Source organism: Haliotis rufescens, unplaced genomic scaffold (assembly GCF_023055435.1).
Source record: "Haliotis rufescens isolate VD_foot unplaced genomic scaffold, xgHalRufe1.0.p SCAF_176, whole genome shotgun sequence".
In the NCBI taxonomy this organism is placed as follows: domain Eukaryota; kingdom Metazoa; phylum Mollusca; class Gastropoda; order Lepetellida; family Haliotidae; genus Haliotis; species Haliotis rufescens.
Window position 1 is genome coordinate 13343 of NW_025963864.1, and position 72089 is coordinate 85431.

The 72089-nt window shown below is 40.0% G+C and overlaps 3 protein-coding genes across 5 annotated transcripts; 1 reads left to right on the top strand and 2 right to left on the bottom strand.

The window, feature by feature from the left end:
- The first annotated feature begins 12055 nt into the window (after positions 1-12055).
- Positions 12056-16565, top strand: LOC124118657 (glycoprotein-N-acetylgalactosamine 3-beta-galactosyltransferase 1-like). The gene is made up of 3 exons (XM_048397914.1): positions 12056-12278; positions 14068-14732; positions 15458-16565. The coding sequence occupies exons 1-3, from the start codon at positions 12056-12058 to the stop codon at positions 15752-15754; spliced, it is 1185 nt and encodes a 394-aa protein (XP_048253871.1). The 3' UTR covers positions 15755-16565.
- Positions 16566-19276: 2711 nt separating this feature from the next.
- On the bottom strand, positions 19277-33315 carry LOC125381403. Of its 2 annotated transcripts, XM_048397915.1 has the most exons (4): positions 32834-33315; positions 24017-24220; positions 20100-20975; positions 19277-19593 (listed from the first exon to the last, which is right to left on the bottom strand). In XM_048397915.1, exons 1-4 carry the CDS (start codon positions 32949-32951, stop codon positions 19442-19444), a joined length of 1350 nt encoding a protein of 449 aa, XP_048253872.1. In that variant the 5' UTR covers positions 32952-33315; the 3' UTR covers positions 19277-19441. The 2 variants fall into 2 exon arrangements, with proteins under 2 accessions (XP_048253872.1, XP_048253873.1); XM_048397916.1 differs by lacking the exon at positions 32834-33315 and having other exon boundaries at positions 24017-24920.
- On the bottom strand, positions 28235-32827 carry LOC124118656. 2 transcript variants are annotated; one of them, XM_048397918.1, is made up of 3 exons: positions 32710-32827; positions 29685-30545; positions 28235-29270 (listed from the first exon to the last, which is right to left on the bottom strand). In XM_048397918.1, exons 1-3 carry the CDS (start codon positions 32720-32722, stop codon positions 29158-29160), a joined length of 987 nt encoding a protein of 328 aa, XP_048253875.1. In that variant the 5' UTR covers positions 32723-32827; the 3' UTR covers positions 28235-29157. The 2 variants fall into 2 exon arrangements, with proteins under 2 accessions (XP_048253875.1, XP_048253874.1); XM_048397917.1 differs by having other exon boundaries at positions 28235-29273.
- Positions 33316-72089: the final 38774 nt, after the last annotated feature.

Below are 72089 nucleotides of genomic sequence, written 5' to 3' on the forward strand. Positions count from 1 at the left end.
GAGCATATTTGAAATTTATGATAGAATCCAATGTGTTATATTTAAGTGATATGAACAATATTTGCCTGAGTATATAGAGCATAAACACAAAAATACATGACAGGTTTAAGGCTATGATCAGAAATAAAATGTTTTCAGCCAATAGAACCTTTACCTTTTTTCTACAAATTCCGTATTATCTGATAAGTATTACCCTTGTATTCGAATGGCGTTCTGTTTATTGTTCTGTTTGTATCACAATTCTACCTTATACATGTCCATTTTCATGACTGCTTTGTTAAGGGGGTGCTGAGGTAGCCTAGTGGTTAAAGCGTTCGCTCATCTTGCCGAAGACCGAGGTTCGATTCACCACATGTACAATGTGTGAAGCCCATTTCTGGTATCCTCCGCCGTGATATTGCTGCTATATTGCTAAATGCAGCGTAAAACCTCAGTCACTGACTTTGTTAAGATAGTGGGTGGCGTTGAGAGTACAAAAGGTCCTATTTGTTGTCACCTAAATTGCAGTTGAGTTAAAGTAAGTAGATCAGACTAAAATAGGGGATCGGGTGTTCAGGCCTGTGGCTGAGTGGGCTGTTTGTCATCCTTTTCCTTGCAGCAAATCTAGTTGTTGTGTTTTAAGTATATTACAGGGACAGTAACGCGTCAGTAGTAAACAATCTGTATGTAGAGTGGCAGTATTAGGTTCCTGGGATTAATTTAAGATTAAGTAATAAACGTGTGCATGGAATAGGAACACATCCTATTATTAAACCTTCCCATGAGACTCACTGCTTACGTGTATGCCATTGTGGAATATTGTTGTAGTTGTATTGTGTGAATTGTACAAATGAAAAAAAACAGACCTTATATTTTTTTTTTTCTGTTCTCGGCACAGGGCCCCCGAGTGCTGCTCACAGCTGACCATAAGCTTCCACTATGTGAAACCGGAGCTGATGAGAACTCTGGATATGTTCCTCTACCAGATGACTGTGTTGGTCGGACGGGGAAATACAAGAGCTCTGGAATCTGTTTCGAGCAGAGGAGGTTCACATATCACGAATGGACGAAGGGACGTAACTCACAAAAGTAATGACATTGTATTTAGGAGCTCCGACAACATAAAACTACAACGACGAAAGTGCAACAATAACACTACAAAAATAACACTACAACAATAAAACTACAACAATAAAACTACAACGCTAACGCTACAACAATAACACTACAACAATAAAACTACAACAATCAAACTACAAAAAATAACACTACAACAATAACACTACAACAATAACACTACAACAATAACATTATAACAATAAAACTACATACAATAAAACTACAGCAATAAAACTACAAGCATAAAGCTACAACAGCAAAATGACAACAATAAAACTACAACATTAAAACTACAACACAAACACTACAACAATAGCACTCCAACAACAAAAAAACTACAACCATAAAGCTACAACAGTAAAATCACAACAATAAAACTACAACAATAACACCAGAACCATAAAACTGAATGCTGTCACGGATTTGGTCTGATAGAGCTGATTTAGAGTCTTAATCGACAAATATTACATGGAATGTAGACAGTTGAATATTAAAGTATTCACTTTCTTCCAAACCTTTTTCATCTTAACTGTTAGGGGTAAAATTGTGTTGAAGTTAAGTGTCTAGAACCCTGTTCAGCACAGTGGGGTAGACAGCAGACACTGTGGGGGATGCAGCCTGTCGAGAGTCCTGGGGTGGTGCAATCCTTCATGGAAACATCAACCGCACAGTTGTACATTGCGAGAAACAGTACACCTTTGTATCCGCTGTATTTGCCTGATACAACATATTTGAATATTGCGACAAAAGTGTGCACCGTCGTGTCCGTTGGACATGACTGTTATAGACACACACATATCTTAGAGGACATGATTGTTATGGACGCACACACATGTATTAGAGGACAAAACTGTTATGGACACACACCAACGTCTAAGAGGACATGACTGTTATGGACACCTACACACGTCTTAGAGGACATGACTGTTATGGACACAGACACACGTCTTAGCGGACATGACTGTTATAGACACCTACACACGTCTTAGAGGACATGACTGTTATGGACACACATACACGTCTTAGAGGGCATGACTGTTATGGACACCTACACACGTCTTAGAGGACATGACTGTTATGGACACACACACACACGTCTTAGAGGACATGACTGTTATAGACACCTACACACGTCTTAGAGGACATGACTGTTATAGACACACACACTCACCTTAGATGACATGACTGTTATAGACACACACACACACACCTTAGAGGACATGACTGTTATGGACACACATACACCTTAGAGGACACGGATGTTATGGACACACACACACACACATATCTTAGAGGACATGACTGTTATGGACACCTATACACGTCTTAGAGGACATGACTGTTATAGACACCTACACTCGTCTTAGAGGACATGACTGTGATGGACACCCACACACGTCTTAGAGGACATGACTGTTATGGACACCCACACACGTCTTAGAGGGCAAACCTGTTATAGACACACACTCACCTTAGAGGACATGACTGTTATAGACACACACTCACCTTAGAGGACATGACTGTTATAGACACACTCACCTTAGAGGACATGACTGTTATAGACACACTCACACCTTAGAGGACATGACTGTTATAGACACACACATATCTTAGAGGACATGACTGTTATAGACACACACACACACCTTAGAGGACATGACTGTTATAGACACACACACACACCTTAGAGGACATGGCTGTTATAGACACACACTCACCTTAGAGGATATGACTGTTATAGACACACTCACACACATCTTGGTGGACATGACTGTTATATACACACACTCACCTTAGAGGACATGACTGTTATAGACAACACACACATATCTTAGAGGACATGACTGTTATGAACACACTCACACCTTGTATTCTCTAGGTCGTTCCTTTTACAGTGTACAAACTGGTTCTTCTTGATTCCACACAGTTATCTGTATTCATTGCAAACTTTGTTATACTAAATAAGGTATGAGTTATCTTTAGTTTCTTCTGAACGCATTTAAATAATGACATTCATCATCCTCGGGGAACATGTCACTCGATGCTGAACCATAACCTATCACACTACACCCTAAATTCACTCAATCACTCACTCACTCACTCAATCCCCAATAAATGTGGTCACCAATTTGATAGTCAGTTTCAAATATTCCATTACATTTTAGAACGGAACATATTCACAAAAGAGTGTTTCCAAAGTTATTTGTTAATTTATCACATGGATATCTTTCCATCTCAAATTGTGTAAAACAATCCTCCAAGTAATTATAACTTTGAACATGGTGAATAACATAGTTCTCCATATAGTCCCGCCGGTTCTACTGTTGATGTACAATGGACCCGTGAAGAACCGGGGTGGAAGAGGTCTTCAGCAACCCATTTTTGCCATAAAAGGCGAATATGATTGTCGTAAGAGGCAACTACCTGGACCGGTTTGATAGATTCGCTCACTTGGTTGATGCAAGTCATCATATCCCAATTGCGTGGATCGATGCTCATGATGTCGACCACTGGATTGTCTGGTCCAGACTCGATTATTGACAGACCGCCGTCATATAGCTGGAATATTGCTGAGTGCGGCGTTAAACAACAAACAAACAAGCAAACAAACAAATAAGAATTCTATCAAAAGTATTCCTTCCGAATACCTTCCGAACTGAGACCTATTTGTGGCTGGTAAACAACAAAGTTTATATTCTGGCAAAATGTCACAAAGGTAATTTTTATTGACTATGTTTTATATAAAAAGCAACACTGTCATGTTCAGATACAAAAGAAACAAAGCCAATGAAAAAAAGGTAATTAAGGGTTGCGTTTTTTTTCTCTTAATGTACTTTTTTACCTTAAGAGTTAACAGGTAACCCCTAATGTAAAAATGTTTACATTAAGAGTATTTTACATTAAGGGTTATAACAGTGCTGTGAGGGTCAAACAAGGGATATAGAGGTCGATGAATGTTGAATATAACACGTGCAGTGATTGTAAACACAGGGATATAGAGCGTAAACTGTGATTGTAAACAAAGGGTTGAAGAGGTCGATGAATATTGAAAATAACGCGTGTTGTGACTGTAAACACGCCACCACTTGAGAAGTCGATTCCTGCTAAAATAGATATGTCAGGTGGCTTGGGATAACTATGGTTTACATAAAAAGTGCATAGGTTAAATCCCAGTGTGCTTACATCCCATTGTGTCCACATCCCAATTTCCTTACAGAAATTCCTGTTGGCACACTGGGAATTCAGTTTCCTCCCTATTTATGTAAATGGACGAAACCACTTTTGTTTGACTTATTTTAGCTAAGAGATAAGCATCTTATGAAACATTGCACACTGCATTTTGGCAAGTCCACGCATCTATTTCCGAGCAATAACATCCAAATTCGACCAATATGTGTCACGATGTACTTTGCCCTCCCAGACAAACTCAAAGCAACAGGTGTTTTTATGTGTATGTCACATTGTATAGACCATGCAACGTAAGCACCTTTTATGTTGCTGCCTTTTACTTTTATTTTTATTATTCGTATTCCGACCTTCACACCTTAGTTTGTAAAATCTACAGACAACGCAAGGAATATAAAATATGGAAAGTATATAATTCAGACAAAAGGTCTCTTGTAAAACGAATCTCAAACACGTACATTAATATCCAAGTTGTTTAGCAAGTAAATGCATATGAAGCGATCCCATGGTGTTTGATTGTCTAACTAAGCATTGTATTTCTCTCTGTCTGCCTGTCTGTCTGCGTGTTTGTGTGTGTGTGTGTGTGTCTGTCTGTCTGTCTGCCTGCCTGCCTGTCTGTGTGTCTGTCTGTATGTGTGCCTGCCTGCCTGTCTGTCTGCAGACTACGTATACGGTTTCCTGATTGTCTGATGATATGGTGGGCTGGGTTTGGGTTGCATTGCTGCTCCGAAAGACGTCACTATTGTTGTCTCCGGAATTTTTGTGTCTTCATCAATAGATAAATAGTCTGTGAGGTTTTTAAGGTGACTTGATTTTAATACGAACCTATTTCAACATGATACTGAGTTTATACAGGTATAAACGTAAACAGTGATATGCACACTTTGCGTCCTACTATAAATATTCATCAATCAACAGAAAACAATAGTGAAGTCAATATTGTTAAATAAAACATCCAAGTCAGCTGTACTGGTACACCATTGATCCAGAATGTCAACCAATTAGAGTACATCTTAAAGCCGTTCATGTTAGTCTCACTGTGGGACAATATTCAATAATCATATTTCCCCAAGATGGATAGATTCTTCTTGTGACGTATAGCTTGCTCCGAGCGAGAAATAAAACATACGAAAAAATTGATGATTTTATCTCGGAATACAAGTCTGCTGAGGGCAAGTTTAAACGCCGCTCTTAAACGAGACCTATACATTGCTGTGGCATCCATTAGAGATAGGTAAGTTTGCTATTGTCGATATACGGTTTGTTTTTTTACAAAAGCCACGTCTTAAACGACACATATTACATGGAATGTAGACAGTTGAATATAAAAGTCTTCACTTTCTTCCAAACCTTTTTCATCTAAACTGTTAGGGGTATAATTGTGTTAAAGTTAAGTGTCTAGAACCCTGTTCAGCACAGTGGGGTAGACAGCAGAAACTGTGGGGGATGCAGCCTGTCGAGAGTCATGGGTTGGTGCACTCCTTCATTGAAACATCAACCGCATAGTTGTACATTGCGTGAAACAGTCCACCTTTGTATCCGCTGTATACAACATATTTGAATATTGCGACAAAATTGTGCACCATTGTGTCCGTTGTATTGTCTGTTAAAAATGAGGTTTGCGACGAAAGTAAATCATTGTGTTCGTTTGCAATAATTGATGTTGCGATAAGTAGTACACCACCGTCATAACTCGTATCACAATACGAGGATGTTGTGCTAAAACTGTTTATTAGATAACACGTATCAAGCATACGATACGAGTATGTTGTGCTATAACTGTCTACTTGATATCACGTATCAAGCATACAATACGAGTATGTTGTGCTATAACTGTCTACTTGATAACACGTATCACAAATAAATACGTGTATGTTGTGCTATAACTGTCTACTTGATAACATGTATCACACGAAGATGTTGTGCTAAAACTGTCTACTTGATAACACTTATCACACATACAATACGAGGATGCTGTGCTATAACTCTCTACTTGATAACACGTATCACAAATAAAATACGAGTATGTTGTGCTATTACTGTCTACTTGATAACACTTATCACACATACAGTACGATGATGTTGTGCTAAAACTGTCTACTTGATAACACTCATCACACATACAATACGAGGATGTTGTGCTATAACTCTCTACTTGATAACATGTATCACACATACAATACTAATATGTTGTGCTATAACTCTCTACTTGATAACACGTATCAAACATCAAATTCAAGGATGTTGTGCTATAACTGACTACTTGTTAACATGTATCACACATACAATGCAAGTATGTTGTGCTATAACTGTGTATTCAAAAACACGTTATCACTACACAGTCTCTAGTATGTCCCTCTGCAATAAGTTGTTCACATCTCTATCTGGCAATACCCGACGTGTTATCACTACACAGTCTCCAGTGTGTCCCTCTGCAATAAGTTGTTCACATCTCTATCTGGCAATACCCGACGTGTTATCACTACACAGTCTCTAGTATGTCCCTCTGCAATAAGCTGTTCACATCTCTATCTGGCAATACCCGACGTGTTATCACTACACAGTCTCTAGTGTGTCCCTCTGCAATAAGCTGTTCACATCTCTATCTGGCAATACCCGACGTGTTATCACTACACAGTCTCCAGTGTGTCCCTCTGCAATAAGTTGTTCACATCTCTATCTGGCAATACCCGACGTGTTATCACTACACAGTCTCTAGTGTGTCCCTCTGCAATAAGCTGTTCACATCTCTATCTGGCAATACCCGACGTGTTATCACTACACAGTCTCTAGTGTGTCCCTCTGCAATAAGCTGTTCACATCTCTATCTGGCAATACCCGACGTGTTATCACTACACAGTCTCCAGTGTGTCCCTCTGCAATAAGTTGTTCACATCTCTATCTGGCAATACCCGACGTGTTATCACTACACAGTCTCTAGTGTGTCCCTCCTGCAACTTTCCTCCCGGCGATGATGGCAAACTTTGACTTGATGTGTTTGCGCCTGTACTCATATAGTACTGTTAGGGCAAGGTCATAGAATAAAAACGCGTGAGATTAGATGTTCTTGGTTTGTCTTGTCACTATCTTACTGGAGTATAATATTGAAGGCATGTATGAGCAGCCATGCGTGCACTATTATCACCAAATATCAAGAGTCGCACACTCCTGCCACAGGCGATACCGAATGACAGGTATGGCAAAACAGCTAGCTCTGTGTATTTATGCTTGTCAACATGAATACCTATGCTACTTTTGGAAATCACAAACTCCTTACTCACTGACATTGGTGGTTGGGATTTCGTATCGAGCTTATTTTTTTATTCATATATTATATTACCTAGAGAGAGAGAGAGAGGGAGAGATATATATATATAGATAGAGAGAGAGATAGAGAGAGAGAGAGAGTGAGAGAGGGAGAGAGAGAGAGAGAGAGAAAGAGAGAGAGAGAAAGAGAGAGAGAGAGAGAGGAGGAGGGGAATTATACTTATATTGTCTCTGGCGACATATGCCAAACGGTCTCCACCTACAAAGCTAAGTTGTGACAGCCAGTAAGTTATTCCGTTGCTGTTTACAGATCTCTGTTAACGTATTTCTTGGTTTTATTTGACCACGAAACGGAAAGTAATATCTACGGGTGGCTGTTTCTTCAAATTTCATTTTTCTATTAATTTAGACAGAATGCGACAGTCGCACTGAACGTATCGCGAAATTAATTTGCGATACAGGGGAAGGAACTTTTGAAATGAAGTGTACATATTGCAAATCAGAACATGTCTCCTGTACTGGTGTTTTGTCATCGTTAAATGAATATGCCATTTCCCCAAGCAGTGTCAGGTGCGGTCGTGTAGCCTAGTGGTTAAAGCGTTCGCTCGTCACACCAAAGACCCGGGTTCGCTTCCCGACTTGGGTACAATGTGTGAAGCCCATTTCTGTTGTCCCCCGCCGTGATATTGCTGGAATATTGCTAAAAGCGGCGTAAAACCATACTCACTCACTCACTCCCAAGCAGTGTCACCTCTGGGGGATGAGACTGCAAGACATTCAAGGATCTATGCAGCTGTGTAAAGTTGAAAAAAACGTCACGTCACCCTTCAGAAAGGCTAAGTTGTGGGTACATCGTCAGCTAATTCATTCGTGTCCGTCTTGGTCCCCACGAGCAAGTACCCAGCGTATTATTCCACCTGTTGTTTTTAACAGTCCTAGGTGTGTAACGAGGAGCCAGATAACGCAGGTGTGTTATACGGTCTGTAGAACGACTGTTATCCTTGCCGTTCATCTTCAAGTATCCGTACCAGGCTGTATATATTTTCGATCTGGACAGGTGAAACACGCGGTGGTGTTCAAGACACTACGTCTGAACTGATTGATTGGCATATTCAGAAGTTGTTAAATAACAGAAAGACACAGTGTTTTATTGATGGCAACTTCTTTATCCCATTATGATGCAACGCTTCGGTATATATACATGTAGGTGTAACATGCGTAACAGGTGCAAGCCGTGTGTCACACCTACCTATGTTACTACATGTCCAGCGATATCCGACCGTGTACATCACCGCGTGTTGCACCTGCCTACATGTCCAGCGATATCCGACCGTGTACATCACCGCGTGTTACACCTGCCTACATGTCCAGCGATATCCGACCGTGTACATCACCGTGTGTTACACCTGCCTACATGTCCAGCGATATCCGACCGTTTACATCACCGTGTGTTACACCTGCCTACATGTCCAGCAATATCCGACCGTGTACATCACCGCGTGTTACACCTGCCTACATGTCCAGCGATATCCGACCGTGCACATCACCGCGTGTTACACCTACCTACATGTCCAGCGATATCCGACCATGTACATCACCGTGTGTTACACCTGCCTACATGTCCAGCAATATCCGACCGTGTACATCACCGCGTGTTACACCTGCCTACATGTCCAGCGATATCCGACCGTGTACATCACCGTGTGTCACACCTACCTATGTAACTACATTTCCAGCGATATCCGACCGTGTACATCACCGCGTGTTACACCTGGCTATAGGTCCAGCGATATCCGACCGTGTACATCACCGCGTGTTACACCTACCTATGTTACTACATGTCCAGCGATATCCGACCGTGTACATCACCGCGTGTTACACCTGCCTACATGTCCAGCGATATCCGACCGTGTACATCACCGCGTGTTACACCTACCTACATGTCCAGCAATATCCGACCGTGCACATCACCGCCTGTACACCTGCCTACATGTCCAGCGATATCCGACCATGTACATCACCGCGTGTTACACCTGCCTACATGTCCAGCGATATCCGACCGTGTACATCACCGCGTGTTACACCTGCCTACATGTCCAGCGATATCCGACCGTGTACATCACCGCGTGTTACACCTACCTACATGTCCAGCAATATCTATCCGTGTACATCACCGCGTGTTACACCTGCCTACATGTCCAGCGATATCCGACCGTGTACATCACCGCGTGTTACACCTACCTACATGTCCAGCAATATCCGACCGTGTACATCACCGCGTGTTACACCTGCCTACATGTCCAGCGATATCCGACCATGTACATCACCGCGTGTTACACTTGCCTACATGTCCAGCGATATCCGACCATGTACATCACCGCGTGTTACACCTGGCCGTGTCAACTGTTTCTAACAGTGACGATGTCATCTGGCCTATGATCATGTCGCGAGTGATGTGTGGAGATGGGAACGGGTTAGTCTAGGGTGAGGAGGGTATTGCATCCGATGTGGCAGTGGGGGTTGAAGATGATAGGGTGTGTATGTAGGAGATGGAGTTGGATGAAAATAATTCGTCTTTTTGTAGGGTGTGGGGGTATTTTGTTAAATGCTGTTTTTCAGTACTTGTTACTTTGACATTTTTGGTCTGTTTGTGGTGTTGGATTAATGTATGTTGCTACTGTGTGGGAATTCGATAGGTCTACGCGTAGTTTCGTTTTTTTAATTATTTTTGAGGGTAAGGGAGGGTGTTGTTCCGGTGTGTTGACGGGCTGGCGCGGGTTTGGAATTGCATGTGTTATTGATGAAGTGATTCAGAAAATGCGGGATGTGGCAGAAACGGGATTCAAACATACATTACTTGGAACTATATTACCTTTTACATATACATACACAAACAAACTGGTCCATCTCATCCACGCTAATCCACTCGATACACATGGTCGCATAGACACTAAGAAGGGGCACGATGCGGTACATGATGGCCCTCTTAGCGCGTGGTCGCATAGACACTAAGAAGGGGGACGATGCGGTACATGATGGCCTATTAGCGCGTGGTCGCATAGACACTAAGAAGGGGCACGATGCGGTACATGATGGCCCTCTTAGCGCGTGATCGCATAGACATTAAGGATGCGGTACATGATGACCCTTTTAGTGCGAGTCGCTAGTTGTAGAATGCTTTGGGAACCTGTGCAGATTCTGCATTAGAATTAAAGGTTCGAATTGGTAAATTTCAACCCATGGTCATAAGAGGCGATTAAAGGATAATGTTCTGTGACTTGGTGGATGCATTACCTTTTTACCATTTCATTGAAGTATGTTTGTTAATGTTTTAAGAACAATTCTCTTCTGCTGTTTCATTATGTATCCATCCATCCATCCATCCATCCATCCATCCATCCATCCATCCATACATACATACATACAAACATACATACAGTGTCATGAGATACTTTGTTACAGGTGGTTACATGACGCAGGTATGTACAGTGTCATGCTATACTTTGTTACAGGTGGTTACAGGACGCCAATCTGTACAGTGTCATGAGGTACTTTGTTATAGGTGGTTACAGGACGCCAGTATGTACAGTTTAATGAGATACTTTGTTACAGGTGGTTACATGACGCCAATCTGTACAGTGTCATGAGGTACTTTGTTACAGGTGGTTATTGGACGCCAGTATGTACAGTATCATGAGATACTTTGTTATAGGTGGTTACAGGACGCCAGTATGTACAGTTTAATGAGATACTTTGTTACAGGTGGTTACATGACGCCAATTTGTACAGTGTCATGAGGTACTTTGTTCCGGGTGGTTATAGGACGCAAGTATGTACAGTGTCATGAGATACTTTGTTACAGGTGGTTGGATGACGCAAGTATGTACAGTGTCATGAGGTACTTTGTAACAGGTGGTTACAGGACGCCAGTTTGTACAGTGTTATGAAATACTTTTTAACAGGTTGTTACAGGACGCAAGTATGTACAGTGTCAAGAGGTACTGTGTTACAGGTGGTTACAGGACGTCAGTATGTATAGTGCCATGATGTCCTTTTTTACTAGTGGTTACATGACGTCAGTATGTACAGTGTAATGATATACTTTGTTCCAGGTGGTTACAGGACGCCAGTATGTACAGTTTGAGGAGGTTCTTTGTCGTGTTCACCTTCCTCGGTGGTGCCGTCTTCGTCATCTTACTCTTCGTGATGATGCATTCAGGTGAGTAAGACATTGATGAGCACAGCTTGCATCTAATTGTTGTCCACGATATGTACAGAAGTAGAACAGCAAATTCTGTGTTGTTCATGCAATGTATCATGCGCTGCACCATGTGATGTATCTTGCGCTGCACCATGTGATGTACCATGTGATGTACCATGCGATGCACCATGTGATGTACCATGTAATGTACCATGTGATGTACCATGTAATGTACCATATGATGTACCATGCGATGCACCATGCGATGTACCATGTGCTTGATCATGTGCAAAACAATGTGCCATGTCTAGTTTCTCCAGTCCTTCTATTTATCCCTGGATTATTTTTGCAGACAGTCGCTATTTAACAGCCCGTATTGCAAGTGATTTTACCCACCTACAAGATTCGATTATTGGGACTGGTGCTCATGAAGATGACATTCGCCTGACAGAACACGGCCTTGACCTGTTTCTAAAAAGCAAGGATGAAGTCAAGGACGAAGAAGGGAATAACGAAGATTTCACTTGTAAGTCAAGGCTTTCCGTTACCTGTAGACATCACATCACAAATTTGGTTTGACGCCACAAATGAATATCATATCAGTTATATTATGACTAGTCAGATATATGGAGCATTGCCTGGTGCTTCAAGCCACAGCAGGTTCCTTGGCATGCTGAATAAACAATGACCATACATACGACAATGATCCCTGGGCTGTAGCAACATCAAATCAATTTGAAGTCAGTTTGTGAACAGTCTACTCACTAATTGCATGAAAACATTGCCTTGCCACAATTGATCGTCTTGTCTTTCTGACCAACGAGAGAATAAATGGAATAGCTCCAGGCTTCACTCACAACCAGCAAACCATGACCAACGAAATCGTTTGATAGTCATGACAAACCAACATATCATTAAAATGTGTTAACATGTTTAAAGCAACAAACGCATACTTATTGTATGTCTGACTAATGGTTTGTCATTAGACAGTTACGCAGTCACGTTTGGACCTAACAACACTTTTAGATTTAGGATTTAGAACGAATTGAAATATCTCAAAAAAATGTTTTCTTTATGATATACATAAGTATAAAAGACTGAGTTTTCCGAAGTTGAGAAAAGTAATACTTTCATTTGTAATTTTACTGCAGTGAACATAAAACTTTAACGGATCTATTGTCCTACAAGGGTTAGCTCCCCATAATCTCAAGTTTCAAGCCCGAACACAAACTGTTGACGTCCTTGTTTCTTTAGTTCTACATTGACAAGGCAAAAGACAGATCGTCATTCATGGAGTTAATTTCACTTCTTGCCGTTTGTTTAATTCTCTCGGAAATATTTACTTACAAACTGTAAAATTTATCATTTAACTCGTCAATAGGGACTTTTCGTTTCGCAAAGTGCTATTTTTGATACTTGACAGAGCGCATTCTTTTGCTTCCAACAGCGGTCTCCTACTTTTCAAGAATATGTTTTGTTAATGTTGATTTTGTAAATATTCATATCTAAATGTATGCTGAAGAACGTTCGTGATCCTAAATAGTATTTGATACTTTTGTTTATATGTATTTTTAAATTTGCAAACATGAAGCTACTTTTTAAAGTCGAAAATCCAAGGTTTGGTGAACCGTCCCTTTTGTGTCGGGAGAATTTCAAGGTTTTACATTTGTAATGCAATAATATAATTTTCCGGTAGACAACTACACAAAACGAATAAAACGGATATTCCATGTGTCTACGCCACTCGTAAAAATATGTTTTCGTGGAGTTTCGTGGATGATGCATGAATACACTATACTATTCTGCTGTTGCTCCTCCTGCAGTAGCTGTGGAGAGTTTCGTGGATGATGCATGAATGCACTATAATATTCTGCTGTTGCTCCTCCTGTAGTAGCTGTGGAGAGTTTCGTGGATGATGCATGAATGCACTATACTATTCTGCTGTTGCTCCTCCTGTAGTAGCTGTGGAGGGTTTCGTGGATGATGCATGAATGCACTATATTATTCTGTTCTTGCCCCTCCTGCAGTAGCTGTGGAGAGTTTCGTGGCTGATGCATGAGTGCACCATCATATTCTGTTCTTGCCCCCCCTGCAGAAGCTGTGGGGAGCTCTGTGATTGATTGATTGATGCATGACTGGCAAATAACATCCTATTGTTGCATCTCCTGCAGTAGCTGTGGAGAGTTTCGTGGCTGATGCATGAATGCACTATAATATTCTGCTGTTGCCCCTCCTGCAGTAGCTGTGGGGAGCTCTGTGATTGACAGATTGATGCATGACTGTCATATAACATCCTATTGTTGCCACTTTTGCAGTAGCTGTGGACAGCACCGTGGCTGAAGCTCTGTCCAGGAAGGTCCGTCTGGCCTGTTTCATCACTACCAGGGAGGTCAACATTGAGACCAAATTGAAGGCCGTCAATGAGACGTGGGGCAGGAGATGTGACAAGATGCTGTATGTGATGACAACCAACAAAACAGGGCCGGATATATTAGGAGTGACCATTCCAGACTCCCATAGCACTCTCACAGAGAAAATCGTCCATGCTTTCACACACATGTATAGTACATCACTAGACGAGTTTGACTGGTTCCTCAAGGCTGATGATGACACATATGTTATTGTGGAAAATCTCAAATTTCTTCTCGCTCATCTAAACGCCAGCAAACCTGTCTACGTTGGCGACCACTTCGCGCCCTTCTCACCTAACGGGTACATGGGTGGTGGGGCGGGGTATGCTGTCAGTAGGGAAGCTCTCCGTCGACTGGTGGAGCAGGGTTACAGGGTGCCAGGTAGATGTCGCCACGCTGGAGGAAGTGAAGACATCGAGACCGGGCGATGCATGTACAAGGTTGCGGTGTCTACATATCTTTCGTTAGACAAGTACAACAGATCGACCTTTCATGGTGCAAATCCTGACACATTCCAAGTTGGTGTAGCCAACTTTATCTCCGGGTTTTCAGCCAACAAATACCACTCGGTAAGCTGAGTTTACCTGTTCCTGTTTGGTGAATGGATAATTTGGTGTAACGCTAATATGAACAGTATTACAGTTTTTGCCACGATGTGCATAAAGTGATGTATTCCCTCTGGCTAAAACAAAACACATACCATTATATGGTGTTGACAGACCAACTAGCATGGGCCAGGTTTCATTATTACAGCGTTTCCTGTATCTGTGCATTTGATACAGAGTTGTTTAACTTGGTCTTAGTATCTAGGTCTCAAATGTCAAGCTTTCATTGACGAAACGAAAACCTGTATTTATGAAATAGAACCTCTTGAAAAATCCTTGTATTGATTGCAGTTGCAGACGGTTTATATCAACTAGCATAACCGTGTCTGTTAGTTTCAAGTGACTTGTACCTAACGTTTTACATATATAGATATAGATATATACAATCCTTTTCTCACTGTTTCAGATTCAGGGTATAAACTCTAGTATTGGCTTTTTCTAGATTTCTAGAATAGTTTTTCCTTGTACTTTATAATTACATCAAGGCGAGACTTCTATAGACAATGTTTATATATTTAACGTGTTTTTTATATAAAGCGACTTAGACTAAGCAGATTGGGAGTATGGTACAATGGTCGTGTATCACATATTTCCATGGCCCACTTTCGCTGCTGTAATAGTGCCGCCTGCATAAATCCACAAACACATAATATGTAGTTGAGTTGTTTCAATTTCTGTTCTCGACACAGGGCCCTGAGTGCTGCTCACAGCTGACCATAAGCTTCCACTATGTGAAACCAGAGTTGATGAGAACTCAGGATATGTTCCTCTACCAGATCACTGTGTTCGGTCGGACGGTGAAATACAAGGAGCTCTGGAATCTGTTCCGAGCCGAGGAGTTTCACATACCACAGGAACGTCGGAGGCGCCCTTACCCAGGGGAAACAATAGAGGAGTACTACAAGAATGCTACAGAATGGAGATTGAAGAACACAACTATCTATATTCCAGACAAGACGAAACCAAAGAAAAAAACAGGAGCGTGAGTCTGGAGTTAGGAATTGTGTCTTGCTAATCACATGAGGAACATCCTTATTTTTGTCATTACGAAAACTAAATACAGGCTTGCAATATTTTTTTTATATTTTTTTTATAGACACTGTGTCATCTGTCAGACTTCGTTATGTGAGGAACATTGTTTTGGAACTGAAACATCCTACAGGGACATGGAAGGAGACATTGAAAGAATACGGGGAATATACTATTGAGCTGTGAAATCTTTATTATACACATCTGGGAAATTTCAAAGCACCACACCTGTAGTTCATACATACTACATGGGACTTTGGAAGGATATACATAAACTTATGACAGTGGTCTCCTAACAATCAATGTGTAACATTGTGATACACTGGATAAGAAACACCTAGGTCTATCCTAGATGGACGCAAGTTATAGAAAGCATATGAGTTACAGAAGCAGATGAGAGAAGTGAAACATACTCAAAGAAGTATTTACTTGGAACAAGTATAACCCATTTAATCATCAATCAATTTCGTTTTCTGTATTTCACTATGAGTATGTCACAGTAATACGATTTTTCCAAACCAATACATTAAAAAAAACATATGTAATGGGAAGTGCTTAACTTTTGCCAGGTTTATATATGTATGCATACTTGTAGATTATAATAAATTACACAACAAATATAACTACATCTGAGTGTTTTATATTTTATGCAACTTTATACCTAAAATTATTGATTTTGAGTTACGTTTTTGAATGTTGATCAAATATTTCTCTAGATTGCAATGGTCACTGAGCGTATTGAAGGCTTTCCCCTGAGCAATACCAGGATACGCATGTGGTTGGATGGACTCAAGGGTTGTTTGGCCACGTAAATGGTGAAACAAAAAATGATGAGTTGTTTAATGGCACAACAATAAATGCGTTGTTCGCTAATAGTTTTCTGTGGAGCGAAACAGAGCAGCTTCTTGTTCTAATGGCAATGCCAATGTGAATCGTCAAACAGATGACATTTAAAGGAAAAGGGGCACAACTTCGCAATACTGTACTGAAGTACACATATAATCTCAGTATTTTAGTATGGATTCTGACACAAATATCAAAGCCAAATACCACGAGAACGTCGGAAGCGCCCTTACCCAGGGGAGACAATAGAGGAGTATTACAAGAATGCTACAGAGTGGAGACTGAAGAACACAACTATCTATATTCCAGACAAGACGAAATCAAAGAAAAAAACAGGAGCGTGAGTCTGGAGTCAGGAATAGTGTCTTGCTAATCACATGAGGAACATCCTTATTTTTGTCATTACGAAAACTAAATACAGGCTTGCAATATTTTTGTTTTATATTTTTTTTATAAACGCTGTGTCATCAGTCAGACTTTGTTATGTGAGGAACATTGTTTTGGAACTGAAACATCCTACAGGGACATGGAAGGAGACATTGAAAGAATACGGGGAATATACTAATGAACTAGGGAATCTTTATTAATCACACCTGGGAAATTTCCAAGCACCACACCTGTAGTTCATACATACATGTACTACATGTGACTTTGGGGGGGTATAAATAAACTTATGACAGTGGTCCCCTAACAATCAATGTGTAACATTGTGATACACTGGATAAGAAACACCCAGGTATATCTTAGATGGACGCAAGCTATAGAAAGCATATGAGTTACAGAAGCAGATGAGAGAAGTGAAACATACTCAAATAAGTATTTACTTGAAACAAGTATAACCCATTTAATCATTAATCGATTTCGTTTTCTGTATTCCACTATGAGTATGTCACAGTCATACCATTTTTCCAAACCTATACATTAAAAAAAATATGTAATGGGAAGTGCTTAACTTTTGCCAGGTTTATATATGTATGCATACCTTGTAGATGATAATAAACTACACTACAACAAATATAACTACATCTGAGTGTTTTATCTTTTATGCAACTTTATACCTAAAATTATTGATTTTGAGTTACGTTTTGGAATGTTGATCAAATATTTCACCGAGCGTATTGAAGGCTTTCCCCTGAGCAATACCAGGATACGCATGTGGTTGGATAGACTCAAGGGTTGTTTGGCCATGTAAATGGTTAAACAAAAAATGATAAGTTGTTTAATGACACAACAATAAATGTATCGTTCACTAATAGTTTTCTGTGGAGCGAAACAGAGCAGCTTGTTGCCCCAATGGCAATGCTAATGTGAATCGTCAAACATATGACATCAAAAGGAAAAGGGGCATAACTTCGCAATACTGTACTGAAGTACACGTATAATCTCAGTATTTTGTAATGGATTCCGACACAAATATCAAAGCTAGAGCTATTTACTTGAAGGTTTGGAAATCAGAAGATGTTAACCACATCCCTACTCCAAACAAGAAGAACCTGTTCCTGTATCATGTGGAAATATAAAACGTTAATGCCCGGGATAAAACACCTTCCAAAACAGGCGTTTACAGAAGCAGGGGAAACAAATGAAAGGATACCAAAATGTCCATGGAACAAATATGAACCATTTCAATGGATAATCAGTTTCGGGTTTTTTCTATTTCAATAAGAGTATCCAAAAGTGATATTATTTTCGAAAATGTTTTTTTCAGGAGCATATATATGTTTTGTTTATTTGTTTGTTGTTTCAAAGCCACACTCAGCAATATTCCAGATATGACAACAGTTTGTTTATAATCGAGTCTGGACCAGATAATCCAGTGATTGATATCATGAGCATCGGTCCACACAATTCGGATACAATGACATGCATCAACCAAGTCAGCCAACCTAACCTTCTGATCCCGTAAGTCGCCTCATATGACAAACATAGTCACCTTTTACGGCAAGCATGGGTTGTTGAAGATCTATTCTACCCCGGATCTTTATTATGTGCATCTATATAGCATGTACATGATAATATATTGGACGATTACAAATACAACTGCATCTAACTGTTCTATTTTCCGTCCAGTTCATAACGTTTTGGAATGTTGATGAAATATTTCTGTATATGGCACCGAGCAACATGTCTGATGCAATGGCTTCATTTAATCTGACAGGAGGCAAGGTTGGTGCAGTGCAGAGTTGTTCCCCTTAGGTATGCAAGGATCCGTTTGTCGTTGAATAGATGTCACGGATGTTTGGCCACGAATGTTAAAACAAAACAAACGATATTGTTTTATTGCACATCAACATATGCACCGTGATGAGTGTTTTCTGTTAACTATGAGCAAATCAGTACAGCTTACTGTAAAGGCTGTAACACATATTTCAATGTTTATGTGAATCGACACACATATAATATTCAAATAAAAAAGAGGCATCACGCCGTAATACTGTTCTGACGTTCACAATGATACAACGCCACTACTTACAAGTAATTACATCAGCTTTATGAAAACAATGCAATTCGACAATGGAGCGACTTGAAAGGACACGACTTTCAAAGCCTTGGCTAACAAGGAATAGATATAAGTTGTATACATTTCTTGATAAATGACCCACATCGTTTATCGTAAATACTGGAATCACGAGTCATCAGATTTTGAACCAATATTAATTCAGAGTACTTTATACATCCTTGTCACAAATTATGAAAATGTTTAAACGAAAACAATTCATTGGTCTGTTTCATGACTGTTTTGTGTCACTACAACTCTCGTCCTGATCATTACAACAGGTTAAGTATTGCACCATTGCCACTCAGATAGACACGTTCCCCATCATTGTCCCTTCACTGCTTTTCTTCTCTGTACGGAGACTGTTGCCGACATCGGATGGAGGGCTGGGCTTAGCTGCAGTAGTCAGCACCTCTTCATACGACGGCGGCATTGGAGGAGCGGTCTGTCCCACTGCTGCAACATACAACACAAACTTAAATATACTTATTGATCCCTGATGCCAAGACGCGAACACACGGCCACATCTCTCAAATTCATGTACCGAGAACGTGCCAGTGTTTTAAAACCTCCTGGATACACTTCATTGACTGGTCATGTTCCTAAGTGATATTTTGAATTGTCAAAATGTCAAACATGGAACATTCAACAACTTACGCAAATCGTAAAACAGTTAATGTTAATTGATATTATAAAATCGTACATGAACACTGTTATAGAGTTACACTTTCTACAGCATTGTTTCATGCACAATCGCAAAATGGCGCTGCCTCGCGGTTATTAGACAATGTAGAGATTATTGTAATGATGATGAGGGTGCTGGTGTTTCATAATGACAAAAAAATACAAATTAGTTCAAATATTTTATACTGATATCGCTTGGTTGCTGTTTAGTTTATTTGAGTGCGTTGTAAGGTTATAAACAAGCATGGACATTGATTTTTACCAAACAGTTCACTTACCATTAGCGTCCGAGAGATTGGGGTAGACAGCCTGGTTCGGATAGCCTGATCCTTGGGGATACCCCGCAGGCACCCCAGCATAGCCTTGAGGCGGGTAGGATGTCATGTTCTGGTAGCCATAAGGAGGTGGCATCATGCCACCATTGGGCGGGGCTGCACCAGGGGACGGCGCTGCACCAGGGGGCGGGGCTGTTCCACTAGCAGGCATTGTCATCACACTTCCGGGTGCCGTATTGGGCACTGTGACAACAGTCTGCACTGATCGAGTGACTAAGACAGGACCGACTTCAGACGATGGTTGGGTAGTTTTCTCGCTGAGACGGCGTTCAGATAAATACTTGTTATGATCCTTCAACAAACTTTGCAGTCGACAGAAGTCCACCAACCACCCAAAGCCCAACATTCCAAGTGTAAAGAAATACAGTGCGCCCCATCCTAGCCTGTTCAGGTAGAAATGGTGGAGACCCAGACACCCGAAGGGGAACCACAGTATATAGACATCATCCAAGTGTTTCCACTCCTCGTCTTCCTCCTTGGCTTTGATAGCGTTTGCGCGTTTGACGAGGATGGGGATGCGGAACCAGTCGTAAATCCAGCCCACTCCCATCAGGCCGATGGTAGAGGTGTACAATATCCCCCATATGGGCCTGTTTAGGTAGTAGTGGTGAAAGCCGAGGACGCCTAAGGGGGATGCGGCGAGGCTGTAGGCCATGCATATGGTCTTTCCGGGATCTGGCTCGCGTGGACACTGGTTGGCTGCCTTCACGATGGAGGGGATGCGGAACAGATCTACCAGGAAGCCAATGCCACAGAGACCGAAGGTGAGGAGATATAGAATACCCTGGCCCGGCTTCCCCAGGTAGAACAAATGGAAGCCTGCAAAAGAGAGACGTTTTTTTAATGACTGGCCATTTGTGTTATTTACATTTTGCCATTAAAAATAGTGTTTTAAAGAAATACATTGTATATATGGATGTCCTAATAATAACAACAGCAGCAACAACAATAACAATAACAATACTAATATGTAAGTAGAACAGATAGAAATCCTGATAAAAGAGAGACATTTGTTAAGGATGGATTATTTATATTTTGATTTCTCTTTTAAATGTACAAGAATAGTGTCGTCAGATTCCATATGTAAATATGTAACATATAGAGGTTAACGATCGTATTGAATTGCATACATCCATAATAATTATTACTATTTCATAGCTTTAGTGTTATACAGGTTATTCTAAAAAGGGCCCAAAATAGCACTGATTGTAAAACTTGAATGTAATGCGAGGCGTTTAAGGGGCCTCAATTCACTGTGCAGACTTGGGTCCCTTGGGCACACCAGAAACCTATGATTGTGGGTTCGAATCCCGGTTTGCCCCCACTATGTTTCTAGGTTCGTCATCACCATACCAGTGCGCATGGGTTTCACCAAGGTTGAAAAAAATTACATTTGTAATACGCCAATTTCCATGGATGCTTATACCGCTACAGAGTCAATACATCAGGCGTGATATAATGAACACAAGTCATGTTAGACCGTAGTATTTATGGAACACGTGTGTTTTCGATCAAGATGGAAGGGTGCATGACAGTTTCATTTAGACCCGTGAAGATTCCAGGGTGAAATAGGTCTTCATCAACCCATGCTTGCCATCTATATCTATATAGGTAACTATGCTTGTTGTAAAAGGCGACTAACGTGATCAGGTGGTCAGGCTTGCTAAATTGGTTGATGCATGTCATCAATCCGATTTGCGTGGATCAATGCTCATGATATTAATCAGTGGATTGTCTGGTCCTGACTCGATTAGTTTTCAGACCGCCATCATATGGCTGGAATATTGCTGAGTGCGGCGTTGAACAACAGACCAACCAAATCTGGTGTAGATGGTCCTGTAGGGTAGCAGCTGAACTGTTCTCTAGCCAAATGATTTCAATCCAGTTGCAAGGAGTTTAATAATCAATAACCTTGAAGGTGTATATGGATCGACCGGTATTGCATGCTTAAAGTAAGTACATTTGTATTACGCCAATTTCCATGGATGCCTATATCGCTACAGAGTCCATAAAACAGTCATGATATAATGAACACAAGTCATGTTGTAGTATATATGGAACACGTGTGTTTTCGATCAAGATGGAAGGGTGGTTGACAGTTTCAGTTCTGATGCAGATGGTCCTATCGGGTAGCGGCCTAAAAGCGGAAAAGCTTTTTGTCAATGATCTTTAAGGTGTATATGGATCGACAAGGGTTGCATGCGTGGATCGACAAGTGTTGCATGCGTAAAGCAGGGGTAACTGAGAGAGATGATTTTGTACTCTAATCTCGCCTGAAGTGGCAGCCAGTGCAGTTGGTGCATCGTGTGAGTATTTGCCAGTTCGGGATACAATGCAACGCAGTAGTAGAATTGTTTCATACAACAATCAATATCAAGCGATTTATAGGAGGATGGTTGCAGGACCTTTTATAAGAACAAACAACAGAAATGTACCTGTATACTGACATTACCACGAGAGGTGCATAAAATACGAGAAGGACGTTTGTGCGCAGTCAACACTTATGTGAACCACGCGGATGATGCCTCGAATGTCGTTTCTATGTCTGTCTACAACCTCAATCTAAATATATCTGTAAGTTGTCAAATTGGAACAAAACAAAGTCTCAGCGTCACACATGTTATTAAGTTCAAATGTGCATGAACTGGAAATATTCTTTCAACGGATTATTTCCCAAAGTGAATTAGGAGCGTTACTCAAACTATGAACTTCTACCCCGTGAAGACCCGGGTCTTCAGCAACCCATGTCTGCTGTAAGAGGCCATTATACTAGTCATAAAATGCGATTAATGTGATCGGCTGGTCAGACTCGCTGACCTGCCTGATGCATGTCATCGTTTCCGAATTGCGTGGATCGATGCTCATGACATCAACCACTGGATTGTCTTGTCCTGACTCCTGATTATTAGCAGACCGCCGTCGTCTAGCTGGAATATTGTTGAGTGTTGCGCTAACCAAGAATCAAGCAACATTAAACTCATGGACAGGACAGAAACAATTTCATTGGAGTAGTGAGTGAGTGAGTGAGTTGGTATTCAAGTTATATCAAGGCGTGTCAGCTTTTTGTGGGAGAAAAGCCCAAAGTGATGCAGGTCTCAGACGTTTACCACTTCAGTGAAACCGATGAGCACGGCATGGTGCTGACAAATCTAGACACATAATTAGGGCGAACCGGGATTCGAACCCACAATCATACACAGCGATTCGCGGCGCCTTAGATGACTGGGACACCCAAGCACCCTTCTGCTGTAGTGCCGACTATTTGTACGATGACATTCCCCAAATCACATTGTCCCTAAACTCAGACAGATCCATTGTTCCTTATGGTCTAAATGACCACAGTTACTCTACACTGGCATGCGTGTGATTTCAGGCACGTTAACGATCATAATGCTGGGGAGGAGAAAGTATACGCCCACGTTTGATGTTGGCTCTGAATGAACTTAACCAGAAATAGATATACCATGGAGGTGTATTTGTATCATAGCTGTGTATGGACCTTAAGTTTGCAGTGTTTCAGCAACTGAGTTCAGTAATGTTTACAATTGTTGGTCACTATCCAGTATTCAAGTATTCATTTGCCCGGCAGTTTGTGGACAAGAGTTTAACCAAATGGCTGGCTAGCGTTATGCTATGCTGTTCTGTGAACATGCTCAGAGTTTACATTTTGGTGTTAAATATAACATATCAGCAAGTGTGTACATATCGTTCATGTATTAAGATACAAATTCACGTTCGCAAGACGACTGCAGCGCTACGGCTATCGACTGCTTGCGTTACACGTGTGAGGGACCATAGTCTTAGTGCTGAGGTATAGGAACATCACGTGTCTACATGGCATGTCAGGAAATTAATCTTACCAAAAAGTCCCATAGGAAACCAAAGAACATAGGCGTCGCACAGGGTCTTGTCAGGCACGTGATGGGGGTCTTCACTCCTCCTATTGGCCTCCGTCACCAGGCACGGCAGCCGGAACAGATCCACCACATACCCCACCCCCAACAACCCCACCGTGAAGAAGTACACAAGACCGAACCCAGGCCTCCGTAGGTAGAAGTGATGCGCTCCCAGCAAGCCTAACACTAGTGCAAGGATGTATGCTTCCACAACTGATTTCTTCGGTCTGTTAACAACAAATGGGTGTGCCGCCTGTGCCGGGTCTGACTGGACTTGTCCTTCCATGTTTCAAAACCCAATTAATATACAGATAGGGATATACTCCTCATTTCAAACAGTTTTTTTATGAATATTATTGGTCCGAATGTGGTCCTCCACCTCTCATGCCTGTCCACCTTCTCCAGAGTCATATACCAACAGTGCCTGACATCGTTACCATAAGAGCACAGTCTCACCATCTCCGGGCCGTCGCTACATCCCTCATGAAACACTGGGTTCATCTCGCGCTGGTCTAGCTGTCGCTGAGTAAACGGCGCGTGATCAATCAATGCTGTAATCCCCGCGCGGCTGTGATGCCGGGATAAATTTAGCTGTGAGGAAGTGTAGTTTTCCGTACAGTGTTGATTAGATCTACAGTATTTCCTCATAAGCATCGGATGTTTTACAAACGCTGGTCTGGACTATGAGTGAAACGGGTTTCAATGCGAGAGGTGTTAGGTACAATGAATTCATATCATGTGGAGAGAGTTGGGGATCGGGCGTTTACCAAGTAGCCCCATGAAATACGGCCTACAACGATCTGATAACGGAACGTTCCATCTACATCAACTATATGCTGATATTCTCATCTCGCACAAAACACAAATCACATTCCTTAACTGCCCATTATCCTATATGAAATGTACAAAGTAAAGTGGCTCCATGTGTCTCTCGTCAGCATCAAACTGTGTACAAGAATTCTTAGACTAACATTTAGTCTGTGAAACTTCATGTTACACAATATCCTTCTTGAATCTAAAAATAAAATAAAAAATCCCTATGCGCTGATTTTAGAATAGAGCTAATGAGCCGGCTAGACTTGCTTTTGTATGCGTTTCTAGATTTATTTGTTTTCATAGAATAAATATATTCCACAGTCATGGTGCAGGACAATTCTGGCCACACAGTTTTGCCTCCCTCGGTGTTTGGATGTGAATGTAGGTCAGTGTTTCTATCAGCGATTGAGATGTGTTAATTGCGAGGTAGTTCAGAAAGGGACACCAAACCAACGGAAAGACGATTCTACAAACGTTTTGAAATGTCATTTTGTAATTATGTTTGGTTGGATGATGAAAACATTTTCCGATGCATATATACAATGATGTACTGTTCCACTCAAGCATCCGCTTATTATCGGCGTTATTTATAGCAAGGAGTTTCCCGAATCTGCAAATACGCAGTAGCAGTGAAATGTTTCCGACATTGAGGAACCTAGCGATGAAAACCGAGTTTTAGATACAAAGTTCTGACATGAACAAGTCTATCAGTGTGCGAGCTTAGCCTCAATTTTGTAATTGATATCTTTTCCCGTAAAAACCAAGCCTCGTTCTCAAGTGCGACCTACAAACAGTAAATACAATTTGCTAGCAGATGACATATTCACTCTATAGTCTCTGTCAACTGGAGTTTTTAAACAGAGGTTTCTACTGAAATAACTTTTTTGTACTTTTATTAGCTTTCCATGTTACAAAATATATTCACTGGATATTAATGCTTTTCACCTGGATAATAAGGTTTATTCATTTCATGATGAGGATCATCTTTTTTTAAATTGTCCCAACTGTATGCATACCTGACAAGGACGACATTGGCTACCATTATGTTACGATGTCTTACATTTTTCTCAGGAGGAATGCCATTATTTTTTCTTTTGTTTCTATTTTTTCTGACTTGTTGGATGGCATAAATGCACATATATTCACAAGATGCAAAATTCTACTAGCGTTTAAACTTCTATATAATATTAATGCATACACAAGCCTTATTGGTATAAATGTACTCTTGATATTTTCCACTTGAAAATTCATTAGTTATAGAGGTGCCAGAATTCCAATATGTTCATACCTTTCTTGACAAATCTCCAGTGGTGTCACTTGGAAGTCGCATCATGATAAATAGTTAGTAAGAGACTGGTATTCCAAGTGAGTTCCAAGAAAATAACAGTTGAAACACACAATTTAGCCATGACCGAGCATAAAAATGCAATAGCCAAGGTATAATCCAAAAGTAATCGTCCACCACAACAGTAAAAGAAGTATACTGCTACAGCAGACGATAGGTTTGAGCCAATCATTTTACTGATAGAGGTCACGTGACTAAAATCTTGACAACTTCCGGTGGTGTGAAGGGTTACTTTCCCTAATTAAAACTAACAAACCAATACATATTTGAGATTTAAGTTCTGATTTATTTAAGCGCAAATGTCTGTTCAGTGTGATAACACTGACAAACTATGTCCAGACAGCTTAAGACAGAAAGAACCAAATGTCAAACACCACAACCTGTAAACCATCAGTTTAGACCCCTGACACACAAATTAGTCCCTCAATGACATATCAGTCAACTCAAATTTAAACAAACGGTGTTAAACTGCCCTAAAGTAACATATCTGTCACTAGAATGTGATGCTATCAGTAAGATGCCAGATTTATTTATGTTTCTGGCCGCTCTGTGTGGGACTTCTTGGTCACTTCGAGGGGGAAACTGGGGACTGTCTTTTATCCAATTAAAAACATGTTTACATTTGTAGCTCCTCCTGTTTTAAGTTGGATATAGTAAGCTTAGTGATCAGTGATTGCAGGAAACATAGGATTTGGCCCCTCCTCCCTTTAAGATAGATGGAACCCATATTTTTGTGAATGACTTCTACCCTGTGAGAGAATATTTTGAGGTCACGTGACTTCAATAAACATGTTCTCACATCCTCTACAGTGCATGGATTGGTTATATTTAGGTATTATTTTGGTAAATTGACATATGTGGAAATGGGAAATATATGAAAACATTACATGTACATATAGGATTTGTAATAAAAGGTTTATATGAGGTAGGTGTAGAGCCCAGGATTTTTCACTTCCTGTGACAGGGGCTGTGACGTCACTATGGGGCCTTTAGCATTGAATCTATTTATAACCTGTGTGAAAGTGAGGCTTGGTTTTCATCTATAAGCGGTAACATAGCCTGAGCTCGCACACTGTATAACAGCTGCCGTAGATTTCCAATGTAAAAGACGCATTATGGCTGAAATAATGCGGTTAAATTTTAACTCACTCACTCCTAAGTAAAAACTAGACATATAAATTCAAAATAAATATGACATTAATACAACCCATTTGCTAATGAGCTGAAGCTTAAAGTAAATCGTATGACATGGCAGCATTTTCTTGTACAACAAAAAGTGGAAAATGCATGGAAACGGCCGACAAAAAAGGCAGATGCACACAATCAAATAATATAATGGCATGTTTTTTTACACTTAATTATGACACAACCACACGATTCCACTCAGTGAAAATTTAGATACATGTGGAAGCGGCAACTTTTTTAGTTTTCCCTCTAAATTTTCATCATGAACCTACATTGTTTCAAAACGATCAACATTTCATTCATTAATACGCGCCTAAGTTAAATGTAAAGGCGTAAGTTATTTGTCCATTGTCACTCTGGTATTGTGACGTGATAGTTCTCTAAATGTTACGAGATCACGTAACTATATGTTACTACTCCATGTCCATTATTCAGTTATAGTCTGATGAGACTCGTACGAGGTACGAGTTGAAAGCACTAGCCAATTAAAACTGTGTTCAATCTTACTCCCCTTATTTAATTATTACTATACATTGTTCTGCAGATAAACCCAAGCAACCTTTCCCTCGAACATCAAACTGTAGATCCCTTACAACAAAAACAAAATTCACAGTTGTGATTTATTTAAAACAAAACGTGTATGCAACAGCAATACTATATGATATGACGTGTATGCCGTCCACTAAGTGTATCGGCGTAGAGAATGTGAAAAACGTCCTGTTGTACATCATAACCCTCTCTGATTCACATGAACCATTAACACCACACATAGCATTCACTCTGTTATCCATACTCTCAGGGCACGAGCATACTGTGGGATAATATTAAGACAAACCTACATGTTCATTATTTATTTACAAAACATATATTTCAGCAAAACAAAATGAAAACAATTATGAGAGAGATGTCATGCATGACGTCATTATGACGTTTCGAAATATGGCGCACCATTGATGAGTGGTGACGTCCGCTTGATGAAAACAATGAGTTCGTCAATGGAGGGACAATGAAAGGACCCGCCTCTCAAAGCCTTGTCTGACAAGGCAAACATAGAAGTTGTGTACAGTTCTTGATAAATAACTGGTTTAACACCCATATCATGTATTGTACATACAGATCTTATGATGCATCAGGTTTAGAACCAAGACACCAATAATATTAATTAACAGCCCTTTATACATCGTTGATACAAATAACCAAATTGTGTGTCATCCAAGACAATGATTCATTGGTCCGTTGTTTCACGACAGTTTTGTTCCCATACACTGCACCACTGCCACTCAGATTGATACATACACGTTGTGCACAGTTCTTGATAAACAACTGGTTTAACACCCATATCATGTATTGTAAATACAGGAAAGACAATTCATCGGAGTTTGAACCAAAATCAAATAATAATAATTCATAACCTTAAACATCCTTGACACAAATCACCAAAATGTTTGTTATCCAAGTGAGTGAGTGAGTTTGGTTTTACGGCACTTTTAGCAATATTTCAGCAATATCACGGCGGGGGACACCAGAAACGGGCTTCATATATTGTACCCACGTCGGGAATCTAACCCGGGTCATTGGCGTGATGAGCGAATGCTTTAACCACTAGGCTACCCGACCGCCCCTTGTTATCCAAGACTATGATTCATTGGTCTGTTGATCCATGACTGTTTTGTTCAAATATAACTCTCGCGTTCATCATGACAACTTGTTGGGTAGGTTCAGTATTCCAGGTATTGGCACTCAGATTGAAACGTTCTTCTCACTTCTTCTCTGTACGGAGATTGTTGCTGACATCGGGTGGTGGGCCTCGCTTAGCTGTAGTAGTCAGCGACTCCTCATACGACGGCGGCATTGGAGGAGCGGTCTGTCCCGCTGCTGCAACAAACAACACTCAAGTACATGGACTTATTTATCCTTCATGCCAAGACACGAACACACTGTTACATCTCTCTGATCCATGTATTTAGAAGGTTCCAGTGATTTAAAACCTCCTGGATACCTTTCACGTTGTGTTTTCATTGTTACACTGTCAAGCATGGAATATTCTACAACTGAGGCAAATCGTAAAACATTTAATGTTTACTGACAATGTAAAAATAAATGTTTCGGAAATATACTACAGTGACCTCCTGACTAATCCTTGTCGGAAACGTCACGATCCACAATATACATATATATATATTCGTTTTAGACGCTGATCCACCTTAGCTGCAGCATAATGTAACATGAACAATGTAAAAGTGTTTAAATTTGCTACAGCAACTTGTTAGTTCATAGTTCACCTACCATTAGCGTCCGACAGATCGGGATAGAAACCCTGGTTCGGGTAGCCTGCTCCTTGTGGATACCCCGCAGACACTCCAGCATAGCCTTGAGGTGGATAGGATGTGATGTTCTGGTAGCTGTAGGGGGGTGGCATCATGCCACCAGGGGGCGGCGCTGCACCAGGATTTGCGGCTGCACCAGGGGGCCAGGCTGTTCCACCAGCAGGCAACGTCATCACACTTCCAGGCGCCATGTTAGATACTGTGACAAAAGTCTGCCCTGTGGAGGTGACGGAGACGTGACCATTAGTAATTTTGGCGATGAGACGTCGTTCAGATAAATGCTTGTTGTGATCCTTCACCAAACACGGCAGTCGACAGAAGTCCACCAACCACCCAACGCCCAACACTCCAAACGTAAAGAAGTACAAGGCGCCCCATCCTGGTCTGTTCAGGTAGAAATGGTGGAGACCCAGCCACCCGAAGGGAAACCACAGTATATAGACATCATCCAGGTGTTTCCATTCCTTGTCTTCTTCCATCGCTTGGATAGCGTTTGCGCGTTTGACGAGGACGGGGATGCGGAACCAGTCATACACCCAACCCACTCCCATCAGGCCGAAGGTGAAGGTGTACAGTAACCCCCATACAGGCCTGTCCAGGTTGTAGTGATGAAGGCCAAGGATACCTAAGGGGGATGCGCCGAGGATGTAGGCTGTGCAGGTGCTCTTGCAGGGTTCTGGTTCCCGAGGACACTGGTTGGCTGCCTTCACGAGGGAGGGGATGCGGAACATATCTACCAGGAAGCCAATGCCACAGAGACCGAAGGTGAGGAGAAATAGAACACCCTGGCCCGGCTTGCCCAGGTAAAACAAATGGAAGCCTGCAAAAGAGAGACGTTTCTTAAGGACCGGCCATTTATGGTACTTACAATCACAAATACTGTTTTTAAACAATGGCATTGTCGTCTGGATGTCCTGATAATAATAACAGCAGCAATAATAACAATAACATGTAGTGCGTTAGTTTCATTTCAGCAAGTGATTATTTGTGTCCGAACATTTGTATTACCACAGACAAAAAGAAATTGGATGGATTTCAATTGACTTATGTGGAAAGAATGGGGTACTGCAGAAATGTGGTAAGCAGATTGAAAAAAAAACAGAAAAAAAACACCCACCCGAGAGACTGGAGCAGAAACACACGAACATGACAAGCACGTGCAACATCTCTTGTTTGGCCATAAAAACGTTGGGTTTTCATTTGCATGTAATCACAATATTTCAGCAAGTGAACAGCAATATATCAAATATATGTCGAAACTTTTGCGTTTAATTTTTGTAGAGTATATATTGACATACATGTCATCTGATGTATTTACAGAGGATCCTCTGACTTACAAAAGTCATAAATGCACAAACACTGTATTCTCTTCAGTATCACATTGTTATGCTAGTTTTGAAAATTTAGAGTGAATGATCTTATTAAATATGCATTCAATACCATTTCAGAGCTTCAGTGCTTTACAGCTATTATAAAAAAAGTGCCCAAAATAGCACACACAGTAAATATCGGTTGAATGTGAGCAGCTCAGATAGTTGGTTGTTTTTTTGTTTAACGCCCCACTTAGCAATAATCCGGCTATATGACGGCAGTCTGTAAAAAAATCGAGTCTGGACCAGACAATCCAGTGATTGACATCATGAACATCAATCAACGCAATTGGGATCGATGACATGTTTCAACCAAGTCAGCGAGCCTGACCAGGCAGCTTCAAGAAGGAACATCGACAACTGACCATCAACAGCTGTACATAGTTGTCATTCGGTTTGATTGATAAGGTTGTTGGTTGGTTTGTTGTTTAACGCCGCAATCAGCAATATTCCAGCTATATGAAGGCAGTCTGTAAATAATCGAGTCTGGACCAGACAATCCAGTGATCTACATCAGGAACATGGTAATGGGTACTGATTTCAATAACACAGGGGGAGGGGGTTAAATCGTCATAGGCGCCTCAATTCGCCGTGCAGAGTTGCGTCCCTTGGGCACGCTAGGAACCTATGATCATGGATTGGAATTCCGGATCGCCACGATCATGTTTGTCAGATCCATACCCGTGGTCTTGGGTTTTATCGAAGTGGTAAACGCCTGAGACATGAACCACTTCGGGCTTTCCTCCCACATTAGGCTGAAACTGAGTGATATATATGGAATACTGTTATAAGGAGCGTTAAACTCAACTCACTCACTCAATAACCTGGTGACATCTTGTCACCATCAATCCTATTTAGTATCGCCTTCGCTTGGGCACTGGGGACATTTTTATATCAACTCATGATTGTTTTCAACCCAAAGATTTATAAGTAGTTATTACCATGTCACTTGTCTGTGACACGGTGAGGAAACCGTGTTATCTTGGAAAGCCTACTTAAGCTACCCTGGGCTACGTGAGTCCACATCAAGCGCCGTCACCAGATATGTATGTTGCAGTCCACTACGTGCCGTTGCCAGGAGGAACCGAAACACACAGTAGTAGCTTCATAGGTTATCCTTATCAGGTGATATATAGGCGGAACCGAAACACACAGTAGTAGCTTCATAGGTTATCCTTATCAGGTGATATGTAGGAGAGCCGTTGCAGGATGCTTTACAACATGTTTGTTTGTTGTTTTACACCGCACTCAGCAATAGGGCACAATTGGGATCGATGACATGCATCAAGCAAGTCAGCGAGCCTGTCCACCATATCCCGGTAGTCGCTTTTTACGACAAACATAGTCGCCTTTTAGGGGAAATATGGGTTGCTGAAGACCTATTCTACCCCGGATCTATGCTTGTCGTAAAAGGCGACTCACGGGATCGGGTGGTGCAGGTCATCAATCCCAATCGCGTGGGTCGATGCTCATGATGTCAATCACAGGATTGTCTGGTCCAGACTCGATTATTTACAGACCGCCGTCATATTGCTGGAATATTGCTGAGTGCAGCGTAAAACAACAAACAAAGAAACAAAACAAACAGTTCGCCTGCGAAAAGATGAATCTTACCAAGAAGTCCCATAGGAAACCAAAGAACATAGGCGTCGCACAGGGTCTTGTCAGGCCCTTAATGGGGGTCTTCACTCCTCCTGTTGTCCTCCTTCACCAGGCACGGCAGCCGGAACAGATCCACCTCCCAGCAAGCCCAACACTAGTGCAAGGATGTATGCTTCCACCAGTGATTTCTTCGATCTATGATCGACAAACTGGTGTGGCGGGTATCTCGGTTGTGCCGGGTCCTGACCTTTCATGATTCAAACCAAATGGGATATACTCCTTTCAAAGTTTTCCTGATGTATATCACTTGTTCCGAAACCGTTCCTCCACTTGTCAATCTTGTCACCTTGCGTGGGTTCGGTCACAACACCAAATGTGCCTACCTGTCGTTCGCGGTGTTATAAGTCCGTCATCGTTATCAGAAGACTACAGTCAGACCCTCCCTCTGTCGTCGCTATATCCTTCCTAGGCTTCAGGAAAAACACACACACGGTTCATCTTGCGCTGGTCGAACTGTCACAGAGTAAACGCCGCGTAATCGGTCACAGGACCCTGAGTGATTGTTTACATTTTGTCATCTACCCTACAGATCAGCCCTGGGCAGAGTCAATGCTGTCAGCCCCGCGCGGCTGTGACTCTGGGATATATTTAGCTACGAGGAAGAGCTGAACACCACACCGTGTTTTCGCCTGTACAGTATTTCCCCCTTTAAGCAATGGGTATTTCATAAACGCCGGCCGTTAGTAAGTATCCGCTCTGGGTGATATGGGTTTCAATGCTGGGGGTATGTTTGCTGTTTAACGCCGCACTCGGCAATGTTCCAGGTATATGACGGCGGTCTATAAACAATCGAAACTGGACCAGACAACCCAATGATTGACATCATGTTTCTTTAACCCCACATTCAGCAATATTCCAGCTATATGACGGCGGTCTATAAATAATCAGGACATTTCAGTGATCGATATGATTGATTGATAAGGAGTTTTTCAGGAACATGGTTTCAATAACACAGGGGGAGGGGGTTCAAACGTCTAAGGTGCATCAATTCGCCGTACAGAAGTGGGCCCCTTGGGCACGCCAGGAACAACCCAGTGATTGACATCATGTTTGTTTGTTGTTTAACGCCGCAATCAGCAATATTCCATCTATATGACGGCGGTCTGTAAATAATGGAATCTGGACCAGACAATCCAGTGATTGACATGATGTTTGTTTGTTGTTTAACGCCGCAATCAGCAATATTCCAGCTATATGACGGCGGTGTGTAAATAATCGAATCTTGACCATACAATCCAGTGATCATTGATCATGGACATCGATCTCCTTAATCGTGTCTTTGCTTGCTGTTTGACGCTGCGCTCAGCAATATTCCACCTATACGATGGCAGTGTAAATAAGCGAGTCTTGACAAGACAACCCAGTGATTAATATCATGAGCATCGATCTCCCAATTGGGATTAATGGAGACGGTGTGCATGGCAGGGATAGTCAGATTAATAGGGACAAGGATTCACGCGTATCGATACTGTTATATGGTTAGATTTAGTTTGTTCTCCACGCGCATATTCAAACTACTCCCGCTCAGTGAGATTCCGGGGTATGACAGGAGTGATTGGAATAAACACTCAAGACTTCTACTTGGGTGTGTGAAAAATGAATTATACTCCACCAGGAAAACGTACGTGTACTGCTGACACGCCAGATCACATATCAACACAATGTAGAATTTAGGTGTCACTCGTGTTCTTCCTCAATTAGATATATTGAAATTAAATCATGAAAACACGTATCAAGGAAGTCAGAGAGGTTTGACTGACACACTATTTATAGCACCTGTGAAGATCCGGGTTAAAATCGATCTTCAGCAACCCATGCTTGTCGTCTAACGGGGTCGGTTTGTCAGTCTCCCTGACTTGGTTGATGCGTGTCATCGTATCCCAATTATGTAGACTGATGCTCATGATGTCGTGATTCCGCCGTGATGTTGCTTGAATCATGCCGAGTGCGGCGTTCAACAACAAACAAAATGATGTGAATCACTGGTCTGGTCCAGACTCGATTGAGTGCGGCGTTACACAACAAACAAAAACAAGTCATATGTTCAGGTCCATGTGTTCGGTCAGTCTAGGACAGCTTCACATATGTGCAGCATGTGTAAATCAAAAAGAGGTATGAACGTACACATGTGTTGCCATTGTATCTAATCTAACAGATGTACATGCAGTATGTACAGGGTCATGACAGATGTACAAGCTCGCCGTAAGGGAAATAGTGTTATGACAGATGCACAAGCAGGTTGTAATGGAAATAGTGTTATAGGAGATGTACAAGCACGTCGTAAAATAAATATTGTTATTACAGACGTACAGGGAAATAGTGTTTTGGCAGACATACAGGCACGTCGTAAGGGAAATAGTGTTATGACATATGTACAAGCACCTCATAAGGGAAATAGTGTTATGACAGATGTACAAGCAGGTTGTAAGGGAAATAGTGTTATGACAGATATACAAGCACATCGTAAGGGAAATACTGTTATAACAGATGTACAGGCAGGTCGTAAGGGCAATTTTATTATGACATGTGTATAGGCACGTCGTAGGGACAGATGTACAGGCACGATATAAGGGAAATAGTGTTATAACAGATGTACAGACGCGTCATAAGGGAAATAGTGTTATAACAGATGTACAAGCACATCGTAAGGGAAATAGCGTTATGACAGGTGTACAAGCACATCATAAGGGAAATATTGTTATAAAAGATGTACAAGAACATCGTAAGGGAAATAGTGTTATAGGAGATGTACAAGCACGTCGTAAAATAAATATTGTTATTACAGACGTACAGGGAAATAGTGTTTTGGCAGACATACAGGCACGTCGTAAGGGAAATAGTGTTATGACATATGTACAAGCACCTCATAAGGGAAATAGTGTTATGACAGATGTACAAGCAGGTTGTAAGGGAAATAGTGTTATGACAGATATACAAGCACATCGTAAGGGAAATACTGTTATAACAGATGTACAGGCAGGTCGTAAGGGCAATTTTATTATGACAGGTGTATAGGCACGTCGTAGGGACAGATGTACAGGCACGATATAAGGGAAATAGTGTTATAACAGATGTACAGACGCGTCATAAGGGAAATAGAGTTATAACAGATGTACAAGCACGTCGTAAGGGAAATAGCGTTATGACAGGTGTACAAGCACATCATAAGGGAAATATTGTTATAAAAGATGTACAAGAACATCGTAAGGGAAATATCGTTATAACAGATGTACAGGCACGGCGTAAGGGAAATAGTGTTATGACAGGTGTACAAGCACATCATAAGGGAAATTTTGTTATAACAGATGTACAAGAACATCGTAAGGGAAATATTGTTATAACAGATGTACAGGCACGTCATAAGGGAAATAGTGTTATGACAGGTTAACGAGCACGTCGTCAGGGAATTATTGTTATAACAGATGTACAAGCACGTCATAAGGGAAATAGTGTTATGACAGATGTACAAGCAGGTTGTAAGGGAAATAGTGTTATGACAGATATACAAGCACATCGTAAGGGAAAAATTGTTATAACAGATGTACAGGCAGGTCGTAAGGGAAATTTTGTTATGACAGGTGTATAGGCACGTCGTAAGGGAAATATTGTTATGGCAGATATACAAGCACATCATAATGGAAATAGTGTCATGACAGATGATCAAGCACGTCGTAAGGGAAATAGTGTTATGACAGGTGAACGAGCACGTCGTAAGGGAAGTAGTGTTATGACAGATGTACAAGCATGTCGTAAAGGAAATATTGTTATAACAGATATACAAGACATCGTAAGGGAAATAGTGTTATAACAGATGTACAGGCATGTCGTAAGGGAAATAGTGTAATGACAGGTGTACAAGCACGCCGTAAGGGAAATAGTGTTATGACAGGTGTAAATGCACGCCGTAAGGGAAATATTGTTATGGCAGATATACAAGCACATCGTAAGGGAAATAGTGTTATAACAGATGTACAGGCAGGTCGTAAGGGAAATAGTGTTATGACAGATGTACAAGCACGTCGTAAGGGAAATAGTGTAATGACAGGTGTACAAGCACGCCGTAAGGGAAATAGTGTTATGACAGGTGTACATGCACGCCGTAAGGGAAATATTGTTATGGCAGATATACAAGCACATCGTAAGGAAAATAGTGTCATGACAGATGTTCAAGCACGTCGTAAGGGAAATAGTGTTATGACAGATGTACAAGCATGTCGTAAGGGAAATAGTGTTATGACAGATGTACAAGCACGTCGTAAGGGAAATAGTGTTATGACAGATGTACAAGCACACCGTAAGGGAAATATTGTTATGGCAGATATACAAGCACATCGTAAGGGAAATAGTGTTATGACAGATGTTCAAGCACATCGTAAGCGAAATGGCGTTAATATATATCTGTGTGTTTTTGTCATTGTTATTGTTACGTGTAGTGGGACACTGCGGATATGTTTGCCTGCACTTCAGCCATGGTATTAGTCAGCATTGTAAGCCCTGTGAGGCTGTGACACAGGGATACATTTAGGTAGGAGGAAGAACTGTATATCACACAATGTTGATAGCCCACACCGTATTTCCTCTATCACGCGTCTAGCGTTTTATAAACGTATGTGTTATGGGTGAAACGGGATCAATCCCGCTGATTTGGTTGATGCGAGTCAGCTTAATGTAGGAGGAAAGCCCGAAGTGATGCAGGTCTCTAACGTTTACCACTTCGGTGAAACCCACTAGCACGGCCATGGTGCTGACAAACCTAGAAACATAATCGGGGCGAACCGGGATTCGAACCCACAATCATAGGTTTCTTGCGTGCCCAAGGGACGCAACTCTATACTGTTTAAACATGGATCCAAATGCAGATCTCGTCATCCCGTCTGTGGTAGGGCATAGATGATTTTCTGGACGCTTCACGTTTTCATTGCTTTGGGGACACATACCACTGATATTACGTATCTCCTCTTTCAAATCAGATCCGTGAAGATACAGGGGTACATTGGACACAACTTTGCGTAGCAATTGCAGCGCCTTAGGCGATTGGGCCAACCGTTGCCCCGTACACAACTGGAATAACTATCATACAACAAAATGTGTTTAGATATTTATTGCGTAACATTCCACGAAGAAGCAGTGGCAATATTTCAAACAAACTACGAAATATATGCACAGTAAGTGTAAAACACACAGATACATTTAACATACGAAGGAGGTACATTATAACAATTTCATTTTAAAATAAGTATTATAATTATATGGAAACAATATGATAATGAATCAAATCTATGGTGATAAGAGATCTTGAAACTTGTTTTTGGATAATTGTTGGCAAAAAATATTAAGAATTGTTCCAACTAACAGAATGTACACTAGTCTTTATCATGTTTGAACAAACATGGTTTGTTGGAGTGATATTCCCTATCTTCATTGTTCTTTATTTTATTTTATGTTGCTCATCTTCTGAGGCATCACATGTTTTACAGAGACAGTGTTCCAGTGGGGTTGGTGTTTTGTATATCTACCAGTTTCAATTTTAGATTGTGATTACTTTATCGAAGTTTTTAACTATGAGCTTTGTTTTTTACAATATGTAAGATAGTTCTCAATATTTATAGATGACTTGACCCACCTGTATGTTCTTAATTTGCTGTTGGAATTATGGGAATCGCTAAATAAATGCTAATACATATTTTGACATTTGGACTGAAGCATATTTGCAGTTGATTCATTGAGTTCATTTTTGTTTACTATATCATAAGTTTGTTTTATTTACCCCAGCCAACCTTTTGACCAGGAAAATTGATCTTTGCTGCCAAAGCATGTTTAAGAATGGCATATTTCGTGTTATCTATTGAGGAATTGTATTCTTTTATATTATTATTGGCACTGATACTTGGTATATACCAAGTTGTCCCTGACAGACACTGTTATGTGTTTTCTTGCTTACTCGTAGTAATGATTTACAAAACGGAACCCGTAATCTTTCTGGAAGAAGTGTATTAATATTTTTTTTATCTACACCCTAAACTCCACATTTGTATTACATTATTGGTTACATAAGGATTTTAACAATATAATTGCTAACTGTACAGGGATAACAGCATGGAAAACTTAAATTATTTATCTGTGGTAAACAGGTGCATCCGTCGCTCTCCTCGTGAGTGATTGAGTACATCTTTTGAACGTTCCATTTTTATGAAGTTGTGTACATAGATAAGTGTATCTGTGAGCCGTGGTATTGGTTTTCCTTGTGCTCACCACTGACAAACGCTGTTACTGTCATTGTGCTTTCCAAACGTTCATACATTAATTGTAACCAATTTGTACTTTACACCAATCCCCTCCTCCCATTGCTTACTCTTCCTCCCTCTGCATATGACATTATATGGCGGGGAACAATTGATGCACTGCAGCAATCTCTACATGTGGTACTTATCTTCACTTATTAATGTTATCTAATGTGCAAATGGCAAGACTATAATAAACATGTGTGCATTGTATTGTACTCTTTATACCGTTGCCTGGGTGACTCTACAGTGTAACCGAAGGGGGTAGACTTGAAATAACATAAATCACTTGTGCATACAGATTTGTTTATAACATCGAAGGCGAACTGCACTGTAGGCAAAAGTAAACGACGCACTTGTCCATAAAGTCGTGCATAATTTAATTTTGATAACACTGAAGGCCATCCGCCAAAAGCATCTGATATCAATCTACCGCATTTCCTCTATTAGACCCCATGCCATCTTTTAATTTCATGAGAGCGTGTATTAGAGACCTGGCTTGTATTTGCGACCCAGCAGTTCAAATGGGATTCATCGATCGGCAGCCATTTCTTTTATGATTCGATAAGTAGGCTATCGATGTATTTACACGCACGTTATTTGTGTGAAAGGCTTAACACATATAGAATGGGTTTCCGTAGCAAAACAAAAACTTCTTTTTAACCTATCAGAATCAAACATTCATCAAGGTCATGGTAGAGTTTGAGACAAAAACCGATAGTTGGTTTAGTACACAAAGAAGCAGATGGCCATTACAATGACCTTAACCTTCCATGAAGGTCGTTCGAAACGGTACCAGTTAAATGGCCAACGCTACGATTTACATGTACAACATTGTATCCTTCTACAGGGAACTATTCTTAACAGTTATATGTGCATGACATTACAAAACAAACACATTAGATTGAGTGGGGAAAGATGCTCCCTGGTGATCCTGTTCTACGATCACATCTTGATGCATGGAGGTATGTATTGGTATAAGACGCAATTGGCAATGGGATAGTGTGGGCTCACCGTCTGATCTTTATATGACTATACTTGTTACAAAATGACATACGAAGCGATACATAGCTTTGCAGAGTGTGAACTCAGCAGACATGACATGAATGTACATGTTCCAAATTTTCACTTATAGAGAAAATGATAAAGTTTTCAGAATGACTGGGTAATTTGCTTTTTGCCGAGGACACCTTCAATTTGCTTGGAGACTGCCCTTCCTAATCATGGAAAGCCTACTGATATCGCTTAGACATATTGCACTGATAAAACTAGCCCGCATGGCCAGAATGTTCCTGGTAAATCTGTTAATAATATGAAGCATTGATTTTCAAGAAACTTCAAGAAATTATAAAAAGTGTTTTTTTTAGTATTGTATTTCCTTTTGGAGTACAAAAACAATAAGTTTACATAATCTAGTTGACAAACAATCTTAAATACTGTTATAGTGCGCAAACTTGCTTAATAATTCAAATTAAAATATAAAAATAATATTCAAAATTTATAAAATTAACTCACGTATCTTTACAGTCAAATCTCGGACATCTCACATATATGGCAGTAACTCACTTAGGTTGTAAAAGCACGCCGCGAGACATAATTTAGACAATAGATGTCCGCTCGCATTACAGTCACCGGCTGCGTGTCAATTCCAGATTGACACGCTGACCAATAACAGTAATCCCCGTGACAAGTCGGCGGTCAGTCTAAAATGCCGACGGCTCAACTAAACGCCATGCTTTGTTTTTTTTATTACCTTATCCACTATAGGTAGACATTAGTTAGGTAATCTATGAGAATATTGTATCAACCTGGAACAACACATGAAATAACAAAGGAAGTAATTGTGACAATAAAATAAAATAATGTTTTCAAAACTAAACCAATCAGAGTTTGCTATGCGTCCCTCCACTATATAAGTAGGTGCAGGTTGACTACCAAGTCACACTGCACCTGAATAAATCTTGGAACGCTAGCAGCTCTGATGTCATCATTTATTCTCAATTCTTCCATTCTATTTTAAGGTAAGACATTTTCATGCGTTGTTTCAATGGTTGTTTTCATTCATGTTGAATGTGTATTATGCTTTTTGTCTCAGATTGTTTTAATTGTTGTTTTCAAATATGTTGAATGTATTTCATGATTATTGTCTTAGATTTCTTGAACATTGTATATTTTCAACCACATGCGTTGGTTCATTATTAAGTTATTGTTTCATGTATTTTGAATCTTCAATAACGTTGCGCACTATGCCACTATAGGTGTCACTTATGAAGGTTGTAATCAATTATGTAGGTTGTAGTAATTTCGATCAATAAAATATGAAATTAATTATTTCCTCTTGATAACCGTTTGATAAATAAGAAATCTAGTACAACTATCAACAACGTCATGTCGTCAATATGTGTAGATTCATTGCTAGCAGTAATGCTGAACTTAGTTAATAGTCAGTCAGCTTTGTTCTTGATAGGATATGAAATACCTGTAACTTGATGTTAATAGTTGAATGCACAATGCTCGTATGCGAGCTCTGCATAAGGTAGCTAAATGACACTTGTATTAGAAGAACTACGGTAATGCGCGAAACTGCATTACCGTAATATATCTACAAATACGTCTATCATTAATGTTGCATTATTTCAGCTGACATTGGTATTGTGAATCATACGTATTGTCTTTGTTATTGTGCCGTTATTTAAAGTTCCATCCTGATCTATTTGTGTATAATGTAATGGTGATTATTTGACATGTTATAAGGTTGAAGCGAAATGCTTATTGATTTATATTCTGAGTAGTTATGTCATAAGAAACCACGACGTTATGACAATTATTTGTAATGATATTATTTATGATTATTAGATATGATTATGTGATTAATTGAATTGAAATGTTTATAACACACTGCACCTGAATAAATCTTGGAACGCTAGCAGCTCTGATGTCATCATTTATTCTCAATTCTTCCATTCTATTTTAAGGAAAAATTACCGTGAGACAGCACGTTCTCAGCTAGTGGAGAATCAAAAGATCCCAACCTTCAAATGCGTGGCCAAAACAGAGGAGCTACTCCTACAGTGTTCCCCTACGACCGGCAGACTACCCGTTCAAGCTCGGAAGGTGAAGACTCTACCCCAGCAAATCCCCCAACCATCCCCATCAACGTTGAAGTTGCAGATCTTCCTCGTGAACCAGACAACCAAGCTCCTACAATGCCTACACTCCCTATCTTCCTCGCTAAGTTCTCTGGTGGTTCCGGAGAGAGTTTTAAAGTATGGGTACAGAGGCTAAAGGCAACAATTAAAGCCAACAAATAAGATGACCTCAATCAGAAACTACTTCTCCATTCACATTTGGATGGCGAAGCAAAAGTGTTTTTTGACTCTCTCTCAGAAGACTTCGAGGGTACCCCTTTAACAGACTTCCTACAACTACTGGAAAACAGGTTTTCAACATCAAAATACTTTGATACATCAATACTTGAGGTACAACAGGGAAAGACGGAAACAGTGGATCAGTACCTCGACAGAGTCCAAAGACGCATTCTGGGAGTCCATATCCAAAAGGACATCCTTGTATCCTACGTCATTAAAGGCCTGTATCCTTCATACCATCTGTGGGTGAGAGGTAAAGATCCTCAATCCCTGGACGAGATTCGACAACATGCTAAGTTTGTCGAACAACACCACACCATAACCCCACCAGGAGCCTCTAAAGAAGAAGTGGATAATATAGTGGTTTCAGCACTGGCAGCCCATACACATCAACAGGACCGATTAAACGAGCAACAAAAGCATAAACAGTATCACCTATCTTCCCAAGGGCACTACTACCGTCAATACCAACCATTCCCCCAAGAACAGGCCTACCATCGCCAGTATGACCAACGACATCCCCTACAGTCATCCTACAATCAACGTCCCCAACAACAACGACGCCCACAGCTACCTTCCCATCAATGGCAAAGAGAACACCCAGACTTCCAGGACAAGAGAGGCAACAGGCGATATAACAACAAACAGATTGGACGCGATGATAGCTCCTGCGGTAATTGTGGTAAGGTTGAAAAATGTGTTCCCCAAAACACATGCCCCTATTATAACTTTGTTTGTCAAATGTGTTATGCGCAAGGCCATCACACCAAACTTTGTCCTAATCATAACAACCAATAGGATAAGGTGCCTGATTCTCATCGTGGTGAGGTCAGGCAATATGAAGAGGTTCATTTAGTTGCCCCAATAGACAAAAATACCATTTTAGCATCTATCAATTCAGCAAAGACTAAGGCATTGGTAGATACTGGAGCATCCATATCATGTGTAAAGCTTAGTTACCTCCAAAAAGCAGGTTATTCTCAGAAGCATTTATGCCCAAAGGAGTTCCTAAACGTGATAGGAGTAGGAGGTGAAATCCATCCTGTGTTAGGAACAATTACATTGCCTGTTAGATTAGCACATGTCACGTTTGAACACAAATTTCATGTCTTTTCTAACCTTCACCATGCACTTATCTTAGGTCTTGATTTCATGGAAATCAACAAAGCCCACATTGACATAGGCCAACGCACATTTTCACTTTGTGAAAATCTCATTTCTGTTAACCTAGTAGAAACTAACTCAGGCCTTGCTAGGTCTCTTAAGTCTTGTAAACTTGCACCTAACCAAGAATGTGATATCCCTGTTATCCTTTCTCGTACTCCATCCGGGAGTATTTTTTAACTTGAACCACTGTCACAACCTTCATCCCAAGTGCTAGGAGCTAAATGTTGGTTTACCTGCATGGCAAGAAGACAAGAATGCGTATTTTTAACCCATCAGAAGAGGAAGTTTTTATCCCAAGAAATAGAGTGCTAGCGACAGTGTCCCATATTCAAGAACATGAAGTTCACACATTGACTGATTCATAGCAGTCAGGTGAAATTCCATCTATCAACACTGTAACCTCAGAAAGAAGTGCTAAAGACCCAATTCAGTTTGATCTCAGTGAATCCGACCTTTCTGACACTGAAAAACTGCAATTGCATCAGTTCCTGCAATCCCGAAGAGATGTCTTTGCCACAGACTGGAAGGAGTTAGGTAAGACCAAACTTCATTATCATGAAATAGATACTGGTAATGCTGATCCCATCAGGATGCCCTTCTACAGACAGTCTGTACAGGTAAGACAGGAATGTGCAAAGCAGGTAGAGCAAATGTTGGATGCAGGTATTATTCAGCCAAGTGAGTCTCAGTGGTGCTCACCAGTAGTTATGGTTAAAAAGAAAGATGGATCCTTTAGATTTGCTGTGGATTATCGGAAATTAAATGCCATCACAAAACCTGTATACTATCCCCTCCCAAGATTTGATGATGTAATTGATACAATTGGCCAATCCCAAGCAAAACTATTTACCGTTTTGGATTGTGCAAGTGGATTCTGGCAAGTACCATTACATCCAAATTCTAAGAATAAATCAGCCTTTATCACACAAGAAGGTGTTTTTGAGTTTAATCGGTTACCCTTTGGCTTAAAGAATGCACCAATGGCTTTTCAATCTACTTTGGCCCAAGCTCTCAGAGCAATCAATTGGAAGTTTGTATTAATATACATAGATGATTTGATAATCTATTCCAAATCATTCGCAGAACATCTCAACCACCTCAAAGCCGTTTTTTCCAAATTAAGAGAAGCAGGTCTCACCTTGAAACCAACTAAATGCAAATTTGCAGCCAAAAAGGTCCATTACCTCGGGCACATATTTTCAAAGGACGGTATTGCTGTTGATACAGACAAAACAGAAGCTGTCCAATCATTCCCAGTCCCAACTTCTCAGCAAAAAGTGCGCCAATTCCTTGGATTAGCAAATTACTATCGGAAATTTGTTCCAAATTATTCAAAAATTGCTGTTCCACTCACACGGCTGTTACAAAAAGAATCAAAATTTGATTGGACCAAAGCTTGTCAGAAAGCCTTTGACCAATTAAAATCAGCTTTAACTAGTGCTCCAATACTTGCCTACCCTGACTTTACCAAGTCCTTTATCCTCACCACCGATGCAAGCGGTGAAGCTCTTGGTTATATTCTTGGTCAGCTTAATGATGCTGGTCAAGAACAAGTCATAGCATATGGAGGTAGATCGTTACATCCATGTGAAAAGAAATGGTCAGTTACTGAGCAAGAATGTCTTGCTATGTTAGAAGGCATAAGAACTTTCAGACCATACTTAGCTGACAGTAAGTTCAAAATCTATACAGACCACAAAGCTCTAGCCTACATTCAGACGTGCAAGCACAATGGAATAGGTCGTCTTGCACGTTGGTCTCTGATCCTCCAGGAATATGACTTTGAAGTTTTTCATCGTGCAGGTAAGTCAAATCAAAATGCTGATGCTCTCTCCAGAAGACAATATCCAGAACTAAAGAAACCAGCAAATACTGATGAATTCCCATGTATAATCTCAGCAAATCAGCAACCCTCATTAATTGAAGACAGCCCCACCAAAGTAGGTGAGTATTTAGAAGTAACGTTTGGCTACCTGGACAAAATGCCTTGTATAGCATCAGTCCACAGTCAGGAAGATTCAGTTCCTCATGAGGTAAGCAAACGTCAACGAGAATGCCCTGATTACATCCCCATCTTCAACTACTTGGAGAAGAAGGAAATACCACCCAATTACACAGAAGCTCAGATCAAAGGATTGGTTGGACGCGCAATGGAATATGACATAGTCAACAACACTCTATACGATATCTATCACCCCAAACACAGAGGCGCTAAACCTGGCAGACCACCTTCAGTGACACAGTTAGCAGTTCCAGATCAAGACCGTAAAGAACTTCTAGCTGCATACCATGACTCACAAGTAGGAGGATGCCATCTTGGCAGAGACTCCACAAGACAAGCAATCCAGCGGAAGTACTACTGGCCAAGTATGTACCAAGATATAGAAGATTATATCAAGACTTGTGACATCTGCCAGAGATGCAAGCCATTGCAGCACAAAAGAACAGCACCCATGATACCAATGCCTATTGAGGGAACTTTTGAACGCCTCCATGTTGACATCCTTGGACCAATGCCAACAACCAAGAACGGTAACAGGTACATTCTTCTGGCCATTGATTCCTATACAAAATGGACAGAGAGTTTCCCAATGAAGACGCTTGAAGCTACTGAAGTTGCAGACTTGTTGGTGAAAGAGGTCTTTACAAGGTACGGTGCTCCAAGAAGTTTGGTAACAGACAGAGGAAGACAGTTCACTTCCAAGTTAGTCAATGCCATCTGTGAATTGTATGAGGTGAAACACCACTACACATCACCCTACCACCCTTAGACCAATGGAGTGTGCGAAAGAAGAAATAAGGACATTGCACAAATCCTGAAGGTCTATGCCAACCCCCAACAGGACAACTGGGATGAAGTATTACCATTTGTCATGATGGGAATCCAAGCTCTCCTTGCCAGTCAACAGGTTATACACCACATTATCTTCTCTTCGGGCGAGAAATGCTCTTACCCTATGACACCAACATCCTACCAAAGGAATCCATGAGAAAAGATATGACTGAGCACTTAAAGGAACTTCTGGATAACCTCAAGGTCACCAAGAACATTGCAAAACAGAACATTGAAGCCAGTCAAGAACTGTCCAAGAACAGGTATGACCAAAAAGCTAGTCAGCCCATATTCATTGTAGGTGACATGGTCCTCCTTCATTCTCCAGCAGTCAAGAAAGGTCACAGTAGTAAGCTGACCCAGAAATTCATTGGACCCTTTACAATCCAAGAAATAGGCCCTAACCACACCTACAAACTTCTGGATTGTACAACAATGAAAGTATGGAAATCACTAGTTAATCATAATCGTCTAAAGATGTATCATCAGAGACAGCCAGCAGATGAAATCATCCCACCCCGCCAACATCAGGAGATTATCCAACATCACCAAAGCCAGGATCAAGGTCAATCAGGACATCAACAGGATGCAGACCAACAGGACACACCCCTGACAGACAACACTAGTCAAGATCAACGGGATCAAGCAGACCCTAGGGATGATAACCAAACCTTTAACTTCACAAGGATTATGAAGAGAAGATGGAAAAACAACAACATTGAATATCTTGTAAAATGGGTTGGATCAAACCCAACATGGGAACCGGAAGATAACATTGACATAGAGCACAGAAACACCTTCAATGCCAAATACAACACTTATGGTCGAAGGAGGCGCAAGAAGAAGACGTTCTTCAGTAGAGCCTAAGCAGCATTCTATCTCATTGAGCCTCTCTAACACTCAACAACTCTAGCTTTCTACTAACAACTGCATTATTATTATGGGATGAGATATGCCTTAACTTAGACACGTAAGTGTTATTAAGAGTGCTAGGAGATAGAGACGGCCGCTCTACTTCACCCCAGACTTATCTCACCCCATCATATCTTTTTTTTCTCAGGTAATCTGATGACCTGGATCCTTCTCTTTTGGCTCATGCTGCTTACTCCTGCTACTCTTGCTTCCGATGACAACATCATTCAGCGTATTAACTATGGTGTTATCTTCAAACCCATCTCTCAAATTCAATTTGCTAGTGAATATTGGCGTCATACGTATCAACTTGACATCCCTTCCACCTTTCATATCCCCTCGATCAGCGGATGTTATCATGACAATACAACTTGTCATTTAGTCAAATTAATTCATACGCAACTAAATTCAATCAAGATGAGATGTTCAGCAATGCTGAACGAAACAGTATTTCAAATAAATCAAATACTACCAATCTCATCATTTCCCGAAGGACAAAGATCCAAGCGGGCACTGTTAGGTTTTATTGGTCAACTGTCAAAGTCATTGTTTGGCACTGCAACAACCAATGACGTTAACATATTAGCCAAACACATCAATGCACTAACAAAACATGCATCTCTAATAGGCAATGCACTAACAGAGCATGAGCACAAATTAACATCAATCATGGCAAATGAAGATACTCGATTTTCAAATGCTCTTAAAGGCATAAAAATCAATCATGAAGCAATCAGATATGCTACATCAAGCATTAAAGCTTCATATGATAATCTTCAAAATGCTTATGTGTCCCTATCGTCAGTTTTGCTTCACCAGATTGAACAAGCTGCACTTATTGAGCACAAATTGCAGGAATTTAAACTGGGAACTTTAGACCTACTAAAAGGCAAACTTTCACCACTTTTAATCTCCCCTGCAATCCTTAGCAAAACCATCAGTCATGTTAAGCATCTTCTTAAAACTAAATACAATGGTTTTAAATTGTTACATACTGATGTACAACTCTATTACAACAATGCTAAATTTCTATATGCCAGGACTAAATCAAACAAACTATATGTAACTGTTAAGTTCCCTTTGGCTCCATCAGATGCTACCTTCAAATTGTACAAAATCATTTCAATGCCAGTTCCTGTAAATGAGTCTACTAGCCACTCCACACAACTATTAAATCTGCCACCCTTTTTAGCCACATCGCTTAACCAGCAATACTCTACAACTCTCGGTATGGACCAACTTTCTCAATGCTATGGCACTTCTACGTTACACTGTCCATTTAGACTTACATTAGCAACCAGAACACATACTTCATGTGAAATGGCATTATATAGCAATAATAAAGCAGAAATTAAAGCACAGTATAATTTTAGGTTCCTTATGCAAAAACAAAAGTCACAACTAATTGAAATCACCAGTTCAAAATTACTTGTATATAACTCTCCATTACTAACACTCACTTGCCCTGATGGACAAAGAATCATCACGGGTTGTTCCTTTTGCATGATAAAACTACCATGCTTGTGTTCCATCTCAACACAAGACCTCACATTTCCTGCACATCTGGGAACATGTCAAAACCTTACCCACCAGGATATCACCTACCTACATCCTGTAAACTTAGCTTTATTACAGCATTTTTTTGAAGACTCTACTTTAGATACGGTTGCTGGTAATACCCTTTATAATGAACCAGTTAATGTCAAGATTCCGGATTTTCATTTTTATACACACCAGTTTGCTAAAGTTATTGCTAATGACCACAAGGATCACCTTAGTCTTAAACGTATGGCTACAAGTGTTAAAAAGAATGAGGTTATCTTTCAGAGTCTAACAGACTCCCTTTTGGATGGTAAAATTAATGTTCAATCTTCCTGGTTTGATCTTAGCTCCATCATTCCTTTAGGTGCGGCAGTTCTATCAGTCCTAGCCATAGCTGCAATTATTTCGATGTTCTTTAAGATAAGAACTTTAACTGCCACTATCACCATCCTTCAAGCTACTGTTTCAGTAAAATCCACTCCTATCCCATCGTTCGAATATCATGATCCCACTCCACCCCCACCCAGTAATGTCTATACTATTCTTAATACAATGTATGACCACATTCCTATGATAGTTATTTCCATATCATTCGTACTGCTTTTGGTTATCCTATATAAAGTATTCACTAAGACATCAAACCATACTTTGATCTCGTTAGAACTTACCACTGGTTCTCTATGCGAACTAGTGCCAATAATGTCTCTATCATTGTGTCCATCATATTGGGATATTCACCCACCTTCCATTGTCAAAAATTTGTACATATCAAGCTACCTTAGACCTACTCTCAACGTTACCTGGCCCCAATTCAAAATTTCTAACAAGCTTACCCAGCAATCGTTGAAGATTCCGCTTTCAGTTAGAATCTCACCATTGATGGCAAGACGTATAAACGACATACTCTCTCAACCCTTTGCCACAAACATCCTCATCTCTCATCATGGTTTGTATGAAGTCCTTCCTATGGAGGACTACCTTCATCATTAATATGATTCAATATGTTCGTTGCATTTGTAATTTTTACATGTTAGAACCTCATCAAGTTGGTTCAAGACAATAATTGTCTCTTTATATCTATTTTTGTGAACAATATTCTCATAGATCATTATTTTTGCTTTTGAGGACAAAAGCTTCTCGAGACAGAGGGGTATTGTTATAGTGCGCAAACTTGCTTAATAATTCAAATTAAAATATAAAAATAATATTCAAAATTTATAAAATTAACTCACGTATCTTTACAGTCAAATCTCGGACATCTCACATATATGGCAGTAACTCACTTAGGTTGTAAAAGCACGCCGCGAGACATAATTTAGACAATAGATGTCCGCTCGCATTACAGTCACCGGCTGCGTGTCAATTCCAGATTGACACGCTGACCAATAACAGTAATCCCCGTGACAAGTCGGCGGTCAGTCTAAAATGCCGACGGCTCAACTAAACGCCATGCTTTGTTTTTTTTATTACCTTATCCACTATAGGTAGACATTAGTTAGGTAATCTATGAGAATATTGTATCAACCCGGAACAACACATGAAATAACAAAGGAAGTAATTGTGACAATAAAATAAAATAATGTTTTCAAAACTAAACCAATCAGAGTTTGCTATGCGTCCCTCCACTATATAAGTAGGTGCAGGTTGACTACCAAGTCACACTGCACCTGAATAAATCTTGGAACGCTAGCAGCTCTGATGTCATCATTTATTCTCAATTCTTCCATTCTATTTTAAGGTAAGACATTTTCATGCGTTGTTTCAATGGTTGTTTTCATTCATGTTGAATGTGTATTATGCTTTTTGTCTCAGATTGTTTTAATTGTTGTTTTCAAATATGTTGAATGTATTTCATGATTATTGTCTTAGATTTCTTGAACATTGTATATTTTCAACCACATGCGTTGGTTCATTATTAAGTTATTGTTTAATGTATTTTGAATCTTCAATAACGTTGCGCACTATGCCACTATAGGTGTCACTTATGAAGGTTGTAATCAATTATGTAGGTTGTAGTAATTTCGATCAATAAAATATGAAATTAATTATTTCTGATCAACCTCTTGATAACCGTTTGATAAATAAGAAATCTAGTACAACTATCAACAACGTCATGTCGTCAATATGTGTAGATTCATTGCTAGCAGTAATGCTGAACTTAGTTAATAGTCAGTCAGCTTTGTTCTTGATAGGAAATGAAATACCTGTAACTTGATGTTAATAGTTGAATGCACAATGCTCGTATGCGAGCTCTGCATAAAGTAGCTAAATGACACTTGTATTAGAAGAACTACGGTAATGCGCGAAACTGCATTACCGTAATATATCTACAAATACGTCTATCATTAATGTTGCATTATTTCAGCTGACATTGGTATTGTGAATCATATGTATTGTCTTTGTTATTGTGCCGTTATTTAAAGTTCCATCCTGATCTATTTGTGTATAATGTAATGGTGATTATTTGACATGTTATAAGGTTGAAGCGAAATGCTTATTGATTTATATTCTGAGTAGTTATGTCATAAGAAACCACGACGTTATGACAATTATTTGTAATGATATAATTTATGATTATTAGATATGATTATGTGATTAATTGAATTGAAATGTTTATAACACACTGCACCTGAATAAATCTTGGAACGCTAGCAGCTCTGATGTCATCATTTATTCTCAATTCTTCCATTCTATTTTAAGGAAAAATTACCGTGAGACAGCACGTTCTCAATACATACAAGTTATAAAGTGTATCTTGATATCCTCCCAAATTGTCAAGTTTGAAAATGCTAGTTCTATACCAGTTATGATCTATTTTATCGATACTATTAACAAAATCCTATGTATAGAGTGATCTAATCTTCAAGCAGGGTCTGTTTAATATTTATTTACCGGTATTTCAAGGTCTCTTGACAAGAGGAAGTAATCTAGTTGAGCTTGTTTTATGGGTTTGTTTTGTCTCCACGTATATGTTCTCTTGTCTGGGTTCTTGTAAAATGTCTGTACAAGGGTAAAAACAGGATTGTTCATCCATGAAATCTAATACTTTGTCTCTGGTATTTGGGGTTGTTTGCGTTTTTTTAGTTATTCATATCAATCAATTATTACTGCATAATCTTGTTTATTTCTGCAATGTACATAACAGCTTTTAAAGTTTGGTCATTCTCTTTCCCAGAACTGTTGACTTTTCACAAACATCAATCACGCAAACGATCACTTGCCTATAGATGTGTCTGTTCACATCTGAGTCAGAGTCAGAGTGATAATTATAAGATGATGAGCACCGCAGGCTCTCCCTTATCGTATACCAAGATTTAGTAACTCAGCATGCACTTTTTTTCATAAAAATGTTGAAAGATGTATGTGAAATAGAGAAATGTATCGCAAGGAAAAATAGTAGTATTAATAGGTTTGACAGAACATGGAAGGAATTATCAGCCTACTTATTATAATTTCTCAGTCAATCAATACCCATATCTGATCATGTTTTAAGACTATGAATTGCTACACTTATATACCTCCCTCATGTACCAATGTTATATGTCTATTGGTTAAAAAGGAAAAAATCAAATAAAAAAAATCAGCATGCACCACGTTTTTCAACTTCAATACTGTGAGGGTTTCGTAGGTTCAATTTCCACAAAACCTAAAATATTTGAAATTATGTCAACGTTATGTCCGTTCCCAGCATTACTCACATGTCTGGTTAGGCCTGCAGGGAGAATGTTGACATTTCATCCTTAAGAACATTAACCCAACTGAAGGTACGCAGGTACACAATATTCCAGTTGTCTTTTTACCACGTGCACTGAGCCAGGACTTTATCTTGAACCTTCTTTGGCCTCTTTTGCCTGTCTCCATCTCTTCAGTGTTCACTAGCACCTAAAACACGACAGAACCACTGAGATTCCCAGCTAATAGAATGTTCAAATCGCAGAACCATAATATCTTGGTCAGTTCAGGTCTTGGTCATAGGTGGAGGAAGTGGCAGTCAGTCATTCGACATAACTCAACTTAACCTCACATTAAAGAAGCAACACTAAATCCTGAAAACGTCTGTTAATACTCTATATTCATAACACTAACGTTATTCATATACTATTTGTTTGCTTATAAATAGAAGATTACACCATATACAGCTTTTCCATTGGACGAGATTTCGGTCACATGACACTATTTGAAGTTTATACATTCTTGTAGACTTGTTCTTGAAATGACATAAACAATGACGGAATACTTCCACATTCCTGGGGGAACCCAGGGGAGTTAATCTTGAACTCAATGCTTTAGTATACATTGAGAAACATTGAGTTTTACTGCATTGTCGTTACGAATATCATAACTACATCATCCTAAAACTAACACATCCTAAAAGGAAAATAACAAAAGGAAGATATGCACATCCAAACTATCGTTGTATCGACTCGATCCGTGTCTAGGCTGACAGTGACAGTCTACAGCAATCTATGAATTTATCTCAGTGTCTATTTGACACACTTAAATCACCGTCCAGTGATCGGCTAATTGATCAATGATGACTAAAACATGTTACCGTCACAGATTCATTAACACCTTCCGAAAACACTCCGGTCACGTTTACTGTGTCGGCTATATTGGCGTCTTGTTCTTCATGTAAATGTATTATGACGCGCTGTCATTGTGACTTTACAAATATTTCTCATCTAATGGTGATATTATTCGAATATATGTGTTGTGTCGGATGTTGTTTTAAAAGCAAGTTTGAGCATACATATGCTCATGTCTTCTCTCTTTTTGAGGAACTATTTTATTCCGCGACACAGCTGGTTGTCGTATGGCTGTAAACGTGGCGTCAAACGTACGGAACAAAATTTTATATTGATCTAGGCCTACATCCTTTGAGGTAAACAATTGTAACGAATTGTAAGTAGAGCTTGCGATTCAATACTCCAATGAACTCATACAAAGTAGAAGTAAATTCTGAATTGACTAGTGGCAGAATAAGTCAAATATGCTAGCATTTGATTTATTATTCATGACATTGTGAATATAATTCTGAATATAAAGTGGGTGTTTCTTTTCATAAATACATTGTGAATATATGTGTGAACACAATGAACCCCATATGGTTTATATAGTATTATTTCGAATCTTTCTGCTTTACAGTTTTCGTTTCTGAATCTGTTTAAATTAATATTTGCTTTCGTCCCTTTATGGCTTAAATGGTGCTGATGTAAAGTGCAGTCTAAACTCATTCCCTCACACTGAGGCTGTACTAACTCACATAATGACAAGCACGGAAACTCACATATTCAACGAACCAATCATCTTTGTGGCAGGGGTCAGAAAAGGCAAGACCAATTGCCCTCACACCGCAGACAGAATCGGATTTGAACTGAAAGGATTTGTTCCACAGATAAGTACCTGTACATACTTGAATCTGTAGGGATTGCAAATAAAAACATCTACAAACATAATTAAACGTAATCAAAAGAAATGCATTGTACGATCCCTGCTATATCCTACGCATGTGGCTATGAATCATCAACATCCATTTATCTTGGCACTGTCGGAAGAAATAAGATCATCTTTTGCTTTGCAGTTAATTACGTGCAACTTCAAATTTGCATGCTACATGTAGCTGGAGTAACCCATATTATCGAGTATTTTGCATCGAAACGTTCACCCACATACTCTAGGTAGGTCCTTGAACACTGTGACGAGCGTGGATTTTACATTCTCATGGAGAACAGTTACTGTACCTTTCGTAATTTCTTTCGGCGTCCACTCTTAAGCCTGATATCTTTCCCATTTTTCAGTTCTTTATCAATTTGTCCACACCGCCCTTTGATGATTAGCACCAAGTCAGCTTTGGAACCAGCGCCTCTTTCCTTTCCAGTCTTGATATGTATCCTGTAAGTTGCTTGTTCTGTGGTTTGAAAACGACATTGAGAACAACCATGAGTTGCCTAAGCACAAAGGCATTTTTCTCACTCACATGTATGCCAATATCTTATTTCAAAATTACCACGTGAATGAGATAAATGTTTAACAACGGACATTGAATGACAGCAACAACTTCAGGGCGTGCCGGGGGCACGGGTGGCCCAGTCGTCTAAGACGCCGCGATTCGCTGTGCAGAGTTGCGTCCCTTAGGCACGCCAGAAACCTATGATTGTCGGGTTCTAATCCCGGCTCACCCCGATGTTTATGTTTATGTTTCTCGGTTTGTCAACACCATACCCATGCTCGTGGGTTTCATCGAAGTGGTTAACGTCTGGAATCTGCATGACTTCGGGCTTTCCTCCAACATCCGGCTGACACGCCGTGATATAACTGGAATACTGTGAAAAGCGGCGCTAAACACAACTCACTCACTCTAGTGTGTGCCCACTTGTGTTTGTTAGTATGCTTAGCGGGAAAAGACTAAATATGTGTTCCTTTATCATCACTTATATTTCCCCTCATCACTTGTGCTTGAAATATATACTAGTTCCTGTAGCCTCACTGCCGCGTAGTGATATGTGAACTGCATGGCGAGGTGATTTCAGAGAATATTGTCAGGTGAAAGCGACATGCAAAACAGCCAAAATGCTAATGTCATATAGACGTTATTTTTATTCCCTGTTCAAACGAACTTTGTCAAGTTCATAATAGTCTGGACTAGTGTTCAATAAAGGTGTTCATGATTAGTGTTCGTACGAGTGTCCGTGACAAGTGTTCGTGACCAGTGTCTGTGACCAGTGTTCGTGACTAATGTTCGTGACTAGTGTCCGTGACAAGTGTCTGTGACCAGTGTATGTGACCAGTGTTCATGACCAGTGTCCGTGACCAGTGTTCGTGACCAGTGTTTGTGACTTGTGTTCATAACAATTGTTCATGACCAGTGTTCGTGACCAGTGTTCATGACCAGTGTTCGTGTCCAGTGTCCGTGACCAGTGTCCATGACCAGTGTTCGTGACCAGTGTCCGTGACCAGTGTCCGTGACCAGTGTCCGTGACCAGTGTCCGTGACCAGTGTTCGTTACCAGTGTCAGTGACAAGTGTCCGTGACCAGTGTTCGTTACCAGTGTCAGTGACAAGTGTTTGTGACCAGTGTCTGTGACCAGTGTTTGTGACTAATGTTCGTGACTAGTGTCCGTGACAAGTGTCTGTGACCAGTGTATGTGACCAGTGTTCATGACCAGTGTCCGTGACCAGTGTTTGTGACCAGTGTTTGTGACTTGTGTTCATAACAATTGTTCATGACCAGTGTTCGTGACCAGTGTTCATGACCAGTGTTCGTGTCAAGTGTCCGTGACCAGTGTCCGTGACAAGTGTTCGTGACCAGTGTCCGTGACCAGTGTCTGACCAGTGTCCGTGACCAGTGTTCGTGACCAGTGTTCGTGACCAGTGTCCGTGACCAGTGTCCGTGACCAGTGTCCGTGACCAGTGTTAGTGACAAGTGTTCGTGACCATAGTTTTTGACCAGTGTTCGTGACTAGTGTTTTTGACCAGTGTTCGTGACCAGTGTTCGTGACAAGTGTTTGTGACAAGTGTTCGTGACCAGTGTCCATGACAAGTGTCCGTGACCAGTGTCCGTGACCAGTGTTCGTGACCAGTGTCTGTGACGAATTTCCATGATCAGTCTTCGTGATCGTGACCAGCGTTTGTGACCAGAGCATGCCTTATAACTGTTGCAGTATTTATCTGTAAAACCTCCATTATGTCACATGTACTCACAAGCTTTCATGACAAATTTGCACATACATCAGTCGTTTGCTGCACGGGGGTGTGCTTTTTACATTGATGATTTCTTAAATTGTATTCTGTTTGCAAGGTCACACACACAACAAAACAATCTAGAGGGCACGGGATGCTGCTGACGTCGACACAGTTAATGTTAAGAATATTCTCACCTTCACATTTAAAATATGTCGACCAATGGTATCAATTGAGCGTAACAAATGTTTTCATCATGTCCCCGCAAATGTGTTATCGGTTGACGGCATGACGTTAAATTTACACCAGAATATATGAATAGCTAAAAAGCATAAAAGCGACATCAAACAGTATACTTACTTGCGCATCTTTTCTTGCACGTGTGTTTGTACGTCAAGTCACCGGCACTCCTTCTAGCTGCTTCTCCGTCCTCCCCACTGTCACAAACTGCAAGAGAATTTAGTGTGAACGGAAAATACATCAGCCATGACAGCTACACACTGACCACAGAATAAGACTATGTCACTTGTTTCGCACTTTTGTTGTAAGAGTCGACTAAATAGATCGGGTATTGAAGTTGGGTACCATTGTTAATTGCCGGTAATTGTTCCTTGAACAAGACATTGCTCATGATATCAACCATTGGTTTATCTGGTCAACACTCGACAGAGCCACGATGTTGTTGACAATGACGTCACCTAACATCCGTTCTGATCAGAGGAGCAGTTATATCGGGGTCATTATATAATCAACTTTATTCAGTGAATGAGTGAGTTTATTATACGCCGTTTGGAGCACAATTTCCAAGAATGAAAGAGGCGGACACCATTCATTCAGCATCCTCATTAAACAAATGAATTTATTGGCAACAGTGATGACTACTTTTATCAACTTGAATCAGGTTATATTAAACTTAATTATAACAGTTGACTATGTAACTTACAGTGTGAACTGGTGTGATCTGTAGGAGGGCAATTTGGGATTGCTGTGACTTAGGAAGTAAATCTAACGATCAATGTAGAAGAAGAGCCCCCTGAAGACATAATTGCGAACATGTGGACATTCTCAAGAAGATTCAAGGTCATAGCGACTGGTATCACACTCAACTACATGTATATAACAAGGGAAATATCGTTCATTTCCAAAGTTAAAAGAAGACGGTTAAAACTGTGTATAATTGTCCCCAGCTGCACCACCCCTATAAAGTTGATATTGTCAGCTCGAAGGCGTGACGGCCTGGTAAACCCTCCCCATATCCCCATCTCCCACCCCCGATCTGAAGAAACGTGTGTATTAGCTTCCGATTTACGATGTTACCATCGCATCGTTTGTTATATGTGTTGTGCCCAAAAAACAAAAATAGTTAAGCTGTGTCACAGGCCAAAGCAATAACCAGATTATTCTCAAAAATAGAATATGATGGTTCTGCTTGATCATCTCTGATTATATCCTGTTTTCTGCATTTATGGGACGTTTGATAAACACTGCTCCGAACGTAAACTGTCGAAATGTTCCCAACATGGAGGAGATTCTTCCGTGCACAGGATAGAACATACACTGTGAAAAAAGCATCATGATTAATAAATAACTTTAATATTTTTCCTCACACAAATGGTTCCAGAAATATCGCCTGCTAAATTAAATGTCATACATCCAGCTATTTCTGAAAAAATAAGATGATTTGATGAACAAAATGTGTTTCAGGTGAATGGATACAATTAACATGATTAAATCAGGCACGAGACCTGATGGCATTTATTGATGTATGAAAGAGTAATCTAAATAAAATGCGTTCCCTCACACAGTTGATATGCCTTGGTACAATCAGTTTGTCCATCTGCCAGAAACAGCATACGTCTATTAACATTGAGATCATATATGGCAAACAAAATATCCATGGTGCCTTTCACGCCAACGACTGCAAGTATTGCATCAGCATGTATGTCAATAAATGCGACAAAACCCTTCCACAGCCACACGTAATATCTGCTGGTCGATCGTATCAAATTTTGACCCGTTGACACTTATCGGACTTTCAAAAATAAAATAATGTATATACTATTAACATATTTTCGATTTCACCTCTTCAAGAACAAGATATATTATCAAAATTGTGAGCATATTATTAAAACAAAATGAATCTATGAATGGGTCACCGAAATCGAATATATCTTTGTGTATGAGGTTCATTAAAAATAATGGGAGTTGGTGGATGCTGTGTGGTTTGGTGTTTTTTGTCACATTTTAATATTTTACGCTCTAATGACTTCTTGAATCTACTGATACAGCATACTTCTAATAAGTGAGTAGGGGTGTGTAAGTTAGTTTTAGCACTGCAGAATACACCAGCATACCCCGACAGCCAGTAATCTAATCAACACAACTAACAAACTAGCATGTGTTACATTCGACCGCGTCTGAATAGGATGGCCAACATCCCACGAACGTCGCCTAGCCTGACCACAGGTCGTCTCTTTTATGTAGACAAACGTTTACATATGTTACTGTAGGCCAGGTTTATTCCAGATTTCCCACACGGGTCCCTTCGCAATACCACACCCTACATGCTGACCACTATCATCTGTTATGTTGGTGATATGTCTTTCTAGTTGATAGCTTGTTTCCAATTCTAGCTGTACGCTGATTTTTTTTTTTCAACTTAAGGAACTAACCTTTTTGCCACAGCATATACATATTAAATAGCAGACACATTGGTAAATGTTTAAACCAAATCGCCCCTGATGAAGTCAATGATGCGACACAAATAGGCATACACATGATACTTTCATCTCTGTCTCCTTCCGGTACATATGTACCAGGAAAGGCAGGTCGACAGAGCTGCCTGTTTCCGGATTGACTTATGGTTATCACAAATGCATCTTTGTATTATATTTAGAATTTCAATATATGTACTAGACAAAGCACTATCCATAACCAAAAGAATATTTCAGAGTCAAAAAGAGTCCATTCAACGAGACTGACCACATATGTGTTTGTGAATCATTATACCGAGCTTGTTTCTTATTTAATTACAAATTGAAGAAAAAGCTGTTGTTAAATTTGGTTGTTAAATGGATGGTTTCCCTGACTGAATTAAGGTTTTGAAAACTGGATTTACAGACGGACAGACAGACGGACAGTTTATTCAGTAATTTAGGCATCAAGGCCCATAGCACAATGCAGTTTGGATATTAACATTTGTCACGTGATGTACATGATTAGATTTTAAATCAAGTTACACATTCCTCATTATAAAGACATGTTTTAAGAAAACAAAAACATCATGGATCAAATCAGGATTTTCAGAGTTTAGAAGATTTATCATTAACCGACAGTCTTTAAAAATACCTTGCAACATGGGGAGAAATTTGTACCCTTGATGGGAATACGTTTCACATATAAGTAAGACATGGTATTCATCCTCTACTTCTCCGGATGAACAGTTTGTTTAAATAAAGATCACAATATCATCGTCTTCGGACCTGCGACATATATTTACATTAAAATTATGCAATGAAATTACAAGTTCCAATAAGCTCTGATTAAACTTTTATCATTTAAACAAGTTAAATATCTTTCAGTTTGTAACAATGATTTTACTTTGCTGTAATTGCTAAGATAAAGTGATTTAGAAATACTTTGGTGCCACTTAAACCGGCAGCCCAGAGCACTTTGGTCAAACGAACAAGGTACCAATATCCGAACACAGGAACATTTACTGTGTAACCCAACATATTCATATATGGATGTCTGCCGGGGAGCCCCTGCTGCGTGTGGCCCCTGGCCCCCCAAAAGAAGGGGCCATTCAAGGGCTGGATCAAACATTGGAGGTACCACATGAAAGTAAGTGTAAATGAACTGGTTCATCTCACAGAGTACAGAATGGGCCACGCCAGACAAATCTTCCTCTGTTTAAGGCCTGCCAGACACCCCCAGAGAGGGTCCAAAATTTGGGCTGGGTTAAACAATGGAGGTACCACATGAAATCAACATAAAATGAACTATTACACTCTACTAAGTATGAAATACCCGTTGCCAGACAAATCGTCTGCTGCATAAGGCACGCCAGACACCCCCAAATGTTGACCCTTAAACGCACTCAGTGGACACTCTGGTAAAATTTGACTAGAGTATACATTCAAAGTACCAGATGAAAGTAAGTTTAGATGAACAGGTACATGTTACTGAGTACAACACGGCCCATACCTGACAAATATTCCTCTGCATAAGGTCCGCCAGACCACCCAGAGAGGGTCCCAAAATTTGGGCTGGGTTAAACATTGGAGGTACCACATGAAACCAACATAAAATGAACAATTGCACTCTACATATTACAAAATACCCATTTCCAGACAAATCTCACCCTCACCTCTCCCCACACAGTTGACCTTCTGTAATCCCAGTGTGCATAATGAAACATAGGAGGCAGAAGAGCATTGGACATCAGCTCTGAGAGTCAACAGATGGTCAAATTTATGTTTTGTTCTTAGGCTTATCAACGATATGCCTAATCTATGATATCAATACTAGTATTCAGAGACCTGATTTTATAAATACGTGATTTTAATCTCAATAAAATCCTTCCATCTTTAAGAACAAAACATAAATTTGACCATCTGTTGACTCTCAGAGCTGATGTCCAATGCTCTTTTGCCTCCTATGTTTCATTATGCACACTGGGATTACAGAAGGTCAACTGTGTGGGTTGGGGTGAGGGTGTGTCTAGCGGGCCTTATGCAGAAGAGGATTTGTCTGGAAATGGGTATTTTGTAATATGTAGAGTGTAATAGTTCATTTTATGTTGGTTCCATGTGATACCTCCAATGTTTAAGCCTTATGCAGAGGAAGATTTGTCTGGTGTGGCCCATTCTGTACTCTGTGATATGAACCTGCTCATTCAAACGTACCTTAATGTGGTACAATCGATATATATTCCAGACCAATTTTACCCGTGTATACCTGAAGGGTAAACTTTTTGTGGGTATCTGGCGGGCCTTATACAGAAGATTATTTGTCTGGCAATGGGTATTGTGCAATAAGTGCAATTGTGCAATTGTTCATTTTATGTTGGTTTCATGTGGTACCTCCAATGTTAAACCCAGCCCACATTTTGGGACCCTCTCTGGGTGGTCTGGCGGACCTTATGCAGAGGAAAATTTGTCAGGTATGGGCCGTGTTGTACTCAGTAACATGTACCTGTTCATCTAAACTTACTTTTAGTCAAATTTTACCAGAGTGTCCACTGAGTGCGTTAAGGGTCAACATTTGGGGGTGTCTGGCGTGCCTTATGCAGCAGACGATTTGTCTGGCAACGGGTATTTCATACTTAGTAGAGTGTAATAGTTCATTTTATGTTGATTTCATGTGGTACCTCCAATATTTAACCCAGCCCAAATTTTGGAACCCTCTCTGGGGGTGTCTGGCAGGCCTTATGCAGAGAAAGATTTGTCTGGCGTGGCCCATTCTGTACTCTGTGAGATGAACCAGTTCATTTACACTTACGTTCATGTGGTACCTCCAATGTTTGATCCAGCCCTTGAATGGCCCCTTCGTTTGGGGCAGACATCCATATATGAATATGTTGGGTTACACAGTAAATGTTCCTGTGTTCGGATATTGGTACCTTGTTCGTTTGACCAAAGTGCTCTGGGCTGCTGCTCTAACTCTTGACAACTCGTATATCCTTTAGTCGTTGCTTAAATGAATAAACAAATAACAATAAGGGGAGGATAGACTATGTCTACTCACGCTTCTCATTGTAACCATCGCATCGCTTGTTGTGTCTGTTGTATACAAAATACATACAGTCGTATTCTGTGTGACAGGTCACAGCACATAATACCAGGTTATTGTAAAGAACAGAGAACCCTGGTTTTGCTTTCTCATCGCTGTTGACATCCTGTTTTCTGCATATATAGGACGTTTGATAAACACTGGTAGAGTTAACTGTCCAAGAGAAGCATATGCAGCAGAAGGTCCCAACTCCGAGGAGCTTCATCTTACACAGCATGGGAAATACAAAGAGACAGAATGTGCAAATATCTGTAAGACCTAATGGTTTTCTCACACAGTAAAACGTATAAATGTCACTGGGTCAAGGAATTTTGATACTCATACATTTTTTGTGAATAAAAAAAATCACAAGTAATGTGATTTGACAAAAACACAACATTTAATGTATATTAATCATGTCAGTGCTATTGTCATTTTAAAATATATGAGGGTTGAGTTCAAATATATGTTCCTCATCATACAGTTGATGTGCCATGGGGCATGGTCTATCTGTCAGAAACAGTATATTATTCCGACGATATGTTTCTATTTCTACTCTCACAATTCCAAGCAAATATCTATCATGAGCACACTGTTACATGGTTCTATTACTGATATTTTGGTTCATTCAAAAGTTATTGTATGTTGTGAACCGGAGTAGGATAGGTCTGCAGCAACTCATGCTTGCCGTGAAAGACGACCATGCTTGTCGTAAGAGGCGACTGTCGGGATTAGGCTCGCTGTCTTGATTGATGTATGACCTCGATCTCAGTTATGTGGATCGATGCTCATCATATTTATAACTTGATTGTCTTGTCCAGACTCGAATATTTACAGACCATATCGCTGGAATATTGCTGAGTACGGTGTTAAACAACAAACCAAACAACAAACAAACTATTGTATGTTGTATGTTTCGCTTTTATTACTTTCTAAATGACGTCTCACAGATTCCTCTCAAAGATGAACCATACTCCCTAAACAGTCGTGGAAGGAGTCTCGACACATTCAAAGAAAGTATTGAGACACGTGGAAATAATACCATGTGGATTCTAAAGAAAATATAATGATTTGCTATACTTTCTATAATATCAGAAAAGAACCATTGTACACCATTATCCCACATAACCAACTTAAGGAAAACACTTCATTTCTTGATCCTTTGGGCTTTTATTACAAAATGTGGTTACAATTGATACAGTTTCACGTATATCTTCAACGGTTAGGGGCAATTTGTCAAAAAAGGAAAGCAAATGCCATCTGAAGTTTCCTGGGAAAACAATATTTTTGTATGTGAAATCTTGTACTTCCTCATTTACGTAAAACTGTTTGTAACATTTGGGCATTTGGGCGGGAAGTGTTCACTCAATGTTGCTGATTTGTTTAGTCATATTTTCTGCAAAGATTGGCAAAGTCAACAGGAGTTGATTTGACTAAGAAGGTTAGCATAAGCTCAGGTATATCGGTGATCTAATATCGTCCAATAACAGCCAAATAGCCAAATCGTTTCCACTGATTTACCCACCTGAACTAGAAAGCTATAAAGAGACCAGTGAGACCGCCTCATCTCTTTCATATTTAGAGCTAAGCATAGACTTATGGCAAGAGGGATGAGTTCAACTTTCTAATAGTCAACGTTCCCTTCCTGTTCAGCAATATTCCAGCAGCTACACCCATTGGTGTGTGAGCATGCTCTTTCCACCAAGATTTCAAAGAGCGCCATGATGTCCGATGCAATTCGCTGTTTTGACACACCATATGTTTTACATGAAGGAGGGAATCATTTCTAAAGATGTAATATGACGATTAAAGGTGTATAATAAATGGCCTGAAATACCATACTGTAATAGTGTATTAGTGTAAGGTAATAGACTTATTTGTCAGATGCATTTGACAAGGTATATTTGTCACGTGTATTGTCTGGGTCAAGAGAATTAAACTGTTCTTGCAAATTGTGTGAATGGCGGGTGCCGTATTTTAGTTATCTATTGATATAATGTATTCCTTTCTATAATTAAGCAAATTTGCTGTATGGTAATATTGTTTTCCCAGGAAACTTCAGATGGCATTTGCATTCCTTTTTTTCCTAATATAAGGGGCAATTTGTCAAAAGAGAAAGCAAATGCCATCTGAAGTTTCCTGGGAAAACAATAATACCATACAGCGAAAACGCTCAGGCAAATATTCTGACTAACTCCTGTTTCAGAGAGCCATACCAAACTCTGTGCGCTTCAGTACATATCATGTTTCTGTGCTCTTGAAGGAAATATACAAAACAGAAAAAGAAAAACAATATCTTGTAACCAGCGGTGCTTAGAGAACCATGGTTTTGTGTTAACATTGGCAAGGCATTGCAACCTAAGGGGCTGTAGCCAGCGGTGCTTAGCAAACCGTGGTATTGTGTTAACACAGGCAAGGCATTGTAACCTAATGGGTTGTAGCCTGCAGTGCTTAGCAAACCGTGGTATTGTGTTAACACATGCAAGGCATTGCGACCTAAAGGGTTGTAGCCAGCGGTGCTTAGCAAACCGTGGTATTGTGTTAACACAAGCAAGGCATTGCGACCTAAGGGGTTCTAGCCAGCGGCGCTTAGCAAACCGTGGGTATTACAGGCACGATTTGGTCGTAAACCGATGAACAGGTCTTGTGAACATTATTCATTTTTATTCAATAATATCTCAGATATATCATTTATAATGTTGAGCAATACATTTTCTGAATAAGCAAACGTTCCATTCTCAATTAAAATACTGTTCGGAATCTAATATAATCGGCTTCTTCAGAGACAAGCATGAGGACCGAGCAATGACATGGTGATCACTGCACCGTGATTGTAAATATTAATCTGTGATAGTTTCTATTTTCACCACTATTCACATATCTGGACAGACGAACATTCAGTAGAGGATTCTTCAACTGTGTCAGACGGAGGTACACAGCTGCATCTTATTCCGGTTGTCGGCTCATCCTCATGTGAACTGAGCCAGTAGGATGGCTCAAAACTCATTGTGTGTCTGTCACCTGTCACCATGTCTTCAACGTCCAGGTCCACCTGAAACTCGACAAAAACACTGATATTGACTGACTGATGAAAGAACGGAGCATTCATATGTTGGACAGTCATAGGAGGCGGGGGTTTGAGCATTATTTTCTTATCTGTGATTGTTGAAAGGAAACTTTGATTCAAAATGCAATCATTCAGAATCAATCTAAATCACTTCTAACAAACATCAAAAAAAAAAATAAATTTGATACTCGTTACTATAAATAGTGACCTTGATCTTCAACGTCCTTTTGCCACACAAGGATCTGCTGATGGTGGAATCTAACCTCATATCGTCCAAACTGTGGTGCAATGTCTGTCTAACATAAAGGTCAGGCAATGTGCCATAACTAAAATGCTCAACTTGGTCGGTTTTAAGTAACGTTTAGCTGTGTTCAATAATCTCAAACTAGAAAACATAATAGTTTATCTTCATCTACCGTAACTACAATGTATTCTTTGAAATGAACTATCTCTTCTTGTTGCGCACATTGTGACTGAATTGATGCAGTTGGAACGTTTAACTGACATTTATTGAAATTTAAGGTACCATCCATCGTTAGATGGGGTACCCCTTGAGACACACTAACTGAACAATGGGAATGCCTTCCAGTCTTTATAGCTGACATCATTGTACTTGTAGTACACAATAACCAGGGAATAATATAACATTCAAATGATAAAATGATTGGTCCAGGATCTAGTTTTGACTCGAGCAAGCCAGACGTTTAAGCCATCATGTATACTCTAACACACATTAATGCTGTTGGTGTTGAGGACACACCTGGGTTGGCAGTTACAGCAACATTGCTGCTAGTATTTGAGCAGTATTTTGATCAACATTCTGCAATAACCGAGTTAAGGCGTTTCTGAGCTCTGCTAAATAAGGACAAACTTCGTCCTTGATGATTCGTGTGGTCTATGCTCGTGACTTTTTCCCTAGCCTCAATCCCAGCATTTGACTACAGAAAAACAGTGATTTCATCATCTAAACAGGCATATTTTCCAATCATAATTTGTATCAATAGTTACGCAAATCAAATGTTTTAACATATTTTATTGAACAAGTTAGCAACTTTTCAAGCGTATGTAACAATGTAAGAGCACGAATGCACGTGCCCGTTTTTGAAAAAAACTAATGTAGGCGTGACGACAAACCTTTTTTTTGGTACATTCTTGACTCTTTCCTCACACTGAGGCTGTGCTGACTCACATATTCACAAGCGTGGTAACTCACCGTTTCAACGAACCAGCCGTTACTGTGGCAGCGATCAACAAAGGCAAGGCCAATTTCTTTCACTTCGCAGATATTATCGTTAATAAACTGAAAGAAATCATTTCTACAGATAAAGTACGTTTAAAGTAATTAAATCTATTCAAAGGGGGATTCCAACTATAAACCACAAAACTGCATACTTGTAAGAAATTAGTGTTGAAAGCAGTCTCTATGGTAGAAGATCTAAACAAATCGTGAACGCTGTGACAAGGCTACATTTGAAGTAACGTTAACAGTGGTTGGGTCATCAAACGGGGATTGTGGGGATTCTGGGTAAGAAAGGAGGGATGTCTCACTCGTTTCCCAGTTTCAAGAATCATGGACCACGGTGTCACTCTCTGAATTGTCAGGTCCAAACTCCGATGTTTCCCCACCGTCATATAGGTGTGATATTGCTGATTGTGACGGAACATTATATCTAATGAGATCTGAGGATCACCTTACAATTGCATCATCTGAGGAAGATACATCCTAAATAGCATTCAGACGGTTAGCACTTTCGTTGGTACAACGTTGGCTGTCAACGTTGGTCGAACGCTGTTTTAACGTTCGGCCTAATGTTAGGCAAATGTTGACTTTGTATCGTTTTCCCAAAGTTTGTAAAGAAATGTTGGCCCAACGTTGGATCAGTGTCTGTTTTATTCTCCAATCCCATCAATATATTACTAAGCAATAAATACATAATACAATTAATATTCATTTGCATCTCTACGTGAAACAGGGGGGGGGGGGGATGCTGACGAAATAAAAGTAGGGTCATGAAGAAAATCAAGATTGGTTATTATAATAATTATAAAAACAATTGTCAAGTCTATGTGCTCATACTTCACTACGGTTTCAGTGCAATAAAAACATGTTTCATTTTCTAAAAAAATGCACAATAAAAACGCTCAAAAGTATCTGCCCAAAGCTCCACATAATGAAGTGAAGCATTCGAATCTCTTGGCCTAATCCTATCTATTCAGGATTAAGGCAACATGTAAACCAGGTCAATAGTCTATACACTTTCTGCCCACGTTATATTTCCTCGATAGATTAAAACAATCGCAAAGGTGAATACCCCAGCCACATAATGAAAACAGACAAATTTCGTAGAGTTAGATTTATTTGTAACCTGACAAGTCATAACATATTGATCTTGGTATGGTCTTCAACTGTATCCACGATCTCTCTTTGTACCCTGACCACTGAAATAAACAATGACACAAATAAAACATATTGACATGACAGGAAATATGTTCTTGGATATAAACAAAAATGGGTTCTCTTCTCCGTTCAGAAAATAAAAAAAATGTTGAATGTCCGAATCCTAGCCGTCCATTTTCCCTAATAGTAAATGGTGAAACTGCCATAAAAGGGCGGTGTACTTTAAGTAATTGATAATAGTAGAATGAGTGAGTGAGTGGGCATGGTTTTACACCGCTTTCAACAATATTCCAGCAATATCACGCCAAGGGACACCAGAAACAGGCTCCACGTATTTCACCCATGTCGGGAATCAAACCCGGGCCTTCGGCGTGATGAGCGAACGCTTTAACCACTAGGCTACCCAACCTCCCCTCATGGGAGAATGACCAGAATATATCTTTCAACATTTGAATTGTTTAATATGTCTCTATTGAAGAATTGACTTTTACTTTGGGGGAGTTCATTGGCGAATGAACCTTCATAGAGTGAGGGCCAAACTGTGTGAACGTCAAGAGACAAAGTGAAAGTCAATTCTTATATATTTTGTCATAATTTCTTACCTCAAAGGATACAGGCCAAGATCTATACACCATTTTATTTTGTACGCCGGGCTTCAAGTTTACACTGACAGCCATACAACAACCAGCTATGTTGCACAAAGAAATAGTTCTTCAAAAAGAGAGGTGACATCTTACGCAACACACGTATTCAAATGACGAGATAGGTCGGTTAAGAACCACCTCAGTAAGACAGTCCCAATGACAGTGCGTCGTCATACATTTACATTAAGTACAAGACGTGAAAATGGCCGACACGATAAACGTGACGGGAGACATTTCGGGAGTTTCTAATGAACCCATGGCGGTTACATGTTTCAGTCATCATTGATCAATTGTCCGATCATTGAAATGTGATTAACATATGTCAAACAGACACTATGGTATACTCAAAGATTGCTGTAGACAGTCACCGCCAGCCTTGACACGGATCGAGTCGATACTACCATATTTAGTTTGTATGTGCATTTCTTCGTTTTGTTCACTAGGATGAGTCGTAGCGAGGATATTCGTGAACGATCATGCAGTCGAGCTCTGACGTTTCTCAATGTAAACTGAAACGCTCAAGATTAAAGTGTCTAAATGTTATAAATGATCAGAAAGAACGCTTCTATACGTATTCGTCTAGGAAATTCCAAGGGATTTCCCCAAGAATGTGGAAGTAGTCCGTCAGTGTTTACTTCATTTCAAGAACATGGTCTCTTAAAATAGTATGGACGTCACATTATGTGAAGATAAATCACAAAGCATCACATTCTCATATATATAAATAAAGGTAAATCCTATTTACCAAGAGTATGATGTATTGGCAAACAGTTTAATCAGCAAATAAAAATCAACTGTTATTATTCACAGATACTAATTATTTACCTTTCTGTTGCACCTCAGAAGCTAGTGATTCCAAATATTAATGCAAATAGTTTCTCAAACTGGTGTGATAAAAATATAGATGCTTATATAGCTAATATATAAAATAGTTTGTAGAGCATGAAAGTTGAGTATGAATAATGAATTGACATTCCGATGATAAAGTGATACAATTTTTTTGAAGCCGTGCATTGATCAGGAGTCAACATGCCATCATCAGTATATCATGTGCACGTGATGCCTAGAGTTGTAGAAAGCCTCATTCTGAATATCATTTAATTTGATTAATATAAAAAATTTATTTAATTTATGACCGCTGTCACAAGCAAATGCGAGGTGGATCTTTTCAATTGAGATTTGTTTCGATCTTCCGCGAGAATAAAAGCAGCCAATATTCACACCTTCAGTATCTCCAAGGCAGTCATTTCCTCGCCTGAAAACAAAGTGTCCACTGAGACCATTCGTTTTAAAACTGTCTTACTTCTCCTTCATGAACCTTTGGGACTGCACGAAGTAAGAACAAGACTATTCATACTGTCACTGAAAGAAATCAAACGACTCGGCTACCCTACATGAAACATGTACCCTACATGTGTGTGGTTGATCAAAGAACTTGATATAAGTCACTATCAAACAATGCCACATGGAAGTCCAGAATGGTAAGTGATGACGCCATGAATCAGCACTATGAACGTTCGACATAACTCTAAAGCCTGAAGACATGTCAATTCTTCTTTTGAAAATCTGTTCAAAGAGAGACATATTGATGAGTTTGCCAAATGCCAAACCCTGTCTCAATGATTATCCATAATCCGTTATACAATCAAGGAATGACTGTTTATAAATTCACCTATATTATTTGAGACAAACGGACTTACTAACATGAGGATTCTCAAAAACTCAAAGGATTTGCTTTATTTTTTAAAAATAGAAAATAACCATCTTCAGTTCTGTCAAAACATTTGATTGTTTAACTTATACATATAGGTACAGTTTTTGGGTTATACAATAAGGCAAGAAGTAGGCATCACCATGGGTATCTATTGTGCTCACCTCCTCGCTGATCTGTTTCTTCATGCACGTGAATATCTGCTCGGATTGGCAAAGTCGAAAGACGGTAATTTGGCCCAGAAGTTTAACTTAAGCTTCAGGTATATCGGTGATCTAATATTGTTCAATGACCAACAGATAGCCATTTCCCTTCCTCTGATTTACCCAACTGAACCGGAAATATATGCATTAAGACTCAGTGAGAAAACACAAGACTAGACTCCACAAGACTAGACTGTATGGCAAAGAGGTATGACTTCAATTTTCCATTAATCAACTTTGTTTTTATGCCCAGCAATATTCTTGCAGCTCCATCTTTTGACGTTTATATTTCCTACTTTCTGAAGTACAAACGAGTACAAAAAACAGCGTCATAAGATTCTTACTCATAAATTTCTTGATCAAAGATACAATAGCCAAGGCCTGAGTAAAATGTTCACAAAGTTTTATGTTAGACACGAATTTGACTCTTCAGTGACAGCAAATTAGGTGAATTTTGGACTTGCCTTTGCATGTGTTTGTGACGAGTGAGACCAGTTGGTAGGATACGTTCACATTTTCGCGAAATCTGGCATAATTACTAGTTGATAGAGATTCAGAAGCACATGCTCATCATGTAGTTGGAATCAAACACTCGACTCTGCTTTTGGCAACGATTTCTGATGTATACGTAAAAGGTCGCGTCGCTTTTAATTAACTAAATCATCATATTCATTGAACGTGAACAACAACCACTAACACCTATGTGGAATACATTCAGGATGCTTATTTTGATGATGCTCAAAATTTAAAAATAAAACTACATATAAAAACTGGCTTTTGGGATACAAACAATGTTACAGGCAGGTCCGGTCATTCTGTCATTACATGCTGACAACATTTCAACAGGCATTATCTCAATACTGTGGTTGTGGGAGTCCACCACACTGGTGTTCAGGCGACGATGTGGTCACTCGCTGTTCGTTGACCTTTCACTGTTTGAACTTAAACGATTGACACTGCAACTTAAGCGATGTCTAATCAGCTGCCAGGCGCATATCACTTTGCACTAACTTGTCCTCGCGATCACGACCAGCCATATGATACTGACAAACTCGAATATCTTTGGATGTTATTATATGTATGCTACATTATGCCAGCAACAGTCATGATGGTTGTGAAAGAAGATGTTGTCAATTTCCTGAAATCGGTTACACTTGCTATTCTGAATGAAAATTGAAGGGGTATATTTATTCCAAGGTACTGATTGGAAATAATTTTGACCATTACATTAATAAAACACTTACCTCTACATACAAGGAAAACAGTACACAGATAACCAAGCTTGTGTCCTCCAGCTCGCCTCGTTTGCATGACAAGACGCGCAAAAAAGTGTCCTCTGGGAGAAGCTGTCTCTTAAATTTCTGAAATGTTATCCTTCGGTAACAATATTGGACCAACATAGGAACCTGTGGGCGAAATTTCCAGTCACAGCCAACGATACCAAGCGTCTTAAGACCATCTGGGATGTCGTGCACAGTTTTATAAAGTCATTTTATAATCCTAGTCGTCCAAGGCGCCGCGATTCGCTGTACAGAGTTGCGTCCCTTGGGCACGCCCGAAAACTATGGTTCGCGGGTTCGAATCCCGGTTCGCTCCGATTATGTTTTTAGGTTTGTCAGCACCATACCCGTGCTCGTGGGTTTCACCGAAATGGTAAACGTCTGAGACCTGCATCACTTCGGGTTTTCATCCCACAGTAAGCTGATACGACGTGATATAACCTTAATACTGTTAAAAGCGGCGTTAAAACCAAAC

Bases quoted from the DNA above. Each gene is read 5' to 3' on its own strand.
- LOC124118657 (XM_048397914.1), top strand. From the start codon at position 12,056: ATGTCTAGTTTCTCCAGTCCTTCTATTTATCCCTGGATTATTTTTGCA. The intron at 12,279-14,067 runs GTAAGTCAAGGC...CCACTTTTGCAG, and splicing joins GAATAACGAAGATTTCACTT to TAGCTGTGGACAGCACCGTG. The intron at 14,733-15,457 runs GTAAGCTGAGTT...TTCTCGACACAG, and splicing joins CAGCCAACAAATACCACTCG to GGCCCTGAGTGCTGCTCACA.
- LOC124118656 (XM_048397917.1), bottom strand. The intron at 29,274-29,684 runs GTAGGTGAACTA...TGTTTGTTGCAG, and splicing joins CGATCTGTCGGACGCTAATG to CAGCGGGACAGACCGCTCCT.
- LOC125381403 (XM_048397915.1), bottom strand. From the start codon at position 32,951: ATGAAAGGTCAGGACCCGGCACAACCGAGATACCCGCCACACCAGTTT. The intron at 20,976-24,016 runs GTAAGATTAATT...TCTCTTTTGCAG, and splicing joins GTTTCCTATGGGACTTTTTG to GCTTCCATTTGTTCTACCTG. The intron at 19,594-20,099 runs GTAAGTGAACTG...TGTATGTTGCAG, and splicing joins CAATCTCTCGGACGCTAATG to CAGTGGGACAGACCGCTCCT.